At 40.7% G+C, this 60,948-nt stretch overlaps 2 protein-coding genes across 2 annotated transcripts; both read left to right on the forward strand.

Moving 5' to 3' along the window:
• Nucleotides 1-28,268: 28,268 nt before the first annotated feature.
• On the forward strand, nucleotides 28,269-45,466 carry ncaph (non-SMC condensin I complex, subunit H). Its single transcript, XM_080432884.1, has 18 exons — nucleotides 28,269-28,409; nucleotides 29,714-29,936; nucleotides 30,498-30,588; nucleotides 31,254-31,346; nucleotides 32,851-32,968; nucleotides 34,311-34,450; nucleotides 35,060-35,249; nucleotides 35,847-35,929; nucleotides 36,620-36,813; nucleotides 39,178-39,323; nucleotides 39,622-39,728; nucleotides 40,065-40,190; nucleotides 40,887-40,994; nucleotides 41,382-41,525; nucleotides 42,026-42,136; nucleotides 42,810-42,886; nucleotides 44,558-44,633; nucleotides 44,758-45,466. The coding sequence occupies exons 2-18, from the start codon at nucleotides 29,719-29,721 to the stop codon at nucleotides 44,815-44,817; spliced, it is 2,082 nt and encodes a 693-aa protein (XP_080289010.1). The 5' UTR covers nucleotides 28,269-28,409; nucleotides 29,714-29,718; the 3' UTR covers nucleotides 44,818-45,466.
• Nucleotides 45,467-49,368: 3,902 nt separating this feature from the next.
• vamp8 (vesicle-associated membrane protein 8 (endobrevin)) lies at nucleotides 49,369-59,889 on the forward strand. Its single transcript, XM_080434489.1, has 3 exons — nucleotides 49,369-49,557; nucleotides 53,787-53,957; nucleotides 57,143-59,889. Exons 1-3 carry the CDS (start codon nucleotides 49,543-49,545, stop codon nucleotides 57,341-57,343), a joined length of 387 nt encoding a protein of 128 aa, XP_080290615.1. The 5' UTR covers nucleotides 49,369-49,542; the 3' UTR covers nucleotides 57,344-59,889.
• Nucleotides 59,890-60,948: the final 1,059 nt, after the last annotated feature.

The raw sequence follows: 60,948 nt of genomic DNA on the forward strand, positions 1-60,948 counted from the left end.
CCAGGCTCTTATTTTTGAGCAAAAAAATAATAATTATAGCCTGGAGATCGAGGCTACCTGAACACATATAGACAAAAACTAAACTTTATAAAACCCATACACAGACTTAATCCATTTCACTTTCACTTTATTTAACTTTCAGATTGTTTCTAAAACAGTTAAACTATCGATCTACAAGCAAGCATCGCGACATGTTGTGTGCTTGTGGATCAACTAGTTTTGCAACTTTGCGTGGGACTCTTGTACAACAAAGTAGGGCATTGAGTTAGAAAAAAACTAAAATATGAAACTACAAGATTTCTGCCCGATAGCGACGACATACATGCTGTATGTATACTTTACGTCACCTGTGCATTCTGTTATCCTCTGTCACAGGGCAACCCGTGCCCTGTGGACACAGTGTAAACACGACATTACAAGCACACACTACACAGCTGCTTCCATTAATTGACTAAAATGGCTTGGAGGTGTGTCTGTTCAGTTGCCAGTGTAGGCTATGTTCAATCTGTGTTTTCAAATTTTAAGGTAACTGTTTTGTGAATTATTTGATACGTGGAAATGCATTTAGAGTTTGTTCAGGAAATGTGTAATTGCGTAGTTAGTCTTACTCATAGGCCATGGTTAGCCTTGTTTCAGTTGATTATGCCAATTACTAATCATTGTGGGTGGGTCTCACCTGGTGTATATGGGAGGCTGGAAGTATTCTGTGGGAAAAAATGCTCATTTTAGGCTAACAACTTAAGTATACACAACTCCAGGGGAAAGCTGTCAGGGCCTTGGGGAAAAAAAGGCATGTTCCAGTTCCTAAGTTCTTTGGTTTGTTGTTTATTCTTAGTTTAGCTGTTCAAGTGTTTGTTTCCTAATTTAAACTTAATTTTTGGCCAGTCTTATTTATATTTAAAGTATATTATTTATGCCTCGGGCCTACACTGTAAAAATCCTGCACAGGACTTATTTTGGGGGTAGCCTAAATAAATAAGAAAAACCTGCATTCTTGGACTCACCATTTCTGGCGATATGATGTGTCTACAGAGGTGTTTGTACCTCCTGGAGGCTGGCTCGTGTTGTGAGACTAGCTTGATTGAGCAGTGATTGCCAAAGAGCTGCAGCAAAGCACACAGCAGACACAGACATGAGAAATGCAGCCACTCGAAGCTTGCCTATGGCAGCTTGCTTGTAAAAATGTATATACATTTTACACTTTAAATATGCCATACTCACTGGTGTAATGAAGTACATTTACTCAAGTACTGCACTTAAGTACAATTTTGAAATAGTATTTCCAATTTTCAATACTTTTACTTCTAGTCCACTACATCTCGGAGGCAAATATTGTGCTTTTTACTCCACTACAATTATTTGACAGCTTTAGTTACTAGTTACTTTGCAGAGTTAGATTATTATGACAAAACATACATTAACCACTTAAGCCCTTTATATGTTTCGGCCATTTGAAAATATTTTTTACTTTTGCTTCTGCACAATAAGTACTTTTACTTTTGGTACTTAAGGTATATTTTGATGCAATACGTTTGTACTCAAGTACATTTTGAATACTGGAATATAGAGTATTTCTACATTGCAGTATTGATACGTTTACTTGAGTAAAACATGTGAGTACTTCTTCCATCACTGCATCTAGTTGCAGATTCTTCATTGACTTACAGCTGTTTGTTAAAGGCTATGATATAAAAAATCCCGACCTCTATACAGCAGTGCAACAGTGGCTGGCATCAAAATGAAGCCTTGGGCTGAATACAAAACAAAACTAAACTAGAAAAAGTGCTCCTCGGAGCACAGGTCTCCGCCAGGTCAGGTAGGTTATTGTGGCCTCCTGGTGGCGCTATAATAGGCCAATGAGAAAAGGGTGCCATTTCTTCTTAGGCCTTGCACGGCAATCGGACACTGCATTCATGATTTGAGGCATTTTGTTCAAAAAAAATGTTTTGCTAAATTAGACCTGCTGGTGGCGCTATAACAGGCCAATGTTAAAAGGGTGGCATTTGCTCCTCAACATAGTGTGAATGTGCGTGCAAAGTTTGACAATCGGATGCTGCATTCATGATTTGCGACATTTTGTTCAAAACAAGCCACTACTGCAAACTTTAGATGGCAATCTTAGCCAATCAGGATGGAATGTGAAAAATCTATAATATACAAAAATGTGTTTTACATAAGTCGGCCTCCTGGTGGCGCTCTAAAAGGCAGATGTGAAAAATACAGGGCAAGGGTTTTTCCTTGACCTCTAGGGAGTGCGCTTACAAAGTTTTACACAGATCGGTGCAGTTATAGGTAAAAACACGAATGGGCCTGTTATAGCGCGATTTGAACATTTTCAAGTGGTATTTCTTCCTCGGCATAGTGGGAATATGCATGCAAAATTTCAAGGAAATTGCATGCTGTGTTCATGATTTGAGCCATTTTGTTCAAAACGGAGCACTCCTGCAAACTTTGGAAGCCATTTTTAGCCAATCAGGATGAAATATGAAAAATCTGAAAGAACTGTTTTGTTTAATGACTATAGAGATACTGTGTACCGATTTATGGGATTTTTGGACAAAATCTGTAGGAGGACTATCAACAAATATGTTTTGCACAAATCGGCCTCCTGGTGGCGCTATAAAAGGCCCATGTAAAAAACTTGGGGCAGAGGTTCTGCTGTGGCATCCAGGGAGTGTGTGTGCACAGTTTCACTGCGAGCAAGCCAACGGTGCCGGAGATTAGCTGTCCACAGACAGAATGACGGACACACGGACGGACACACACACACACACGGACGGACGGACGGACAGGGGGCAAAACATACTCTCTCGCCATGCCTTTCGGCCTGGCGGAGACAATAAATCACACCCGCGACACTGCTGACCAATCACACTGTCCGATCTTTCTTTGGACGGTCAGAACATAGGAGCATCCAAAGAAAGTTCTGAATGACGTCACTTTGTAGTTATTACCTAACCTGTCCGAACAAAATTCTGGTGGTCGGACAGAGTATGCATTTTTTTACCTTTTTTTTACCTTATTTATTCATTTATTTATTATTGTGTGTTTTAATCTTGTTGTATATTGCTGATGTTAGCACCTGCTTGTGGAACGTGACACCAAAAGTTTGCTGCTTGAGTGAGTGACTAATATACCGATACCGCTCTTGATTCTTGGCTCTTGAAGAGTGGTATACGATTGTGGTCAATATAATAGAGCAGAGGCAGCATGAAATGTCAGCCAGAAGATGGAACTTAAGTCTGACATTTCTGAAGGGTCTGACTGCAACAATCAATTGCACAAAGTGTTACCATTAAACCCTGCTGTCTGACTGTCTCTCTCTTTTTCATTCTTACCACGCTGTTTGTCCCTTTCTTTGTAAAATAAAAAAGGAATAGTGTCTGCACACTGGTAATGCAGCAAAAAGCTCTGCTTTGTATTTATTGCATTCGTCAACGTTTCGGCCTGTTTTTCACAGACATATTTGACACTAGTGGGTGACAGATGGGTGAAGAGGACATAATGGTGGGTGGGTGCGAGAGCTCTGAGGCAAAGTTACAGTAGCTGTCAGTGACCTGGCACATTATTCTCCTTGTGTTGTGAACAGTGATGCAGAGCTAAAGGTGGGCAAACTTCAAGTGGAGATCGCCACAAGATAAAACACTCCTTGTTTTTAGGAAGTTATTATATTGTTTCATACAGTATGTACAATGTGTGGACAATTACTTGTTCTATATTCTATTCTAACCATGTTGTCCTGCAGGTTGCGTGAGTCTGACATCACTATAATGAGGACTTATTCTATGGGGGATTAATCTATGTGTTTATGTAATTTTGTCTGTCTGTTATTTGAATATGAATCAACAGTGTCAGAGTTGAACTCACTGGCACTGCATGGCCTTCAAAGTTATTGTCTTATCAAGACATCTGAAATAGTTCAATTAGCAAGTGAGGAAAAGTATGTGTAAGTAAGTGTATGAAGTGAGTTTTTTCCCAGGACCTTCCAAATGTCATATCAATCTTGTTGAGTGCATGCGTGTGTGTGTGTGTGTGTGTGTGTGTGTGTGTGTGTGTGTGTGTGTGTGTGTGTGTGTGTGTGTGTGTGTGTGTGTGTGTGTGTGTGTGTGTGTGTGTGTGTGTGTGTGTGTGTGTGTGTGTGTGTGTGTGTGTGTGTGTGTGTGTGTGTCGATAGTTCTAAATATTTGATATTGCAAGATTCAAGGTTCAATAGGGCTTATACAGGTACAAGCAGTGAAATGTTGGTGTGGCATTAACAACTAAAAGTATACGCTCCTCGTAGTGCAGGGTTCTGACAGGTCGGGTTGTCTGTTGTGGTTTGGTTTGGATTTGTCATGTGTATGAAAAGCGCTATATAAATCTGATGTATGGTGTGTGTTGATGTGGTGGTGTTCTGTCTTTTCACTGTTTAGGGGAGAAAAACAAATCAATTAAATATGTTTTTTTTAAAGCATGGTAGCATCATGGCAAGATAAGCAGTAAAGCCTTGTGCCCTTATCTACAAAACATGCAAAACATTTTCATCACTATCAGTAACTTCTCTGGTAAGCATATGGATATTGTAAATAATTGACACCTGGGCATCTCTATATGCTAATATAATCTCTCTTTTTATTTTTCAATAATTTTGACAAACAAAACATGATTGCATCTGAGCAACCACCAAACTGCCTTATCAGGAGAATTAAGATCTTTAGACAGAATGCAAAACTAAATAATTTGTGAGTGATAATTCTTGTCATCAGAAGGTCACAGATGCGCTCAAGTGAGATGCTATCTAATTAGATCTGTACTGACCCAAGGCTACACGACCACTTCAAAGCATTCACACAAAAGTCAATGCAATTGACCTGATGGGTCGAGTGATTTAGAGTGAGGTCCACAGACACAGCTCATTCAGCTATCCCAACTACACAAGAGCACATAGGAACACACATACTGTAGGCAACTCTAGTCTCCACACACACGCACAGATTCAGGGGGTAAATAATGACACAGTATAAATCTGTGGACTGACAGTTTTGCAATGCAGCTGAAGGACTAATGAGGGAAGAGAGAAAAGCGTTATACTGAGTTGCGCACCAAAAAAAGCAGATCTAAGTTTGTAGATCTGCTATTTTTGGTGAGCTTAAATACAAACATTCTGACCCTTTTTGCAATTCATAGATTCATCCTTATTTGTGGATGATACGTCCCAGATGCATCCACGTGATGTTTTTTATTTATTTGTACAAATAATAAGTGGGAAAGCTAATGTTTAAATATGCTCTATTTGCATTGACTGCAATTGAGGCTGTGATTCACCACTGTAAATCTACCATGATATGAACATTTTATGATTTTTTTATTTGGCAATAATTTGAGATAATTTGCTGTAGCCGTGCTGTTTACAGTAAACATGTTGATGCCCTGCGGGCAAAATCTTTGATATTTCATAAATCTGGCTATCACCCCGCATGTTCTGAAGATGTTATAGCCAGTTTGTCGTTAAATGAGCAAAAATATGGCAGGAGGTAGGTTTCATTCATTTGACAGTTTATGAGAAAGAGAGAGTAATGAACATTTCGATCTGCTCACTTGGCCCTTTGGTGAAAGATGCTAAGTGATAGCAGCACACACAACTCATTACATTTTACAGTTATTAAACAGTTGCTGTAGCACCATTAAGACTGTTGGCCCACACAGTTGAGGAAATTTGGCGTATAGGACTGGACCTGTGTGCCCCATTGTGTTTCAGAAATAGAATCCGAAATACAAGAGGGACTGGCAGCAGACACAGCTGCCTGGCCCCACAATGAACAATGAAAAAGGAACTTATTCAAAATAGAACTGAAGGTAAAATAAGCTTTGTTTTGCACTGTGGTTGTTAGCTGGTGGAGCTGGGGTTCGTGGTGTACAAGATTAAAATGCTTTGCTCCACAAGGGACCTTTAATAAACAATAACATATTTTGTGTTCTTTCATCCTCCCTTTTTTATCTTCAATTAATCAACTCTTTGTTCATGGTAGCCTACCTAAACTACAACTAAACTAAAACTATATAAAAACTAAACTAAAACTAAATTCCTCAAACAAAAGCTGATGCATTCATAAAACTAACACCAAACTGAAAAATTAAATCAAAATATAAACAACTTGATATTTTATTTTGTTACAGTGCATTGTCCAGTTGCAGTGCATTACCTGCACATTTGGATGATGCAGGAACAAAACATATTTATTTTGTTGGCTGCCTTGACCTGGTTGGATATAATGGCGTGGAATGGGGGAGGAAATTGGAGGAAAACACTGACCTGCCACAGATCCTCATCATCCATTTCCATTATATGTGCTTCCATCTCCATCTCACAGCCTGTCAGTTATATTGTAGGGGAGACTGCCCTGTTATCTGGTACCAAGCTGTATGTTGTCTGGATAATGGAGTCTTCCTGGACCTTTTCAGCATCATATATACATTGATATATATAGACATACACATACATAGGGATCAAATTTATTTTTCTCTCAGAACACAGCAGCAAGAGAAGCAGGAGCAAGATCTGTGTGCTTGCATATTTTCTGGAATAAACCAACAAAAATATGTGACTGAATTTGTTCTCTACGAACACATTTAGAACTGCCTCCCACCACACATGCACAAACATTATATAGGCCCGCATTGTCTTCAAAAATAATTGGAAATGTGTCTTATAATATTAGTAGAAAAGGGTCAATATGAAAAAATACAATTGTAAATAATATTTTCTAATAATACATAATTAGAACTGAAATCCTCTAGTCATACAGTAATTCATATCCCTTGACCAACCCCACCCCCTTTTTCTCTTATGTTGACCACTGTGAAGGCCAAGACAGGTTAATTCACTATTCACTAATTCACCACCATATCTGAGCCTGCAACAGAACCCTCCATACCATCACCAAGACCATGTTGGTGTCCTTATATGGAGAGGTTGGGGCGTGATTTGCTAATGAAGAACTGCACACACATGGCTACCGATTAAGAATGGTCCGGAATCCGGATTCACCAATGTGGATAAGAACAAAAGGGGCTGATCTACATGGATCTTCATGGATCCGGAGGTAAATTTGCCTTTGCATTATATCTGTGCACAAAATAAGATACAATAATGTGCACATTTTAGTGAAAGGTGCTCATTGTAACTAGCACAGCTAAAGGTTTTGGGGTGAATATCATTGCTTTCAGACAGAAACCTTGTATCTCCACATTTAAACTTTTTATGTTTTTAAAATGAATGTCCTACTTACAAGAGTGTTGCACTAAATTAGTGGAAAAATAGCAGATCTACAAGCTCACAACGTGTCTGTGAGCTTGTCGATCAGCTATTTTCACTGTTTTAAAATGTTTGAAAAATAACTAGAAAATGGGCTTATCGCAGCGCACATCGGAGCACAGGTTATTGTGGGCCAGCAATGTTTCACAGCAATCGGACACTGCGTTCATGAATTGAGGCATTTTGTTCAAAACGTGCCATTCCTGCAAACTTTGGAAGCCAATCTTAGCCAATCAGGATGGAAAATGAAAAATCGGACAGATTGGCGTGATCTTTGGACAGAATCTGTAGGAGTAATATAAAAAGAAAAACATTTGCAAAAATGTGAAAGTCGGTGTGAAAGATTTGGGGCAGAGGTTCTTCCTTGGCCTTCAGGGAGTGTGTGTGCACGGATTCGAGTCCCGATCCCAACGACCTTGCTGCGTGTCACTCCCCATCTCTCTCTCCCCATTTCCTGTCAGTCTACTTTACTATCAATAAAGGCAGAAAAAGCCCCAAAAATATCTTTAAAAAAAAGAAAAATAACAAAAATGCATGAGGCGACTGTCTTTCTTATGTTGATTTGTATTTTTTCCTGCAATTCTGTGTAGTCACTGAGCAGAATCGGTCAGGCACTGATGGAGTAATGAAAGTTGAGAGACCAGCATGATTTGTGTGTTCATCATGATTTGTGTGCATGGGGATCTCATCTTAAACAAGCTCAGTCCTTAATGAGTCTTCCAGTTTAGTAGATCTTGTATTGTGAATTTGTACTTCCATGTACTGTTGTTCTCATGTCTTACTAAATAAAGTACATCAATCAATCAATCAAGCACTGGTCTCATGTTTTAGGCCAGGCAAGGCTAAACTAATTTATTTGTACCTAGAGGCACATTTCAACAACATTTCAATGTACGTACATGAAGGAATATGGATCCACATTTCTAAGCTATACGCCTATAATATTTAAATAATCAGCTTTGGCTAACATAAAGCTAGACAAAAAACCAACCCACTGGCAGTCCACAGCCTACCTAAGGAGTCACACAAAACTTTAGTACATACAGTAACCAGTAACCACATAACTCCAGGCTGCTGGTGGAGCTCTAATGACACCGTGTGATGGACCTCCCTGCTCCCCCCTGTACCTGGTCTCATCTGTCACCGCCGTGAGGAGGCAAACCACAGTGTCATTTGTGAACTTCAGGAGTTTGACAGATTGGTCTTCGTGAGGTGCAGTCATTTAGCCTGACACTCAGCCTGAATTTTCATTTCGTTTAACTCCATTATTCAGTCTGAAAGCCCTCTCAGTGCAGCCGTTTTCTGAGATGGGGGCGTGGCCAAAGTTGGACTCTTTGGCGATATTGGTTCATACTGGATTATCCCGATCCAGATTCGTCATACAGATTTTCAACCGAGAAAAGCCCGCCTTCGACAGCGTCACCAGACCCTGAATGCGAGGCTAGCGATTCAGGGGGTGGAGCCAGGCTAGCAGTCATTGGTGTAGGGGACGAGCATGCATTGCAGTGCACCAGCACTCAATTGGGTAGCCTCGATCTCCAGGCTTTTATTTTTTATTTTTGCTAAAAAAATAAAAGCCTGGATCAGCGCGTCGATGTTCCGGGTATAGATGGGTTTCCGCGCGACGTCATCACAGAGCAGAGTGCGCAATCTGCGCATGACTGGGGTAGAACGAACCGGAAGCGCCCTTCCCTCTGTTATTGTGTTCGGGATTTAGATAGGCATAATGCTGCTATTATAGGCATAATAGGCATAATGCTGCTATTATATACAAACAGATCCAACTTCCGACAAATCATTTTTATTGAGTAAAGAAGATATTACAAACTGCATAATTTAATCTACTTTCATTAAACCCGGTGAAGACCATTTATTTTATGAATGTACATTTGACTAGAGCTGCTGCGGGTAATAGCGCCCTCTATAGGCTCACCCCTCCACTGCGCACGCATCATCCTCTCATGTTTACAAACAGGAAACCCATCTATACAGTAGGTAGTGTTTCATTTCCCCAACCAACCAGAGTGCAGTGGGCGCCGCTCGTAATGTTGTGTTGACGGGGCGGGGGTTGACGGACAGATCGGTGAACCAATGGGATCACACACATTCTCTCGCCGGGGATTTTAAACCCGCCCCTCTAGGCACGAAAGCAGGAGGGCTAGTGCAGCCTACTCAATCAAAGGGGCCCTGGGTCAAAGACACAGATCTTTGGACGAAACCCATTGTCCATCCCTAATTGTTTGGCCACATGACATACAATTACTTATATTCACAGGTACAGCTTTTAGTCAATACCTCATATTATGTAAATTCCAAACAGCTAGGCCCATATATCTTTTTGACCCTTCAGTGACGGGCTGCAAAACAATAAATAATTGCTCCTCGTCATCATGCACGAGAGAGAAGACATCCTTAAGTTATCTGGTTTAAGGCAGGGAACATATAACTCAGACTTGGGGGAAATTAAGAGAGGACGCTATGCTTGTGCTGCAAGCATGAAATAGTGTAACACTGAAATGAGAAGAGGGGCCGGTGACAGATTAAGGAAATGTATGCATCTGCAAAAAAGTCAGAGCAGAGGCATGGGCTTGGTGACAGGGAGGGAGGGATAGATAAAGGGGAGGGGGTATGAGGGGACTCTGATGGATTAAAAAGAGCAAAAAGAGCAATTGGTTTCAGAAAGCCTCCACTCTCAAATATCAAGACAACGCTTTAGCAATACTCCAGCGATGAATAACCTGCAGTGGAATGTTTGTCTGAAAAAAGATCAGAGGTAGGAATAATGAGGGATGAAAAAGCAAAACAACAATAAAAGGTGAGGTGAGGTGCATGAGAGTAAAGGTCCTTACACACCGGGGCGAATTCTTCATGCGAATAAATAGTTTTTTTTTAAAAACCTTATAAAGTCAATGCAAGCGTCCACATCAGTTTCGCGAAGCGAAAAAGCGTCTTTTAATTATTCGGAACGAGTCCGAATTTTGCGTATATTCGCATATTCGCCGGTGTGTAAGGACCTTTAGAGTGGATGGAGGCCAGAAGGAAGGGGAAGGAGAACTAATGCAAAAGAAAATATGCAACAATTATTTGAGGTTCTATTTGTGAGATAACAAAATATATAGGCATTAACAACTAAAGTGTACTGGGGTTGGAAGGTTACACACTCACACTTGCACTGTCTACTGCTGTACAACAGCTGGACAATTCCATTTCCCTTTATATTTTTAGCTGGACCTTAACAGCGGGCCAGCTCTATAAATGCTTTATTGAGTGATGAAGTTACACCATTGGTCGGCCAGTTGGCCTAACAACAAACTAGCCAATCGCAATCAGAGCAATGATCCCTTCAGGTTATGGGATGTACTGTATCTCACACTGGACAAGATCTGCTACTGAGAGTGTCTAACCAAAAGTACCAAAAAGTACCGTGCAACGAAGTTACATTGATGCTTTGCAGATCTGTTTACATTCCTCGTGCTTGAAACCTGTTTCATGATATGTCGAAAAAATATTCTGGGGGAAAGTACATCTGTACAGTACGACGGAAATTCTGTAGTATATAGACACTCTCTGTATTGGATCATTACCAGTTTTTTCCCCTCGGAGATGAGAAAAGGCAGGGAACAAAGTTATGTCTATCTTAATAACTGACCATTCAGCTATATAAGAACTGGAGAGTGCACAGAAAATCCACACCCACTCATTTAAATGAAAGTTGCTCACCCAGCGCATACTCCCCAAGAAATATCTCTCTTGAGGCCATAGCGCATGCATGCACAATAGGTTTTGAGACCATAAAGCATAATGTCCTTTATGCGTCTCACATCACCATGCTCGTTGTTGTATTGGCAAGCTTGCCAGAGTTGGCCACTTTTCAACGTTTGCTTCAACCAGCCCTCCCGGTCCTCAGGGATTGTTGATTATCGAGAGCAATGCAGCACCTCACGTGTTCTCATCTCACGTGAATCAGATTATAAACAACGGACACATTGTATAGACAGTCATATTCTTGGGAGATTATGGGTCGGGAACACCGCTCCCGAACCATCGGGAGGGGCGTTCCCGACCCATGATATCCAGTAATGTGAGCTGAGCATCACACTGTCTGACTCAGTAACTTGCATATATCTTTATCTCTCTCTTCCCCTCCGTCTCTCTTGCTTTCTCTCAGTGTCTCAATTTCTCTCTCATTCTTGCTGTGTGTCTCGTTACAGAGAATTCAATGTATGTGCGTCAGTAGACGCTGAGTGAGAGAGACAGATACAACAAATAACAACGAAACGACTTCACAAGAACAATATTGCTGTATCTAAGAGATACACTGAAATGGATTTTCACGTATATGATGCAAGTTTACATACACCCACGATCAAACATTGATACTGCATTAAAGGAACTTCACAGAGTTATTAGTGAGCAGGAAACCATTCATCCTGCTCCGAGATTTGCTTAGGGGATCAGAATTCCCAAAATACTACCAAAATTACATGCAGCACCTGTAGCAAGAGAACTCTCGACCGCTCTTACTTGCCCTTCCGGGAAGGCTTTCGGGCCCCCTCCAGGCCGCCATTCGGAAACGCAAATCACTGCTCCATCCAACTGCTCCCTGCCTACAAGCCGAGGCTGAAAAGAGTCAGTCAGTGAAAGGGAGGTCCGAATCTGGTCGGAACATACGGATTCCATGCTACAGTCCTGTTTTGAACAAGCCAACTGGGAGATGTTCTAGCACGCCTCTGGGAATAATGTCAACGAGTTTTCATACACTGTTAATGTTCATACACTGTTTTTACCCTAACCAGAAACCATGGATTAATAGCGCAGTACGTACTGCACTACACGCACATAACACTGCCTCCTGCCTCCAGATCCGGGAATGTGGGGCCAACGGTGCTTCCCTCTAGTGAAGTTAGATATGAATTCCCATTCAAATGAGGGGTCATACACTGCAGCTGTTCTTTCTCCTCTGTACATATAGCTATTTGTATTTGTTGATGACATGTATTAATGTGTTAATATTATATGCTCTGTTGATTAATTGAATACATAGGACCACAATGGAAACAAGTCCCCAGGACTTTTTTGTGGTATCCTTTTAGCCTAAATGCTTAACTGTACTTCGTGCTATTAAAATGTTTTGACTAGGCCAGCGGTCCAGGCACCTAGGCTCCAATGTACCCTGACAGTGAATCGCAGGTTTGAGTCCCGTTCCCGATGATCTTTGCTGCATGTCTCTCCCAATCTCTCTCCCTGTTTCCTGTCTGTCTCTACTGTAATCTATAAATAAAGCCCAAAAAGCCCCAAAACATATCTTTAAAAAAAACATTATAATGTTTTGACTAATAAAGTACTGAATCAAAAATCCAGAGCACCATCAGAAGGGCCGAGTACACGGCCAACAAGGATCGGTTCAACAACAGTAAGATGCTACAGACAATAACAGACTGCAAAGCAAAAACCAGATGCTCAGAGAACGCGCCTGCCACCCTCCCTGACGAGCTGACCAGTTTGAGACCAAACATGCACGTGTGCGTGCGTGCGTGCGTGCGTGCGCACACACACACACACGCACGCACGCACGCACGCACGCACGCACGCACGCACGCACGCACGCACGCACGCACGCACACACACACACACACACACACACACACACACACACACACACACACACACACACACACACACACACACACACACACACACACACACACACACTCAAGGGTGAATACATCTCCTGGCAGAGATAATTAACCCTGGAAAAAGTATGCAATGAATTTATCAACATTTCAGCCTTTCAAACATTGGAGAATACAAATTCAGTCTGACATGGGACCCATATTTCATTAGAAGATCAAGGAGATAGACAGCTTGTAATTGCATCTGGAACACACTGTGCTGTGCTTTCAGCTCACATGAAATAAATGAGGAACACAGAAGTTGATTCTTGAAACATTCAACAAGCATATCTTACCCGCTCTGACTATGGGTATTTAATTGTTTTGATAGAGCATGGAGAGTGGGTTGCTAACTCATTCATACTGAAAGAGATGAGAACCACTGCAGCAGCTGACATTTGTGTTGGTTTCCTTTCTTTAGCAAACACCTTGGAAGGTGAACAGTCGATTTTTTTGGACAGACTAGTGGTCTGTCTGTCTGTTTGTGTGCATCGTAATCAGGCTGATGCTGACTGTGCATGCAGTGCTGGATGCTGGTTATCTCATTTGTTCAGGGACAGTGTGACAGACAACAGATGGAATAAATATAATGAATCACCTAATGCAGACTTATCTGAGCAGGGGACTAGATCATATTCTAGGGAAACAGAGATATTATTATTTTAACATTTACTGCTCTGTGGGTAATTTATTATCGGGATAGGATTATTTTAACATTGATTGTTTGTCCATTGGAGAAGCACACCTGCCCGAATGCTCAACGTGTCTGTAATACAAATCTAAAGTTTGTAAAGTGTATTCATACTTTTACAACTTTTCCCATGACATGTCGTCTGACAGAGATCCATTTCTAGTCCACAGGAAACAGATCGCAAACAAAAAATGGATATCATGACCCTGTGGAGTAGAGTAGTGATTGAATGTCTAATATTTCACTGTGAGAGAAGAGGGATGGGAAGTTAAAGAGCCGCCCTGCGGCCATAGGCTGGCAAATATGGATAGAAAGACAGAAAGTGAGAAAGGGAGGGAGAGACACATAAGACGCAACAAATTGAGGGATTGTGACCGCCAAAGACAAGAGGTGAAGGAGATGCAGAGGGGGGAGAGAGAGATACAGAGATGGAATGAGAATGGGAGACAGACAGAGAAGAGTAAAAATGTGGAAGTAGTGTCACTGCAGGAGAGAGTGAGGGTGGGAAAGATCGAGAGGGCAGGCATTAGGGGGTTAGGAGGGTCAGGACAGAGTGGCGCAGAGCCCCAGACATGTCAGTTTGGTGCATGGTCTCAGATCTGTTGGCATGGAGAAGGCTAAACAAGATCCTCACAACAAGTCATCAAACAGCATTGGAAAAGGTTCCCTGCAGCGGCAGCCATCACAGGACAAGAAAGAAAGTGCATCTCCTCAAACTGGCTTTGTTCTTTGTCACAACGTATCACCTCTGTTGCAAGGTTAAGTGAAGAGAGAGATGTATGGAATGATTGTGCTGATTTGGAGACGTTAGAAGTGTATTTGGTGCTGTTGACTGGTGTAGTTTGAGTGGTAAATGCTCATAATTTGTAGTATTTGTTTTAAATATTCAATTTAAAACATACATACATAATTTAATGTAATTTGAATTTCACGTTAAAGTGTTGATCTTTCTTTCAGTTTCTTTCAGGCCTCTGACATTTACATGCAGCAAATTGCAACCGTTTACAGTGAGAGAGATAAGCGCCGTATACATGATAGTTCCCCATGAACTGATGCATTTGGCCCCTGGCTGGGACCAAGGAACACCAAACAGTTTGTTGACCTTCAGAGATTAGTACAAAGTTGACACAAATAACTAATATTCTTAAGCCAGCTTCAATTCTCATGTACACACACACACACACACACACACACACACACACACACACACACACACACACACACACACACACACACGCATGCACGTGCACACACACACACACACACACACACACACACACACACACACACACACACACACACACACACACACACACACACACACACACACACACACACACACACACACACACACACACACTTTTTCACATAATGCATGTGCACATGCATAAGCAGGTATAGGTCCTAATATATATTTTAGTAAGTATTTACACATTAGTATTTATGAAGTGTTTGCTTGGAAATCCACCCTAATCCAAGAACTTTTAGCAACTTAATGCATACCTGCATCTTATTGATCCATTAAGTATAAAAATCATTAACAGCGAGACTTGGTGTGATGCATATTTAACACTCAGGCCCTGAGGGGCTTTTGTTGGACTTTGCCTCTAGCTGAGGTGTAATGGGGGACACAGTATTTGAGGGTGAATAGTCGATTTTTATGACAGACAGGTTATTTATGACAGGTTTGTCTGTCTGTATGTGTACATATGTGTATGTGTATCTCTAGATGTGTGCATCTCAAATGTTTCTCAATTGTTTACACAAAAACTGGAACTATGCACATAATGGTAAAAACCTCAAGCTGATGATCAACAAAGACGTCTGCAAAACCAAACAAGATTATTTTGTTTTCACAAATCCCATTTTTGCCCTACCCTACGCAAATAATTTCATGTGTCTGTGCTGTCATACTCTAACTCAGGGGTGGGCAGCCACCTCTTTTTGATCTATCAGGTGATCAGATTGGGCTATTGAGGTGATCAATTGAGTTGCTCAAAAACAACCATTATTAACCATTATTGATTGATGTGCCTCCACAGATAGGTCTAGTCAGAATTTATCTTAACTATATTATTAATATTCAATTATTGACTCATTCTTTGTTAGGTTTTATTAATACATTGACCTATTCTATGCTTGTTGTATTCAAATTAGCAGCCTATAATGAAATGTAAAAGCAATGGTGGTTTTCACCGTCTGGCATGGGTGATCACACCAGCCTTGGAAAACAGTTAAGTGATCATGTGCCTGAAAATGTTGCCCATCCCTGCTCTTATCCTTTTTTAGACTGACTCATCCACACCTGCTCAAACTCAATTAGCTGAACCTTACAATTACCTGTCAGAGCATAAAGGAGGCATCAGGTAGCTTTTTCTGTGTTCGGAATCACTACTAACAGAGAGACGGAGAGCGAGAAGATCAGAAGGACGAGGAAGAGGAAGAGGAAGAAGGGTGGATATTTCAAATGAAATACAAGAGATAATATAGCTGCAAGCAGCGATAAGCAGGGCCAGGGAATAGAGAGAGAGAGAGAGAGAGAGAGAGAGAGAGAGAGAGAGAGAGAGAGAGAGAGAGAGAGAGAGAGAGAGAGAGAGAGAGAGACTAATGAGGAGTGAGTGAGGGCAGGTGTGATTATGGATTGAGAGGGAATGACAGCAGGTGAGGTGGGTAGATCCAATCCATGGGAATAGGCCAGGTGGACTGTTGCTGTTGCTCACTTTCTAAAAGAACATAATTATGAGAGAGAGAGAGAGAGAGAGAGAGAGAGAGAGAGAGAGAGAGAGAGAGAGAGAGACTGAATAGATTGAAGAGATAGAGAGAGAGAGAGACGGAATAGATTGAAGAGAGAGAGAGATAAACGGAATAGATTGAAGAGAAAGAGAGAGAGAGAGAACCGGACCGGAATAGATTGAAGAGAAAGAGAGAGAGAGAGAAACAGAATAGATTGAAGAGAAAGAGAGAGAGAGAAACGGAATAGATTGAAGAGAAAGAGAGAGAGAGAGAGAGAAACGGAATAGATTGAAGAGAAAGAGAGAGAGAGAGAGAGAGAGAGAATCGGAATAGATTGAAGAGAGAGAGAGAGAGAGAGAGAGAGAGAGAGAGAGAGAGAGAGAGAGAGAGAGAGAAACGGAATAGATTGAAGAGAAAGAGAGAGAGAGAGAAACTGAATAGATTGAAGAGAAAGAGAGAGAGAGACTTGGAAAAGGAATAGATTGAAGAGAGAGAGAGACATGGAAACGGAATAGATTGAAGAGAGAGAGAGCGAGAGAGACATGGAAACGGAATAGATTGAAGAGAGAGAGAGAGACATGGAAACATAATAGACTGAAGAGAGAGAGAGATGGAAGCAGAACGGATATCTCAACCTATTGCCATTAACAGGAATCGAACCCTCAACCTTCGGATTGACAGGCTGCAACACTACCTATAGTGCTATAGCTTTGTACAGATTGAGGTTGTCTGTTGAAGATAAAAGTGAACCAGTGAAAGCAGCCGACCTACAAGCTCAGAAACACGTTGCTATCTGAAAAGTTGTGAGATTGTAGATCGGAGAGAGAGAGAGAGAGACATGGAAACGGATAGATTGAAGAGATAAGGATCATTTCTTTTACAGGTCCGTTCATGAAAGTCCTTGCGGTCTTGTTTCCAATGAGGGCCTGTGAGCAATTAGGGGTTAAGAGTCTTGCTCAGGGACAAATTTCATTTACTGGCCTGGCCTGGAATCGTACCTGGGGCAACTAGGGCCTCTGGCTCCCTAGGCTGGCTCACTAACCACTCAGCTATGGCCGCCCCTCAAAAGAGAGAGAGAGAGAGAGAGAGACATGGAAACGGAATAGATTGAAGAGGGAGACATGGAAACGGAATAGATTGAAGAGAGAGAGAGAGAGAGAGAGACATGGAAACAGAATAGATTGAAGAGAGAGAGAGAGACATGGAAACATAATAGATTGAAGAGAGAGAGAGAGATGGAAGCAGAATGGATTGATTGGACATCTCAACCTATTGCCATTAACAGGAATCGAACCCTCAACCTTCGGATTGACAGGCTGCAACACTACCTATAGTGCTATAGCTTTGTCCAGGCTAAGGTTGTCTGTTGAAGATAAAAGTGAGCCAGTGAAAGCAGTCGATCTACAAGCTCAGAAACACGTTGCTATCTGAAAAGTTTTGAGATTGTAGATCGGCTATTTTCAGAATGAAGTATGTCATACATTGCAAAAACATACCTTCTCAGATAAGCATTTCATGTTATCTTTATCAATTGCATATGTATTCATTAATACAGTCTTGTTGTTTGCAATGCACTTTAAATGAAGTCTCCACCAAGTGAGGCTTGAACCGACAACCTTGCTGTTGTGAAACATTCACTTAAGCGGGAAGCCATTGGTCCAACAGACCTGATCCAGTGAAAACGGAGGTCAAACAGATGATACCATTTCACGCAAATAACTGAAAAATCCTGGGTTTAAGTGTTTTTCAAACTGCTCAAAATTGCGGACAATCTAAGGGCGGAGAGAGAGACATGGAAAAGGAATAGATTGAAGAGAGAGAGACATGGAAACATAATAGATTGAAGAGAGAGAAAGATGGAAGCAGAATGGATTGATTGGACGTCTCAACCTATTGCCATTAACAGGAATCGATCGATCAACCTTCGGATTGACAGGCTGCAACACTACCTATAGTGCTATAGCTTTGTCTAGGCTGAGGTTGTCTGTTGAAGATAAAATTTAACCAGTGAAAGCAGCCGATTTACAAGCTCAGAAACACGTTGCTATCTGAAAAGTTTTGAGATTGTAGATCGGCTATTTTCAGAATGAAGTATGTCATACATTGCAAAAACACAGCTTCTCAGATAAGCATTTCATGTTATCTTTATCAATTGCATATGTATTCATTAATACAGTCTTGTAGTTTGCAATGCACTTTAAATGAAGTCTCCACCAAGTGAGGCTTGAACCGGCAATCTTGATGTTGTGAAACATTCACTTAAGCGGGAAGCCATTGGACCAACAGACCTGATACAGTGAAAACGGAGGTCAGACAGATGATACCATTTCACGCAAATAACTGAAAAATCCTGGGTTTAAGTGTTTTTCAAACTGCTCAAAATTGCGAACAATCTAAGGGCGGAGAGAGAGACATGGAAACGGAATAGATTGAAGAGAGAGAGACATGGAAACAATAGATTGAAGAGAGAGAAGGATGGAAGCAGAATGGATTGATTGGACGTGTCAACCTATTGCCATTAACAGGAATCGAACCGTCAACCTTCGGATTGACGGGCTGCAACATTACCTATAGTGCTATAGCTTTGTCCAGGCTGAGGTTGTCTGTTTAAGATAAAAGTGAACCAGTGAAAGCAGCCGATCTACAAGCTCAGAAACACGTTGCTATCTGAAAAGTTTTGAGATTGTAGATCGGCTATTTTCAGAATGAAGTATGTCATACATTGCAAAAACATACCCTCTCAAATAAGCATTTCATGTTATCTTTACCCTTTGCACATGTATTCATTGATACATTCATGTTTTTTGCAATTCAACTTAAATTAGTCTGTATCAAGTGAGGCTTGAACTGGCAACCTTGCAGTCATGAGGCACTCACTTAAGGGAGAAGGCATTGGACCAACAGACAAGGCCTGTGAAAAAAGATATAACACAGCAGCCGATCTACAAGCTCAGAAACACGTTGCTATCTGAAAAGTTGTGAGATTGTAGATCGTCTATTTTCACAATTTTGTCATATATTGCAAAAAATACTCTCTCCAAGAAGCATTTCATGTTACCTTTAACAGTTGCGCATGCATTAATTGATACAGTCATGTTTTGTGCGATACAATTGAGAAGTAGCCAGCAAGAGTTGAGGCTTGAACTGGCGACCTTGGATCCAGAGGCTGATGCTGAAGCGAGACACCATTGGACCAACAGACCAGAACCAGTGAAAAAAGAATTCACACAACACTAACACTAAGATCACTCGTTCACAAACCATTTACCAATAGAGAAATTGTATGTCTCCTCGAAACCGAAACCAGTGAAAGCAGCCGATCTACAAGCTCACAAAACGTTGCTATCTGAAAAGTGGTGAGATTGTAGATCGGCTATTTTCACAATGAAGTACGTCATACATTGAAAAAACATACTCTCAAATAAGCATTTCATGTTATCTTTACCGTTTGCACATGTATTCATTGATACAGTCATGTTTTTTGCAATTCAACTTAAATGAGTCTGCATCAAGTGAGGCTTGAACCGGTAACCGGTGTATTGAAGTTTTATGGCTGTAGGTCAAACAGGGCATGAGTTGTACCTGTTCAAAGTTGGCATTTTCAATTGAGTGCTATAGCGCCACCTTTTGACGAAAGATTGTGAGAATTATTTCTTGATAGTTTTTCATGACCATCTACCATATGGCCGAGTTTCGTAAAAAGCGACAGCACGGTTCAGCCAGAACTGCGAAAAGTGTCAGAAGAAACAGAATACAGGCAATATTAAAACAGGTCCAGAGCTGAGCTCTGGCCCCGTAATTAGTCAACCGTGTTATCAACCATGGGTTGACCAGAGGCTGGTCGGCATTTGCAAGTCCAGTCTGACTCTGAGCCGTTTCACTGTGGCCTTGAGAAGCGAAGGCGACTCATTTACTGCAGATAAAGACACAGCAATTGTGAATATGGTCCTAGCCATTGATGCTCCTGAACAGTCTCAGCTTATCAACAGCTGGCCATGGATTCCCTACAGTGCAACCACATCAGGATGAAATGTTTGTCAGCTTCCATTTGAGTAGAACTCGCACAGAGTGAAAGAGTTGCACTATTGTGTGGAAGTGAGTACAGTAGATTACTGTAAATGATCATGTCCTCAGTACTCTGCATCAATATTATTGCTGTTTAGTCTGCATTTGTCTATGCATGTCTGTCTGACACATGTCTTATTTTTCAGACAGTGCTTGAACTTGATGCCAGGACATTCATTGAGCATCCACGCTATTCTGTATAATTTTTTTACCCCATATTCACCTTTCCTTACTGTAATCCAATCAAATAATTATTTTCAGCATAACGCTGGAGGGTGTATGATCACAACCCTCCCGCGTGTGTGTGTGTGTGTGTGTGTGTGTGTGTGTGTGTGTGTGTGTGTGTGTGTGTGTGTGTGTGTGTGTGTGTGTGTGTGTGTGTGTGTGTGTGTGCATGTGTGCGTGTGCGTGCGTGTGCGTGTAAACAAAAGCTCCACAATTTCATGTGTATATAGTTGCAGTTTTTAAAATATGTCAGTTTATGTCATTCATTGGAGTCAGTCAGTCAGTGTTGTGGGAGAGGATTGACTGGTGCGAGTACATTGACCATGTGTGAGAGCCTTGATTACCATGGAAACCAAGGGGATTTAAGGGGATAGGATGTGTCCTTCCAAACAAGACAGGGATTAGATTAGGAAATCATCTGAAACATCTTTTGCTTTTCCTATAAAATAGCCATGTCTACTGAATTTACAAATTGTGTCATTCACTATTGCAATTTCAACATCATTGTTCAACCCTATAGAATGTAGGCTACTTGCCTGTTCCCTCAGGATGTCTGCTAATCCGAAGGTCTCCCGCTGGATGCAGACCGCCTGAGTGACATGGCCTTTTACGGCAGACAGCTTGTGGAGAGAGGCAGCGAACAAACAAAACCACCCCATTGGGAGGAGGGGAAAGGAGGATATGGGAAAGGAGGATAGGGGAGCGTCCGTGTTTCGCAGGTTAGTCTTCTCCAGCTTGCAGTGGAAAGGGGAGAAATAGCGTATTCCTCCGCACGTGTTATTTACCCAGTAAAAATTCCCATTGTGTCAAGTGAAAATAAGTGGCTGACGGCTTGCGGAAGAGACATGTGGTTGTCCACAACAGCCTACCCATGCAGGCTAAACAGTATGGGTTGGAAGTGAGTGACAGCAACAAAACATGGGGTAATTGGCAATGACTAAATTAGGAGGGGGGTGAAATAAATACATAAATAAATCCAGATACACAGTTATAAATAAATAAAAGGGTGGTGTGTGTGTGTGTGTGTGTGTGTGTGTGTGTGTGTGTGTGTGTGTGTGTGTGTGTGTGTGTGTGTGTGTGTGTGTGTGTGTGTGTGTGTGTGTGTGTGTGCGTGTGGGGGGGGGGTCACACTGAACATATGGCTGATGCTTTATAAGGCCAGAATGTGTGGTTAGTGCACTCATTATCAACAAGGCATTGTGTTCAACCTACAGTCATAGGTGGCAGTTGTAACCACCGCACCACAGTCACAGCCACCTGGGGAGGCTCCGTTCTACAGCCGTGTTGTCATGGGAATTTTGTATTCACTGAGTGACAGTGGATGATTTAACGGTTTGCTTTACTCCAATGGAGGAAGAAGAGCCTTACATCTGCCATGAATAAAAGCCAAACTACACAGAGACTGATTGGATTTTGAAAGTGGTCCCATTTTCATGTTCCACTGGATGTGACCCTGCAGATGCAGGGATAATGTCTATAGGCATTTAATAATCAACATCACTTCCCATTGAATATAAATAGGAGAATCAAAAAGTTTGTTTGTGTGTTCCACTGTGCAATCTCTCTCTGTTTCTGTCAGTTTCACAGCATAACCATATATCATATACTGAAGCTTCTCTGCGGATGCATTAGTGAGATTAGACAGTGCTGCACAGCCAGCTTCTGTGCTCCGTTCTTCTGAGCAATGACAGCACAGACACATGAATTCTGCACAGGACCATTGGGACGGCCCGCTCGCACACCTGGAAGTCATACTCGCATTTTTGAGCCACCGTGCCAGCTAGGTGTCCTTCAGGGTCTTTAAAATAGAGGACCAGGTCAGGGATGCGTGGTCGGTCCGGAGTAGAAACCTTTGTCCATATACAATAAGTACGGGCGGAAATGCTTAATAGCCCAAACAACTGGCAACAGCGCCTGTCGGGTCATGCAGTATTTCTTTTCAGCACAGCAGCTGTGGTAAGCGGCCACTCTTTCTAAATTCTCCTCCTCTTGGGCCAGTCCTGTAGTTTAATGACAGAGGAGTGGGAGGACTCAAGGGTGACAGAGCTGAACAATTACGTGCTACTGTATGTGCCCCGGTTCTACACACGGTGGCAGAGGGACCGGGAGTGTGGTCCTTTCCTCTACATTATTGTTCCCCCACTCGGCTTGGCCTGATGTAGGCAGTGGCAGTCGAAGATCGGCTGGTAACACGTAGTATGAGCTCCATGCATTCTGCTTCTTTGAGGGCATCATGGAATATGTGTGGGCTGGACAGGCGGATATGCTCTTGGAGATGGTTAGGGAAGAGTCCGTAAGGCCTGTAGCACCAACTGCTCCTGGATATGACGTGGGAAGGCGGGATAACTGCATGGAATTTGTATAGCATAGCATAGCATAGGCTCTTATGCTCTCCTTTTCTCCTGTCTGGTGGGCAGTTGTCCCAAGCTTCATCCCTGAAGGCAGGCAGGCCAAATCACTGTTTCTGAGCGCCCAGAAGAGCAGCATAGCTCATCCGACCTTCCGGTCGTAAGCTTGTCAATGTCTCTAGCACCTGCCTTTCCAATGCCAATCCAAGGTAAGCAAACGTTTCGCTGTTGGTCCAGCTGTTAATTTGAGCCATCATTTCAACCTGGATGCGGTAATCGCTGTGAGGCCCAACTCAGTTCCTTTGTACCTTGGTAACTTGGCACCTCCTCTTGGAAGGAAAAGTAAAGTCCATGGCCAGCTGGTGACAGGCAGTGGTCAGGCCTTGTTCCACAGTCTTTTGACCAAAACTCATACCAATCGGTACACATGATCTCTGGAGTCATGTGATAAGCACGTATTATTCATTTTTTCATACCATTCCGATTGCCTAGAATTGCCTTCTAAACTTTGCCAAAATTCATGAACGCAGCATCCGATCTGTATACCCTGAATTTGAATCACACATTGAAAGAAATTTAGGAAAATGTACTTGGTAACCGGAAGGCTCGCCCCAAAACACACTTGCCCCCATTGGTTCTTGTATTCTTGTATTTGTTTTACTGAGGTTAAGATTAGGAATAAGGTTAGGTTTAGGCATAGTTTTACTGATGTTACTTTTAGGAATACCTGGTGGCGGCCGTTCCGAGGTCGCCGGATTTGACCCGGGGCGAGCGTTCTTGTATTCCCACGAATGCTGCAAATGTCACTGGTTATTGCAGAAACATGATTCTATTTTATTTATTTATTTTTATCAAATTAGGCACACATTGTCACATCAAAGAGGGTTCAAGAACATCAACAAGATACCATATCATGAACACAACATCCAATCATCCTCAAATAATAACAGCATGGGCCCCTTTATCGCCAATAAAGCTGCCACAAACGTGAAAAGTTGCATCGTCTGTCAGACAACCTCTATTTCCCCCCAGAGTCCCCACATGATCCTTGTGTCCTTACGGCTGCACCCCAAGACTGACACAGCCTTGAGCAACCCAGTTTGGCAGAGATCTGTGCTCCGGGGAACACATTTTGATCTTGAGCCAGTCCTATTTGATGGTGATAAGCTTAAGCCATGGCACACTGCATATTCATTGACTCATTAACCCATGGTAGCATACTCCACACAGTTAATGTTAACACTTCAAGTGCCTGGGTTAAGGTAGCTGTTCCCACTGACGATTCCCATGCTATTCATAAACTTAATTATTGAAGTGGGATTTTTTTTTAAAGCAGAGCACTGTGCTGAATGTCGGATATTCATATTGTCAAATTTATAGATGTATGTAGTATGTACTCACATAAAACCTTTTTATAAAGTTATTCCCCAAATAGTGTTAACAAACGAGAAAGGATGTGTACTGTAAAGAGAGTTACATGTACGTATCTTAGTGTAAGGATGGTTCGAGAAAACTTTAGGATTAAGACAAAACTGTGGCAAATGCAGGGGAAATTTCTAAAGGCATTTGTTAATCATCATCACCTCCCATAAATATAAAATTTGTCAAATCAAACCATTTTGTTTCACTGAAACAAGCTTAAGTTTCTTCTGGTGACACAAATCACTTATCCTTGTTGCAGTACACTTTCTAAAGCTGTCTAGCTGTGTGTGTGTGTGTGTGTGTGTGTGTGTGTGTGTGTGTGTGTGTGTGTGTGTGTGTGTGTGTGTGTGTGTGTGTGTGTGTGCGTGCGTGCGTGCGTGCGTGCGTGCGTGCGTGCGTGCGTGCGTGCGTGCGTGCGTGCGTGCGTGCGTGCGTGCGTGCGTGCGTGCGTGCGTGCGTGTTTCAAGTAGTGCATAAACACAGGGCATGAATTTGAAATGAACCAATACACTGCATTCCTTGTGTGTTTATGTGTTCTGTGAACAATCTCTCTCCGTTTCTGTCAGTTTCACGACATAACCATATATCATAGAAGCTTCTCTGTGGATGCATTAGTGAGATTAGACAGTGCTGCCCAGTGCAGATAGTCTGGCTGGGTTCAAATCAAGACCACCTTAGTGGAGACCAAGACCATGATTAAAGGCGTTCCAGACTGTAACAGAAATCAGGAATTGTTTAATACTTATCTAGGACCATAATGGAAACAAGTCCCCAGGACTTTTTTTGTGTTATCCTTTTAGCCTTAATGTCTGACTGTACCATGTGCGTGCTGTTTACATTTCTGACTATTAAAGTATTCAATCAAATAGTCTATAAATAGCACCCTGTTAATGCTATAACGCTAATAGCATCCATTTATTTTGTATCTAGAATGTGTGGCCAATTATTTCAAAGCAGCAATATATCAGCTGTGTCAAAATACAAAATGTCTGTTGTTTGTTGATCCTCATACTGTATATAGCCCTACCACAAATGTTCTATGGGACTGGTCGTGGAATGTAACTAAGTACATTTACTCAAGTGCTGTATTTAAGTACAATTTTGAGGTATTTTTACTTTACTGGAGTACTTCCAATTTTCAATAATTTTACTTCTACTCCACTACGTCTCAGTTGGGTTGGGTCAGGGTAAACTCTGGTTGCTACGTATATGGCAGCACCTGATTAAGCCTAATTCTGCAGGAAGAGGACATCAGATGAAGAATTTCCCGCCAGCCAAGAAGATAAGCTTGTAGATCTGCTATTTTCAAACAATTTATTATACATTTGAAAACTTGTGAAAAGGGAGCTTCTGCATATGAGTTCTTTTACTTTTGGTACTTTAAGTAGGCCTACATTTTGATGCCAATACTTTTGTACTTTACCTACATTTTGAAAACAGGACTTTCACTTTTACAGAGTATTTCTGCAATGCAGTATTGATACATTACTTTTACTTAAGTAAAACATTTGAGTACTGCTGGTCTGGACTCTGGATCTCTGGAGTGACATTATTTTTGTGTCTGTTTTGTCAGTGGAAAAGCAAAGTGAAGTCCAAAGTGGACTGTGTTAACTAACTTGGTACACTATGGAAATAATACAAGCAAGAGAATCCTTTATACCAGATAGTTGCGTATTAAAGGAACCGAGTCGAGCATCTGTAAATAGCAGGTGGGTTGGGCTCACAGATCAACAAATTGTCAACAGACAACTGTGCACTATAAATAAATCTACTGTCACCAGTATGGCTAATACAGTGCAAATACATCATCCTATAAACATATGAATACTGAATAAAAACGGTAGACCGACTCCATCTGCAAAGTAGCCTACAGCACATAGCCAATAGGTTAATACGTGTTAGCACATGTCAGGGTGATAGATAGACACTAGACAGTCCTTATTATTATTGTCGAAACTATGCTTGTTAACTCCTGCAGGGCAGAGCAGAGATCAAAGAGAGAGAGAGCTCCATCCATGACATCACATTAACGCCTATAAGTTCCTGGCAGGCTTTCATTTCATGCACAATCTATTTGCAGTAATGCCCAGTGGTGGAAAAAGTACTCAAATGTTTTACTTAAGTACAAGTATCAATACTGCAATTTAGAGGTACTCTGTTACAAGTAAAAGTCCGGAATAAAAAATTTACTTGAGTAAAAGTACAAAAGCGAAGGTATCAAAATGTACTTAAAGTACAAAAAGTAAAAGTACTAAAATGTTTGAAAATAGCAAATCTACAAGCTCACAACGCGCCGCGATGCGACGCGTTGTGAGCTTGTAGATTGGCTATTTTCAAATAGCCTAGGTATAAAATAGGGCTAAAGTGCTAAAAGTGGTTAATGTATGTTTCATTATATCATCATTTATATCTTAAAAGTAACTAGTAACTAAAGTTTTCAAATAAACGTAGTGGAGTAAAAGTACAATATTTGCCTCTGAGATGTAGTGGAGTAGAAGTAAGAGTATAGACAATTGGAAATACTCAAGTAAAGTACAAATACCTCAAAATTGTACTAAAGTACTGTACTTAAGTAAATGTACTTAGTTACTTTACACCACTGGTAATGCCACTTGTATGCAAATGAAAAATCCGTATGAGAACTCAATAAATAGCTCGATTAATCAATTAATCAATCAGAAAAATAGAATAAAATCGCCACTGCCCTTCAGGTCAGCTACAGTGCCAGGCCTCAGTTAGCCCTGGTTCAGAGTGAGTTCCCACTAACGCTCTGAACCAGGGCTAGGCCTCAGTATGAGTAGACTAGTTTTTATTGCCACCTAGCGGCCACCTTCAGGTATTTTACATCTTTTTTCTTTGGTATAATTATCTCAGTCGGTACCGTACAATCATGAAGAAACATTATTAATAATAATAATAATAATGATAATAATAATAATAATAATAATAATAATAATAATAATAATAATAATAATAATAATAATAATAATAATAATAAATAAATAAACATTTTAATTATTTTAGCAGTATTCACAGGCAGCAGCAGTATATAATGCTGTAGCCCTGAAACATGACTGTCATACCATGACAGTCATGGTGCCGAGTCCCCCTGGTCTAAAGTTGTGTTCGATTTTTTCACATTGCCATCTCTCACATAAACATAAACGTTCAGATTTCAAATATAAAGTGCTTACCACCGAGCCACGGATGTTACAAGGCGATGCGGACCGCGATGAGTACCCGTATCTCCCGTATTGTTCAATAAAAAGCATTTTAATCCCATCGCCGGCCATTTTCTTTTTTAGTTTTTTTTTGTTTTGTAATGTATCAGAGTGCAATACACCTCCCAACCATTAGTGTCGCATGGTTGAAAGTATCGGAGACAATTTGGAGAAAATGGCCGGCAATGGGATTAAAATGCTTTTTATTGAAACAATACGGGAGATACGGGTACTCATCGCGGTCCGCATCGCCTTGTAACACCCGTGGCTCGGTGGTAAGCACTTTATATTTGAAATCTGAACGTTTATGTTTATGTGAGAGATGGCAATGTGAAAAAATCGAACACAACTTTAGACCAGGGGGACTCGGCACCATGACGCTTGTATACAAGCGTCATGTGAACCATGGCTAATAATGCTGCTGCCTGAATATCATTTCGCCGCTTCTGGTACTGGTAGAATCATTATCAGTGTTGCCATGTCTGCTTATTATAAGCAACTTTGGCTTGTTTCTCTTGCAGAATCTGGCAACACTGATCATTAGGTGGGCGTGATGAAACGTAATGACGCAAGACCTCACCACGTAAACCGTTTGGCGCAAATTTTTCAAAAACAACACAGTCAGGAAGAGCAGTTTTCCTCTGTAACTGATCAGTGATCAGGGTATATAGATATCGTCTTCCAGTTATACGTTCATAGCCATCAGACACCGACCCATCTGACTGTAAACATCTGAAGGTAAGTTGTGCTCATAAAAGAAAATGTGACTTTACTAATCCTACTCCCTTTAGGCTTTGTTAGCCGTTAGCTATTATAGTTAGCCTACCTCTAGCTACACGTGAATGCGAACTTGAGATAATAGCTGAGCTGCTACATGTTCCTTTCTCATTGTAATGCGTTAAATTTAATTGTTTTCATATATTGATTGCTTAGTCTTAGCCTACACACAGGTGAATTTGTCTATTGCTATTATTCTATAATGTATTGTGTTTACATGTAGCTTGGCTATGGTACTGGACACCCATGGCATACAGTGGGCACATAAACATTGTGGGCACTAATGAGCACCTCAAATGTTAAATTGCTTATTTCTTCCCCCAAATGTAAATAAAATAAAGAATTTAGAAAATTGTAAAGTATACATGGTTCGAACATGCATGAATATTTTACATTAAGGCTTAATAGTTCTACAAATTGCTACAAAACCTGTGGCTAGCTACTGTCATTATGGGTATAAACAAGAAGTTGATAGGTAAGTTTAGGTCTGATATCTATGTACCGTGCATGTTCAAATCATGTTTACTTTACATTACTAATATTCCAAATATTCCACATTTTATTGCAAGAGGTTTTGAAAATGGATCACGCGTTGTGAGCTTGTTGTGAGATTGGCTATTTTCAAATGGCCGATGCATATAGGTTTAAAGTAGCTGTAGTATACAACCCTCGTAGACCTATTTATGATTCTGACGTCTTCAATCTACGAGAGTTGTAAGGTTCACGCCCCATGGAGACATGGACTTTCTGCACTATGCCCCGTAGACACTCCAAACATGTACAAATGTGAAAATAAAGGTGCTTACCCCCAAGCCCCAAATGTTAACTGGCTCTACGGGGTAGTAGTTTAATGTAATAATCCATATCTTTCAATAAAGAAGTGTTTTAATGCCGTCTGTGGCCGAACGCCATTTTTTCACCCTCGTTTACTTCCCGTTTACATTTAGTGTAATTCCGGGTTTCACCGGATGCGCCCCGTCACTACCCGTCACTACCGCCCATTGGGAACTTCCGACAGAATCGGCCACAGACGGCATTAAAACACTTATTTATTGAAAGATATGGATTATTACATTAAACTACTACCCCGTAGAGTCAGTCTACGAGGGTTGTATACTACAGCTAGGTTTAAAGTGCTCATGTGGCCTGCCTTAGTTTGCTTCTGGGGGGAAAACAATTGCCAATTTAAAATTGATCATGTGCCCACAATGTTAACAATGTTGCTCTTCCAATAACTCATGTGAGTTGCTGTCATTTGTCTCCAGCTAAGATGAGTGCATCCAACACACCCGTGTCCCGGGTGCGTCAACAGAACTGGAGCTCTCTGAAGAATAACAATGGACTGTCCCCAGCTGCCTGCAGCACTCCACTTCTGGCTGCGTTCCCCGGCAATGACGACGAGCAGGAGAGACGTCAGAGACGCAGGTCAAAAGTTATTGACCTGCAATCCGCAAATGACTCTTCCATCACTGAGTCTCCGGCTCACAGGTAGGCCTCCTCCATAAACGTACTCTGTCACAGAACCTGCGGTCCACAGACTTGGACTTCTCTATTCCCCAAACAAGCCAAGCGAACCTTGGGGGACAGAGCCTTCAGTGTGGCAGCCCCCACCCTGTGGAACTCTCTCCCAATGGGGATTTGTCATGCTCCAACTCTGGACTCTTTTTTTTAAAGTGTGCCTTGAAAAGACACATATTCTCTCAGGCTTATGGCAAATAGTTGTTTGTTTTGTTTGTTTGTTTGTTGGTTATTCATTGTTTTGATGTAGAACGTCCTTGGGTTCATGAAAGGCGCTATATAAATTCAAGCTATTATTATTAAAATGAGACTCCAGAAAATCAGCACCCCTGCACAGTAAAATCCACAAGTTAATGTAATACTGAGAGTGTACAGTACAGATGGGTCCATTTGGTTACATTTGTAAACACTTGGGGTTACAAATGGATAAATGAACACTGAGGATTTTACTGTGTGGTGCTTGTGCCTTCCTTGAAATGTTTCTGTATTGATTTCCGTAGTGACCATCTTTGTTTGTTTGTATGTATGCAGTCTCTCGGGGACCCCTGCTGCTGTGCCCAAGTTGTCAAATGCACAGATCTCAGAGCATTACTCCACCTGCATCAAGCTCTCTACAGAGAATGTAAGTAGATACTGCATGGTTGCGCATATACATGAATTTAGATTGTATTTAAACAACAAACAAAAAAGCTAATGGTTAAGATGGAATCAGAAATGCAATTGCATCATGTAGTGTATCATATTTAACACGCAGAAGCATAGAATATGAATGGAAAGGTAAACAATAAAAAGCCTTTATTTTGCCTATGCTGTTGCCTCATTGCAAACGCATTACAGCATTGATAAAACAAGGAGAGAGAGTCCTCACACCTGTATACGCACCAACACATGTTATTAGGCTAAAAGACACTTTTTTTCAAATATATTTTTTGGGGGATTTTATTCCTTTATTGATAAGATTGTAGGCTGACAGAAAATGGGGAGAGAGATGGGGGATGACATACAGCAAAAGTCGTCGGGATCGGGAGTTGAACTCGCGACACACTGTCAATCTGGATTACCAGCATATGAGGTTTGCGCCTGGACCGCTAGGCCAGCGGACGCCCTAAAAGACAAAGTTTGATCCTAATTGATCTTTGCGGTTTGAACCTCATTCGAGCACCATAGAATGGCATGTGTATATGTGAAAATAAGACGTATACAGTGTATACGTCTTATTTTCACACTGCACTAATGCAAATACAATTTTGAAATTTAAAATGTTTTTTTGTTTTCTTTTTGCTGCAGAAAATCACCACAAAAAATGCCTTTGGTCTCCATCTGATTGATTACATGGCTGACATTCTGAAGCAGAAGGATTCTGAGCTCACAAACTTTAAGGTATGATTTTGCATCATTGTAAACGTCCGTGGGGAACAAAGTCCATGTGTGCAGAGCTTTATAGTATTACCTGCTTAAAGTTCTCAGCCGGTTTATTTATTCAAATCAAATGTATGATTACTGTATCAGAGTCAAACGTTTGGAAGATCATATAGTTTACCTTGCAGACAATCATGATCAGAATTCAATCCCAAGTGACTATTGTAGCTTTCTTAACTAAAAGGTTTACATGGATTAAAGTTCTCAGTCATTTGGATTCCATAGAAGCGAGTATGTCTTCTATGAAAGCATGGTGCGCATGAAAATAACTTATCTACAAGCTCTCAATGCATCTGCGACGCATTGAGAGCTTGTAGATGAGCTATTTTCGGTTACCGTTATTGTATTACTGGGACGTAAGTCGGGGCTTGATCAACCCCGGCTGGGTCACCTGGGCGAGGGTGTATGTTGTTGCGAGACCCGAAACACCCGATGACCCCAGGCTACAACACTGATGATACGTCCCAGGTGCATCCATGTGTGGTTTTCTTTATAGAGCTTTTAAAGTGGTCGAACTAGCACTATGTTCAGAAGCATCTTCCATATAATCTTAATCGTCTCGAATATTTCATATTTCGGTCGGTAGCGCTGTCGTCTCACAGCTAGAAGGTCCTGGGTTCGATTTCCGCCGGGGACGCTGTGGGCGCTGGGGGCGTGTCTTCTCCTCCGCATCACCAGCGCCCATACCATAGGTGGGGTTGGCGAAAGGGCCTACTCTGTGTGGAGTTTGCATGTTCTCCCTGTGTCTCCCAGGGTAGTTAATACCCTCACAAAAACATGTAGTAATCCTGGTCACTATACTGCCTCCCCCTGGTCAGCCAGGGCGCCTGATGGAGGGGAAGGGAACTGGTTGGAATAACGTGTTCCTTCCACGTGCTACGTCCAACCAGGGAAACTCCCCCCTGTCAGGTGACAAGAAGGTCAGTTGGCTCTCATGCATTGAAGGAGGCATGAGCTTGGCCCTGGGCTCCCTAGGCTGGTGGGGGGAGTGTAGTGCCCAGGATCACTTGGCACCGGGTGAAAAAAGGGTTACAAAATCAAGAGGTAAAAAATAAATAAAAATATATTTCATATTTATGAGGTTAAAGCCTCAATCTGTGATTTCTTCACATGGTTGGCAGTATGTAGAACAGCAAGAACAATATTACTGAAACATCATACATTTTACATATTGTGTTAATTGTTTAGGAATCATCGCTAGTGTGGGGGGACGCTCCTTTCACACTATTTCACAAATCGCACATTAGGACTTTGTTGTACAAACATTTTCAGTCGTGAGAGTTTATTTTGCTTTAATCCATGGGTTTAGTATTGCACATCATAGATCATGGCTGATGTGTAAAGTGGTGCACTATATCATGGAAAAATCCCTTTTTGTATTTTTTGAGTTAAGTGGTCTAGGAACGCTTTATGATTCATGGGTACACCTGTCTCTGAATATATATTTCTGCCTGTGATCATCCAGGTGGCAGCTGGCACTTTGGACGCCAGTACAAAGATTTATGCTGTCAGAGTGGATGCTGTGCACGCCGATGCCTACAGAGTGTTGGGTGGCCTTGGCGCAGAAACAAAGCCTGGAGAGGGTGAGAGAGCAAATTCAGCCACTGTCCAATGTGTCCATGGCCTCTTTAGATTAGATTATGTCTAGGGCTGTCACGATTACAAATTCAAGTTGACGATTCATTGTTTTGTTAATTTGTTTTGTTTTGTCACAAATTGCACAGAGCAGAGAGCACATATGACAAATAATTAATACATTTTATACTATTAAAAAAAAAGTTAAGTAGCGGAAACGTGACATGTTGTAAGCTTGTAGATCTGCTATTTCTGCTATTTTTGGAAAATGTATGAACATTTTTCAACGTGGAAACGATTATGACGATAATGCAAAAATAATTACGACTATCTCAAATAATTGCGATTAGACGATGATGTAATAATTGTGACTTGCCTAGGTGTAGGTGTGCATGTTTTAGTTTGGTTGGAATAAAACCCTGCAATCTCTTGGCTTGTTATGGCACACGGTTAGGGCACCGCTGGATTAGATCTTTATTACTACTGGAAATTGCATTCGGAACAGAATCGACCACTTTCAGCCTGGTTTCCTTATCTTGATTTTCTAATTTCAGAAGGCTACGTGGAAATTAGGTTGAGTCAAGGAGGCCCTGTAGAAGTGACCCCTCATCCGAAACTGAGGACACTTGTCACACGCTGATGGAGCTTATTTCCAGTGACTAGTAGACAGACACCGCACCCTGCTTTTGCTGAGAGAACACTGGCTCAGTGCTGGCTCTCATTTACTGGGGAATACCTGGGATGGTCAGAGGCTATCCTTTTAGATCTACATATTAGTATCTGTGTGAGAAGACTTTCTTGACTGATATTAATCAAAAACAAATACATATAACAGTTAAGCAGTGTGAACGATGATGGCTTCGTCTACATTAGGCCAAGCGTCTACATTAGGCCAAGCATCCAGCTTTTATGTCCTAGAAAGCAGGCCCACCCATTTAATTAAAATTATATTTTGTCACAAATATTGTTTTACTTTAAGATGTGTTTTTTTGTCATTTGTGAGAAAGTTACAGAAAATAAACAATATTAAAGCTAAAACCAATAACAAATGTGAAATCTGCTTTTGTTTAGAAATAAATTGTTGGTATGAAAGATTGTTGGTGCGAAAGATTACAGTGACTGTTTATGGTTTTATATATTATTGACATTTTAAATATGTAATAATACAGGTGCTTCTTTGTTCAGTACGTGTATGCTGTTCTCTGTGAGTCAGTAAAGTAGGAGTGGTCGCGATATACAAGACGATACTTCAGGGGCCGCCAGTCAAAAACCCACTGCACTACGACATCTACAGACACTGATACATTATTTTTTCTTATGTGCGTGTTTGTTGTGTATTCACTGTTTCAGAGCCTGGTCATGAGGGGGAAGAGGATGGCAGTGGAGGAGAACAGGCTGTCAAGCAGGTCAAGAAAAAAAGGCCCCCTAAGAAGACAGTAGAACAGAATCTCAGCAACATCAACAGCGCCGAGTCTGAGAGAAAGTGCGAGGTACAGTATGGCCATCACGTCCCAAAGAAGACATTCTCTTGTCATTCTGGGAACCCATAGTTTTTGGAAAAGCTATTCCTTGAACTAGAGTGGAGAAGAGTCTGTCTTACATTACATGAAGTCACAGACATCCAAATTGTCCCCTCCGTACCAGTGGAAGACTTTTTATGTTGGTAAAATGAGTGGACCTATACTGTACAAGGGGGCAGTCCAGTCCACTATAGTATTTATTTGTTTATTTAGAAATGTTATGTAGTAATATGAAAAGAGGGTGTGGCTTTTGAATTGCTCTGTGCTTTGCTGAGAACCACTGATTGTATACAACCTGAAGCTGAAGGAGCTTGAACTTTATTTTTGAAAATCGGTACATGTATCCACAAGTTTCCTAGGGCGTTGTGGGCATCACTTCCTGTCTATTTCATTGGATCAAATCGACAGGAAGTGATGCCCACAACGCCATAGGAAACTTGTGGATAAAGCACACTCCTCTGCCCATAGTTTAGAATAAAATAAAGTGTAGCGCTATTAGTAAAGTAACCGTCAATATGCTCAAAAGGTCATAAATGCTCATCTTTGCTTATTCCACACGTTTAACCTCCTGCCACCCAGGTGGACCCCATGTTTCACCGCATGGCGTCCTCCTTTGACGAGAGCAGCACGGCGGGCGTCTTCCTTTCAGTGCTCTTCAGTGAGAACTGCCGGTGCGAGCTTCTCTTCCCCTCCGACATGACCTTACTGCAATCCAGGTCTACCTACAGCGCCCCACCCCTGCAGCGCGTCCCTGCATCACCCTTCACATGTAACGTTTCTCTCACATTCCAATGACAGAAGAACCACTAGTGGAGCTTCTTTTTTATATCTGTGTTTAGTAGTTTGTGACAAATCTGTTTCTTAAAAATGATTAATTGTAATTTTTCTGACCTTTTGAAAGCTGTATCCGTATTCACCGCTTTAACACAACACATGGTTAAATCCAGTGTGTTAACTGTCTCTGCCAGGCCGAAGGTGTGGCCGAGACTATGTTTTGCCCCCTATCTGTCTGTCTGTCCGGCCGTCCGTCCGTCCGTCTGTGGACAGCTAATTTCCGGCACCATTGGACCGATGGGCGTGATGTCTTTTTATTACTCCTACAGATTTTATCCAAACATCACGCAAATCGGTTCACATTAGCTCTACAGTCATGTCATTAAGACGGACCTGTCCGATTTTCGTCCTGATTGACTTCTACTACCTGGCCTGGCGGAGACCTGTGCTCCTCGGAGCACAATTTGTCTAGTTTACCCTGAGTTGCAACACATTCTAACCCCAAGGCGTCAACTTTGACCAAGCAATGTACTATACACTGTACACACACCTAAACAATTTGAAAGTTCACCGTTTACTGTGTTTCTGTCAGGTGGTCTTCAGCGCTCCCAGGAGAGGAACGCTATCTGTCCTTCCCTGAAGGACTTCTCCTTCACCAGTTGGAACCCTGACCAGGTGAGACAAAGTAGTCCAAAGGTTTTTGTTTTGTGGGGAGGGTGGGTTGTGTTTTTCTTTATTGACACAAACTATAATTAAGTGGAGAGGGTTTTGTGCAGAAACATGAGAACTTAAGTTGACTACTTGGCTCTTGGGCTGTCAAATTTGGCCAAAATGCCAAGGTTGTCTGTCTGCAGAAAGCAAAGGAGGGGCGTAACTTTATTTTTAATATTCAAAATAGGATTGAATGTAGAATATTCTTTGGCAGTCCTACTCTGCTACCAATTGGACTTTATCTGGATTATTTGCAGCTCCTATTGATAGACCAATGGGTTGCAACCTCATCTGTTTACCTGTTGCCCTGTGTGTATTAGTGTGTTGGGGTATTGTAAGTAAAGAGTATGCATTGATGCATGTGTATATTGCTTTTTAATATGTCAGTGTGCAGATTACTGTATAACCACAACATTGTCTTTTGCTTTCAATCATAACATTTCCACGTAATCTTTATTGCACTTGACTAACATAATCAGATTTTATATGTAAGGTTCATGCAAAGAACTTGGTTTGGCGCAGTGGCAACCCAATTTGAAAACACTAAAAGAGAATAGGACTACTTGCATAGTGAAACATGAAACTGCATCAAATTAGACAGGGATCTGTACAATGGACCTCCTTTGTGATCAATTAAAATGTGGATCCTTGCAGACCATGAGCCAGCTGCTGGAGAAGGTGAAGCAGGGTGCGCATGTGTTCGACGTAAACGCAGAACCGGAGCCAGATGCAGAAGAGGAAGACTGCCAGGACTTTGGCCAAGACTTTGACGCTGAGGATGAGGACGGACCGGGAGACTGCGGTGGGGAGGAGTACAAGGAGGGCTCCGAGGCCCAGCGCAAGGGACGGTGAGTACCCAGAGTGGGGGGGGGTGAGAGAAGGGATAGAGGTCTGGTGGCTCAAAGGTCATGAACCACAGTCTACCCATTGGTTTTTGTACTCGAGGCACACCATTGGGCAAGTCAAAATCTCACGGCACACCAGTATTCACAGCGTAAATAGCCGATTTACAAGCTCCCAACTCAACACATTGTGCTTGAAAATTCTATAAATGCAATTCAAATATTTATCCTTAATTAATGACATGCCCAAATTAGGGACACCAGGTTGAAAGCAGTTAAAATATATATTTTCAGGGTATAGGATTTGCCTCTGTATCAGGAAAGAATTGCACACAAGTACTGATAGTCAATTTGGGGCGGCCATAGCTGAGTGGTTAGTGAGCCCGCCTAGGGAACCAGCTGGCCCTGGTTGCCCCAGGTTCGATTCCAGGCTATCCCAGCATATGTGCCGATGATATGAAATTTGTCCCTGAGCAAGACTCTTAACCCCAATTGCTCACAGGTTCTCATTGGAAACAAGACCGCAAGGACTTTCATGAATGACCTGTTAAAAGGAATTATCCTTATCCTTAATTAAAAAACAATTCACAATGTTTCTATAGTTATATACAGTATATCGCAATAATAATGTTTCTATAGTTATATACAGTATATCGCAATAATCATTTGTGGTTGGCTCACCATTTGGGAACCACTTCGTAGACGCACCGAAACACACGTGTGTGCCTGCTAGTGATTAAGATGGGCTCTTTTCTCCGTTTTTGTTTGAGAGATTTATTTTTATATGCAGCTTGATCTGTCAGAGTCTGCGCAAAACAAGAATACTTTGCATTCAAACATGTGTCAAACACATTTACTGGTCAGTAGAAATTGCAGCCTCTTGAGATTTTTAAATACACATTTTTAAATGTTGAAGGCTGAAGAATAGCATGATAATTAGAGAAGTCTGCTTGTTACCGAAGACTACTGGTTCAGACTGCTGACTACTGGTTCAGACTGCTGACTCCTGCGTGGAAAGTGAACATTCAAGGAACAATACTGCCTATATTGCCACCAAAGGGCCTCTGACTGCTCCAGCAGAGTTGTGCAGTGGCCAGCAGCAGAAGTACTATGCAGCTAAAGTGTAAATGTTTGTACTCTATGTATATAAGCCCCGTCTCATCTACTGCCCCAGGTTATTGCTGAAAATATGACTATTGTGTTAATCATTATGGCATCTTAAATAAGAATTAATAATCCCATGCAAAAAGATGTGTGTTCTGTACAATAAGGACTTCACATCCAGAAAACAGTTGGGTAACTTGCTATGCGTCCCATGTCTATGATGCATTATAAACATACTTATAATGTATTCTAATCTGCTTATAACACTGTATAATTAAAACAATAATCATAACACATTAAAAAGCATTCTATATTGAGTTTTAAGGTCAACTATTATAATTGTCTCTATAATCTTTTAAAGCAACAAATAACCACTTATAGTGACTTATAATGACTGAAAGGCTGTGTGCCGATGGCCTCCTTATAACATGAAAACTATTAAATGAATTAGTAATTTTGTCTTGGGAAAAGTAATTGGATTCCCTGTGATCCGTAAGAAAGCTGGTGGTTAATTTGGTAAAACATGCTGAATGGGACAAAAGCCTCCTTTTTTTTTCAGACATACTGAATTAATGAGATAATTAATATTTCTTTAGTCTGTGCCTGGCTTACTTGCACAGTGATCAAACTTAAAAGTGAAATAATGAAAGTACAGTGGTAAAATACAGTGACTAAAAAAAGAAAACGCAAAGGAGTGGAGGTCCACAGTTGTTCCTTTTTTTGTCAGTCTATTTACACTGTTAAGTCCCTTGTAGCACTGATACCAGGTCTTCAAACATTCTATTGACTAGTAGACAGCCTCTATTACACATTTTGTTCAGGTGAGATAACAGCCCCAAAGAGACTTGTGAGCCTCAACGAAGGCAAAGAAAAACGCAAGACAAGAAACACAAAGGGTTCTGTCTAGCATAGTGATTAAGACCGTTAAATTTAAACCACAGAGTGCTGGTGGCTTGGCATTGAATATTGTCAGAACCTATTCTGCTCCTTCTCTTTATCCATCTCAAAGTAGAAAAATACAAAGGTGACTTGACTGCATTCTTTTTTTTATATAAAGGTTTATTGATAGGCTTCTGTCTGTCAATAACTGATCTATGCATTTTACTCCTGTATATGATATGTGATATATGGGGATTACATTATGTGTCTTGTGTTTTGAAATGTATTACTCTAACTGTATTATGAAGACAATCATTCATGAGTTCACCTAGTAATCTTGATGGTTAGGGTTGGTATCATACTGTGTGTTCATCCTTGATGGTGCAGGGATGTTATCCCCATCGGGGAGGGAGACATCACCACTATGTGTCTGCAGCTATCCTCTCAGCCCAGGGAGTACTCCTACTTCAGCCCCAAAACCATGGCTACCTGGGCAGGACCTGGCTACTGGCAGTTCAAACCTAAACACAAGCGTGAGTGGCATCCATACAAGTTTAATACTACTTTTATTAAATAGATAATTAGCAAGTTAGCCGTATATCTTTTCTGTATCTCCTTATGTACTCACTGTATTTGTCTGTTGGACTATTACATGTTTTGTGTATCTATTGCTGGCTACAGATCAGTTTTTTATTTACTTCAGGTGCTGCAACTTAAATTTATGCTCATATTTTTGACAGTGCTTTGTTTTGCTTTTTTAACAGGGAATTGAGGGACAGATCTGAATGTATGCAGATGAATCACTGAATGTATCTTTTCCTTTTATTTTAGTCGATCATATGCCTGACAAGGAGACTCGTAAAAGGAAGCCCAAGAAGACCTTTGAAATAGACTTCAATGATGATGTTGACCTTGCCACCAACTTCCGAATCACCAGAGTAAACTTTAATTTATTTCTATATCGATCATACAGACATTTCATATTGCTGTATATTTGCTTTTGGGGACGAAACTGATGTAAACTGTAACCGTATGTTACTCTCTTTACGTCGTTTGATGATTTTTGTCTCTGTTATAATCTATAGCTAATTCTTATAATTAACTATATAGTTTGATATGGATTTTAAGACCTGTCAGAATATATCATTGAACACCCACAAGGTCCATAAATTACAGTTAACTTAAAACCTACATAATATTGAAATGGAAACTGTAGGTGCCCTGTAGAATACTGTTCTCTTTGAACTGAATCTGTCTTATCTTTGTCCCTTAAGGCTGCCACCACTCACACCAAGTCTGCCCTCAGTACTGCCAGGTCCAGTAAAAAGACCACTCTCCCAGCAGACTTTCAGTTTCCCCCAGAAACACTGTCCCAGCTCAGGCTAAAACCCTCCAGCACGGTAAGGCTATCCACATCGACTTGCCTGCTCAGATTTAGAATTGAGATGAAACTGTTTTAGAATGTTATAGAGAGATTTGACATAAATGTGAACTACCTCATCTTAGAACATTTGGTGGCCAGGTGGTTTAAGTTATCTTGCAAATACAATTAAAACAAAAAATACACAACAGAAGAGGGGGAGGATAGGCTACATAACTAATAGAACATTAGTATATCAAGTAATATAATAAATGATCTGTCTACTTGAAAAAGGTAGGTTTGATGTGGACTTAGCAGGATTAGAATGTTTGCTATCATATCTTTTTACAGTATGGCAGAAGCAGGGAACGACAATTTTTTTCTGTAAATAGGCTGTACTGTAATGTCTGTACTGTAATTCCCCACTAAAGCAATTCATGAATGTCAAGTTTGTCAACAGAAACTTTACAGTCGGTACAACTAGGAAATGCAACAGTGAAACTCGTGGCGCGTGAAATTTGTATGGTAGTTGATAATGTGTACACGCAAATGCTTATTTCAGTGAATCTCATAGTTAAACCAATATAGTCCTTGTGAAGCAGCAAATTTGTGCTATGAATCTATTCATGGCTATCTTTATGTGGAAGATGATGCTATTCTTTAGATGTTTTGCCTATAATGGCATGCAGCAAACCGTTGATGCCAATGTTAAGTATTGTATCCTATTCTATTATAGCTGTGTCAAGAATCCCCAAAACGTTTGTCTGGAGAGCTTGGAGAAGGTATTGGAGACTACGACTATAACAACGCCAACGATACAGCCAACTTCTGCCCTGGTCTACAGGTCTGTTTTTTATTTAACACTTTGCATGGCACTGAAGTACATACAGTGTCTTTAATGATTGAGCAGGCAGGTATTGCTCAGCAACACTGAATTTTAATGACTGTTGTTGAGTGTATCAAGCTTAAAGGGACAATCTCTCTACCCACTGACTAGAAAAGTTGTAGATGGGGCGGCCATAGCTGAGTGGTTAGTGAGCCCGCCTAGTGGGCCCCCAGAGGCCCCCCTAATTGCTCACAGGCCCTCATTGGAAACAAGACCGCAAGGACTTTCATGAACGGACCTGTTAAAGGAATTATCCTTATGGGCTGAAAGGTTCTGGTCAATCAGAAATGTTCTCACCCAACTTCACAAATGTTCAACTCTTTGTTCCCATTTACCAATCTAAAGGGTGGAGACAGTGATGATGAAGGAGAAGGATTTGCTGGGTCAGATGACACCCAGCCACCTATGGACAACATGCCCATCTCCTCCCACGACCCAGACGGACTCTCCACCTATGGAGAGGACAACTTGGTCCCCGAGCCACACAGGGTGAGCTATTCATTTTTATTTATACCAGGGCCTCTTGCTGCCCGGGCGAGCTCACTAACCACCGCTATGTGAATCACAATTATTTTGGCCAGGATAATTGTGACATATTAAAATGTTCATATTGTCCCATGTCTAGTCTTAACCCCTTCTACTGTGTATGGTCCTGAGAATTTCAACACTGCTGTTCTCAACAGTCAACATAGCAATTAATATTGTTCAATGGTGTCAGCCGTATGAAAGTTCAAAGTATGAACAAATTGAGCTCTGTTGCTCATCAGTTTTTGGCCATAATAATGTTTTGTGCATAATATAAATACTTGTAACTTTAAGTATAGAACATCCTTTATCTCCTTTATATTCCAACAAAAATGCCAAGTGTCATCAATAAAACCATGCATATTCAGAGGATGGGTTAAAAGGGTACACTATTGAGTGGTTTGATGGAATTCAATTAATTGGCTTGCAGTGTGCTTAATGTTTAGCTGTGCTTGCCTCTTTAGGTCAACAAGATTGAGATCAACTATGCCAAGACAGCCAAGAAAATGGATATGAAGAGGCTCAAGAACTCTATGTGGTCACTTCTCACTGAGAGCCCAGAAAAACCTCCGGAGGTGTGTTTGTTGGCCTTTAGTATTGCTACCCATATGTCTGTGTTGCACTTTGTAAGTCGGTGTCTGAAATGCCTGAATTTCTAGTGTAAATTGTGTGGATATGCTGTATGCTTGTTATGAGTTTGTGTGTTTGGCAGTTTCCGTGTGTCTTTATCTGTGTGTTTATCTGTGTGAGAGAGGGAAATGTTGCCCGACAACTTTTTTCTCAGGCAACATGGGCTGGTATCACCATTTAATCAGTCGGCTAGATTTTAGAATGGAACCGAATGTTGAAATGCTTGTTGGTTTCCTCTTAACTCTCTCAGTGCCAATTAAATAAAAAAATATGTTCATACTGTGCCAGCAATTTATTTTATTTTTTTAAATAAAAAAAAAAGTGCTTAGGAAGCGAGATGCAGCCCTTTTCAGTTATAAGTTAAACAAGGAGTGGATGGAGCTGCAAATCTTCAGATAATGATATCTTGGGTTCTGAACTTTAAAATATATATATATATATATATATCTTTTTTAACTCAGGATTTTTCGTTCTTGGCACTGAGGGCATTCAGAAAAAACTCAGGATATCTCGTTGTGGCACTGAGAGAGTTAATTTGGCTACTTGAGAAAGTGTCATATTTTCCGTGTGTGTTTCCCTGCCCTCCATCCATTGTTCACCTCGATGTGTTCTCTGTAGGAGGCAGAGAAAAGCGAGGCATCAGAGGTGCCTGGACAGAAACTGTTCAGTGAGACTGCAAACTCTCTCCTTCAAAGGTATGAGCATCATTGTGCTTGACTTGACTGCATAACTGTAGTGTTTTATCATATGACATCTTTCATTGAAAAGAAATCAATAAGAGGTGAAAATCATAGTTGGCACTGAAAAGCTTCAAACGAGGAATTTTCATCAAAGGATATGCTGGGAAATTTGGCCCTAAATAAACCCTGCGATGTTCAAGACATAATAATCTCTCTGGGGATTTAGTTGACTCCAAATTCATTGAGTGGAGTCAAAATGATATGCTGGCCAATGCACCATACTGCATAGCAAATTCTGAATAGTGCTTTACATAGTTCCATATCGTCGCTGTCGGGTTGAAACCTTGTATGGACAAAATGGTTCCTTTTTTTTATTCATATTTTAAAACATGTTTGCCAATCTACAAGCTCCCAACGCATTGCCACACGTTGTGAGCTTGTAGATCTGAATTTTCGCTACTTTTGTTTGACACTTTGAAGTAGGGCATTCATTTACAAAAGAAAATGAAATATGGAGATGTAAGGTTTTCATAATTTTTGATATGGGGGTTTATACCAGATGTCATATCTATTGACGATACCTCCATTTAAAATAAATTAAAAATGGAAGGCAAATCATTGCTTTCTCCCTGTAGGTTTTTTAATTTAATTTTTTTGGGGTAGAAACCCTAGGAGGAAGACTGCTTTGGAGAGGCTGATGAAAGAAGGCGGTGGTGGTCTTTGATCCTTTGCCAGCAGGGTTTAGTTTCAAAGATGGGGTCTTAACCACTACTTTACCTCTGGGCACATACTCGCATCTCTCCACTGTTTGGTGTGCTCAGGGTCTCTGCAGGTCTGGAAACGGGAGTGTAGTTTGATTTCCAAGTCTCCAAATAGAAAGATTTTGAACACTTTTATACATATAAATATGAAATTAAGGAAGCAATAAAAGGCACTGTGTTCTGTATTGTGGTATACACCATAGCAGAAGTGTGTACGCATTGTGGAATTTGCTCTTAGTTATTGCCAGACATGTTTCATTTAGGCCCTGCTGTGAACCAATCAGGCCCCTGCTGTGAACCAAGCATTAACACTTCTGGCATTTACATCCTTAACTTTAAGGCCTGTTCAAAGTCAATAGATGGGTTTTTTATTTTAAATGTAGCCCTATTTAAATGTAGCCCTATATTTTATGCTTCGGTTATTCGAAAATATCAGACCAAGTTTTGAATGAATGGATGTACTCTATCTCTAGGTTGGCGGTAACCGCTTCAGACTGTCCGATCAGAACGATAATCTAATGATTATGCAGGCTCTCTGTTTAACCTGGGGTAAAAAATACATTAAAAAGCAGCCGTAGGCAGAGTTCTTGTCTGGACTATCACTGGTATCACTTGGATTCACAGCTTCGACTCTTTTTTTTTTGCATTTTAATGAGTAAGAGCATATCCAAAATAGAGACACCAGGTTGAAAGTGGTATTAAAGCCACATAGGCAAGACTGGATGATTTATGGAACACATGCCTCTGTCTCTCACCCTCTAACTTAAAATGTCTTCTTACCATCTGTATCTGGTCTCTTTATCTCTCTCTCCAACCCCCCCCCCTCCCCTGCTTCCTCTACTGCCTCTCTCAACCCCCTCTCTCAACCCCATCCATGTGTCTGTTTATTTCCTCCTATCCTCTCTCTGTCTCCATGTTTTTCCAGGTTGCCCTCGACGATGGCTCAAAACCTTTCAGTTCCATTGGCCTTTGTGGCTTTGTTGCACCTCGCCAATGAAAAGGTAAGCTGTGTGTTCACACGTCTGTTTTGGGCATGAGTGTATAAAGTGCGTCATTCATTCAAAAATCACTGTTCAGAATGAATCAGCTAACATTTCTATAACTTTTTATGATCTTTTTCATTAGAATTTGGAGCTGGAGAAGGTCGATGACATGACTGATATAATCATCAGACAAGGCCACTGAGGGGCAATGGAAGACGGGATATATTGATTTTAGTTACTATTCTATCTGGAATTGTGTCTCCTGTACTGTTTATGTCAAAGCCACACAGCTCTTTAGCTCTCAGTATACATAATAAATTACACACTTTGTTCAAAGTTATTCAGACATTTTGTTATAAAACTGTACATATGGTACCTTGTCGCTTTTAGTTTCTTTAATAGTTTTCCTTTTTTATTGTGTTTTATTACTTGGTTACTTTAACCCATTTAGGGCGGGAACCCCTATGTAACTATACCTTTCAAGACAGGAACCCCTTTTGGGGTTGTTGTTGTTTTGTACAGTATATAGCAACATTTTTTATTTTTTATTTTTTTTAATAAATATTTGAAGTTTTTCAGAAAACTTAGGTCAGGATTTAGAAGGCGTTATTAGAATCGGCTTCAGGTCTAAATGGGTTAATCTAAAAAAAAATATCAATAAAGATGCTGCCTAATGATGGTGTGATGTTTTATAGCCTAATTTATGCTTTGTCATACGAAAGTGTTGCTCAACAGATGCAACTAATATTTGCGACGTGACACTGTTGTACGACCATTACATTTTAAGATCCCCGTCTCTGGAACTACATTTACTTCTGCTGGTCTTTTTTTAGTCTTGCCTGTTCCTACTCTTCTTTTTTTTTCTCCCCCTCTTGCCTTCCCTGACTTTAGAAACCGGTTGGACCAGGGTTAGTGGTGCTGGCAGGGTGAGACAATGTGACTTTAAGACCTTCTGGGCAGGGAGGAGGCAGTCTTTCAACTGTAGAGAAAGCAAAGAAAAAAAACATTTTGGTGTTACTTGCAGACATGCAGAGTTCCTTCACAGGGCTAAGGAATATCTGGATTGATATGGAAAGATGGATTTGAGACTTTCTGTCTATAACCCTACAAGAACATTTCACAACCTACTTTGGTTCCCATCTTAACTTGTTGATGGTTGGGAGATTACAAGCAAACATCCACAAAAATGTACGCTGTTCTTCAAATACAGTCCAATGAATTCCTGAACATCTAGGTTACATTTATTATGGTCCAATGTGTGTCTGTGAATGTGTGGAATTAAATTCCAAAGTGATTGGATTGGAAAGTTGGCTTTATGTAGCTATTTTTTACCATGTCTGATTTAGTTCTACCCTGGTGAAGACGAATGAACATTTTCTATTCCAGTGTCCCTATGTATATAGGCCCACTACATCACAGTTGTAAGCGTTTTTTTATACAGAAGTATGCAGGGACGTGCAGAAGGATTTGGAGAGGCAGGGGCTGGAATTTGAAAAGGGCACCTATTGGATTCTTTTTACAATTTTACAATTACCATACTTTTAGGCCCGAAAACCCGACAAATCCAAAGAGGTATCATTGCGTGCTTAATGTCCTCAAAGTCACGCACACAAAAAGCTTTGAACTGAGCAGATTGGTCCTTCTGTTCCAGAGATAATGGTCAAAACATCTTGAAAACTGACACTTTCGCCGGTTTTCGATCGCCGATTTTCGATTGAATTTTGGCCATTGTCGCCCGTTTTTCTTTAATAACACGGGCTAGGAAGGTCGTACGGCGACAGCTGCATCCAACACATCCACTGACATTTCCGTCGGCTTTACCGTTAGGCTGCTAGGGGTAGTTGAAATACGTTTTTCGTTTATTATTATTTATTTTTTCAGTCTGGAGAGGGCACTTTTTTAGCGACAGGTAAAAGGGCAGGGGCTCAAGCCCCCTTTCATGTCTATGTGTGCACGTGCATGGAAGTATGCCACGGTAAGTTTTGACATCGCATGATTGGCTGAGAGGATTCTAATGCAATGGTAATACATTTAAATTTAAGGTACTCTCATAACTCAGTAGAAATGAACCTATAATAGGTCCATTTGCGCACTCAGTTACAGACCTGTAAGGTTTAATAGGGCTGGCAAAGTTCGCTTGGGTGGGGGAGTGATTTGGGGGGCGTGGCCAAGATTCACCATGTTGGTTGGGTCACTACCAGTCTACAGACCCATCCAACAGGGTACACTACTATATAGCTTGTACACACAGCGGCACATACAAAGAATGACATCAACAATGTTAAAATCCAACTGCAAAAACACACTTTCAAATGTATAAAATGTATAATAATTTGAAAATATCAGATCTACAAGCTCACAATGCTTGTAGATCGGCTATTTTCAAATGGCCGAAATGTATGGGCTGAAGTGGTTACTGTATGTTTTGTAATAATAATCTAAATCTACAAAGTAACCACTGTAAGTCAACGTCACATGAAGGTGTCTTTTATTTGAAAACAAGGTACATTTACAGGATACTATGTGTATAAAAAAGAAACCTCATCAGGCTCAAAGAGGAGTAAAATGGTCTCTGCCCATCCATATTATAATGTGATCATTAACAGGTCAGGCAACTGGTGACTTGAGCCATCATCATCATCAGGATTCGGTTATATTTGCATTGAATGAAAGCACTGCATAATAATATAATGGCCTATGCATTTTAGCCATGTGAAAGAATGCGGTTCTATTTGCATATAATCATTTTATGTAGAAAGACTATGTATTTTATTTGGAAACATGTACAGGTTACTATGTACATAAAAAGGGAACAGATAATGTATCTACAGAGCATAACCTCATGTCTGCTTTTACTATGCAGAAGGGTACTATTAAAAATAGTTTCAGACGCTCAGACAACTTTGTCAAGGATTGTCATGTCCTGCCCACTCCTGGTTTATGCTAGCCTGATTATCAGCCTGTTTGGAACCAGGCTAGGTGTATGCATCAGAGTGATGGGTACCCTACCATTTAATATATGGTACTTGTTGCGTATAGTGCCTATAACTCTCTCTACATGGATCCTGAGGTGTGACTTAGGCCCTCATTGGAAACAAGTCCGCAAGGACTTTTATGAACGGACCTGTTAGACAAAGTATTTTAAATGTAACTGTGCTGTTTTACATTTTTTGCCTAATAAAAGATTCAATCAATCAATCAATCAATGACAACCAAGCCATGCATCGTCTCTTTGTTACGTCGGGAGACCTGGCTGGCTTCCATTTGGGAATGCGGTGAAAAGTTAGTCCGTTGTCCATTTTAGCCCCTTTATTCTCAACTCGTCGATGGTGAGAAGCCGTGGAACAGTTTTCATACAACAATTCATTCCCATTTTGGCGAAACACTGCTGAAAGAGCACCAACTAGCAGGCTACTATTAGCGAACCTCAGAGTGAAGGGAGATGTTGACCCCACCGACCGGGGGCGGGGCTAGCCGCAGCCGTGGAGTGACACCAGCCTTGCCAGCCCTATTTAGATTTAGAACCCCCTCAAGGAACCCTGGACACCACTTTGCAAACCACTGTTCACACTAACACTGCATGTGGCTACACTACCTGTAACATTATTACCTAGCAAATGCTGCTCTAATAAGTAATACAACGAGTATAATAGCAATAATACACTTGAGGTCATCATTGGGGTGAATAAAAAAAACATTTACATTTTAACCAATCTGTATAGAAGTATATTTATACAATATAATTGTGTGTATCTGCTGTGCCAGTGGTTGGAGGTGGTCTCCCTATTCTTCCAATGAGGAATGTTTTGTGTTTGGTTTCCCACAGGGGAGACTCATGTTCAAATCCTGTTGAGTAAAGTTGCAATTCTCTTTTGGGAGAAGACATAACATTGTAGTTCTTTTTCATAGACGCATGTAATTGTATGGATAATTTATTTTCAGCTAGCTGGATATTCTATTTAGGAGGAGGCTGCAGAAACTGAAGAAGATGATGCTAAGCTTAAATTTTTATTGCCTAACATGTGATGCGAGAGTGGTCTAGCCAACACCAACTCAGGACTCCTTGATCGCTGCCCTCCACAGTCCACACTACTATGCACTCCCATCTAACATCAGGGTCTTCAGCTCTATAGCTGTCATGCCGCAGTGCATCTACGTAGGTGGTGTGCTTCTTGCCTTTCCTGGCTTTGCCCTGGGTTGGCTCCCATAGTGTCAGCGGTCATAACAGCCCCATATGACAAGTTCCAACATTGATAGGAACCTGAGTTTAAAGTGTAATCAAACTTGTCATAACTCCTGAGCATACATTCTAGATGTTTTTGTTCTAAGCAGAGAATGTTATGAAATATTCAATCAATACCCACTAGGCCATTGGCTCTCAAAGTGGGGAACGGGGACCCCCAGGGGTCCTTGGGGGGGTTCCAGGGGGTCCCCTGGAAAATGTGTTAATATGGCGTCACAATCATTTTAACCACTTTAACCTTTTATACTTTGGCTATTCAAAAATAGCAGATCTACAAGCTTGTAGATCTGTATTGTAGATCTGCTTTTTTTTTATCGTGAAAAATACATCATTTTGGGGGTCTTTGCCATGAAGATTGAGAAACACTGCACTAGGCAGTAGGCACACAAACACCTGGACTGATGGAAACGCCCTCCAGAGGGATGAAGGAAGGCGGGTGAAAGAGGAGGAGGAGGGACAAGGTGAAAGAGGAGGAGGAGGAGGAACAAGGCGATGGAATTTGGAGAGGGGGAGAAAAAAAACCAGGAAGTTAAACACCGTCTGAGGAGGAAACAAACAGTATCGGGAGCGAGCGTTGAAACTAAAAGAAAACAAGTTCATAAAGGCTTAAACTATCACCATCAGCCCAAGACAACTTCCACCGTGGTCGTCAGGAGACAATAAGGGCTCGTATTCTCACACAAAATGGACATAGATCCGGTAAGTGAGTGTTTCTGGGTTGTCTGTCTCCATGTTCTAGAGCTCAGGTGCAACAAGTGTTTGTTTTTCCTTCTCCATCTTGTTTGTCCCAACAGATTTTCAACACCTATTCATTCTGTTAGATTTCCCCTTGCTTGTTTTCTCCACCACAATCTAATCGTATGCATTTGCAACGTTAAACAAGACCACAGAGAGGAAGTGTTGTAGCCTGGACAACCAGGCCTCTTTACAGCCTCTATGCAGTGTTGCCATGTCGTTTTATTATAAGCGACTTTTGGGCTTGTTTTTCTGTAAAGTTGCTTGTAAATTATTAGTGGTTGCAGGTTTTCTGGACTTGTTTTTGAAGTGTGGTTGCTTATTTGGGCTTGTTTCTTAAGTGTAGTTTCTTATTTGGGCTGGTTCTTAAACATTTTCATTGCAAGGACCCCCAAATTAATATGCATTTGTCCACAGAACCCCCCCATCTGAAAACATTTTGTGCCAGGGACCCCCCATACCAGATTTGTGTTGTTAAAATATATATTTTTCTTTTTTTGAAAATAGCAGATCTACAAGCTCACAACGCAACGCTTTGTCAGCTTGTAGATTGGCTATTTTCAAATTGCCGTAGCCTAGTCGCTTCTTTTGGGCTTGTTTTCAATAGACCTGGTTGCTTATTTCTCTCGCAGAATCTGGCAACGCTGGTCTTTACAGCCACAAAGGCAATTCAAACTTTTATCTTTATTTGCGTAAAGATAATTTGTGTAAATCTGACGTGTCATTTAACAAACAATCACACACGCCACAAAATACTTTGGTCGTAAATGTTTTATAGTTTACATGGCGTATCACCACGTAGCGTGTAATGTATTTACAATTCAATAAAACAAGTTTAAAGCTCCATATTTCAACTACATCCTAAAGATTTCGTTAGTTGTGCATGATGATAGCAGACATGATCTCAGTGCTTCCTTTATTTTGCTATAAATGCTTTGAAAAAATCATACAAGTAAAATATAAATCATAAAGAGGAGGACATCACCTAAAGTGTATTAAATGCTTCCAATGTTCTCTTCAATTCTCTATGCTATGCTACGTTGTTGCTAAATAATGACAGACATGACCTCAGTGCTGTGGGAAAATAAGCTCTCATTTGTGGAGGTTTAGACAACCTTTGAACCATAACTCTGCTGAGAGGAAGTCCAACATCAACAAAGGCCTTAGCCTTCTTTCCAACACAGTTTGTCCATTACTTACACAAAAATCCTGCGTGTTATTTTAACTATTGAGTGTATAAATGTGTACAAATTATGGACCTGTAAGGTTCCATTTTAAGGTTCCATTTTGTTCACACTCTGGGTTGCAAATAAATGAACACTGAGGATTTTACTCCAGTGTGTAGCCTACCAATACAAACACACATCCCTTCTCTCTAACATCCCTACATTCCCAGATATGTTAAAATTCATGACTGGATCACATTTAAGCAGAAGAAGAAGTCCAGTCACATTCGTAGCCTTGGTGCTGTGTGAACCTTATTAAAAAATAAACCAATGTTTTGACAAAAGATGTCTTCCTCAGGGTCTTTTGTCAAAACGTTCCTTTCTTTTGAATGAAATTCACACTGCATCGAGGCCACAAGTGTGTGAGTCAGTGTGACTGCTTCATTTAAAACGTGTATCTATCTCTTCCTCGTGATTGTCACCACAACATTGGTGTCCTCCTTGTCTTGGAAACCATTGAAAAAAGTACATTATGTACCTATTTAGGGGAATCATTTCCTTTGTTTGTTGAATTGATCAATGTTTGAATGTAGTCAGCTCAGAAAAGTGACTTAACACTTCATTATGTTAATCATGTTCACATAGAGTGAGTGCCATGTTTTTTTTTTTTGTTTTAACCACTTAAAACCTCTAGACTTAGTAAACTGGACCCGTCGACACCAAATCTCTTTGCCCAAAATAGCACAAGCTCACAACGCCTCGCTCTTAATGCGATCGGCCATTTATACAGTATAATATATGTAGATCGGCTGTTTTTGGCTAGTGTTCCCCCCCAGAATGTGGATGCTGGTGTTCAAGTTGTTAATGAAAAAGAGTTTAACACAAGGATATCTCATCGTATTATCGCATTATATCCATAGGTTATTATTGTTATAATTGTGAATACTCACAGATTAGGGGTGAGGGTAATTTGCCTAAATTAAGGCTCAATCAACTGAATGTTAATGTGGCCTGTGTGGATTCACAGTGGGCTGTTTAATAGAAAATAACTGAAAACACACATGACTCATCTCAGCAAATCATTTTCTTAGTTAAAGCGTCAGTTAAATCAAAACTAGGACATCTCAATCTATGTACTCAGTGCAAGTTACAAGTCATTCCAAATGTAAGTTGGAATGACGATGAAGTTGACCTGAACTTGATATGATGCGTAATGTTGCCGTCGACAAACTACTGCAACAAACTTGTTTTTCAGGGCATGATACTGTTTCCCTTTCTCTGATGTAGTTGGCTGACATGCGATAGCTTTCTGCCATTCAGCAGACCTCATGGAGTTCCTTGTGCCAGTAGAGAGGCATGTTGGCTGGTTTGAAGAGGGGGAGGGAGCAGTCTTTTTTACAGTAAAGAAAGACAAGAAGGGAGGGAGGAGAGCTGGATGACGTAGCTAAAGCAGCCGGTTTCCCGGAGACGGCTTTGTTTATTGTCTGGTGGCGTCACAAAGGACTTAGAAGGGCTATAGACATGCACACAGATGCACACAATGTGTCACATTAACAGTAACATGGCTACTTCCTAATTTAATTACCATATCATTATAAGCCACCACGTAACAATGACCACATTGCTTATCTATTAGCAGACACAGTGTGAGGTGTCATTCACATTCATGCAGATCTGGTGGCTGCACTGTGGTTAGCTAACAGGTTGAGCTGTTGCATGCAGAGGCCTGAGGGAGTGTACCAAGTGACACTCTGGCCAGCACAGTCAAGACAGCACACAGACTGGTGACTAGAAATATGTTCCTTCCTGATATGCATCACCGGTTACCGGTACGTTTATATATTAGATATGTGAACTATATATGAAAACCATGATGCAGTTATAGCATATAGTTCTATTACCTGTAAGTTACCTATCCACTTTGTGCCTCGTGGCACATAAGGCTTCACGGGGCGCTTCCACTTTTTACGGTCAGCTGCTGCAGTCGTGTAGCAGCTGACCATGGTTATAGTTATATTATAATTACTTTACTTACCAAGTACAGTAGTTGCACAGGAAATCTATATTGGTACAGGGACACTGATACACGCACAAAACACACACACATGTTTATTTTAATTTTATTGTTTATATGTGCTCACACGTCATTGTAGCTCTTGAAAGTGTCACTGGTATAAAAACACTCTTGAAAAGTTTCATTTTGTTGAAACTATTCTATCTTTTTATTTGATTTTCAACATTAAAAACATTTCATTTCCCCATGCCTCCCCCCCCCCCCCCCCCAGCACAAATAGAAGTTCATTATTATTCTCTCTCTTTGTCTTTTGTTCTCTCAAATCATCATACCCTCAGTTATTTTCCATAAAAAAAAAACACTTTCATCTTTTCTGAGTTTGAAATCTTCCCAGCACCGGTCTAGTATTAAAACATTTAATCTGCTTTTTCTTCAGAAAAACAATTAGTCTATTAAGTTAAAATCCAGTAAACCATAATGGTATCACTTTACTTAAGGTATACATTTGTTATTGTAAGTTATATATATATATATATATATATATAGTAATGCATAATTATAAACTTTTTTTGCCAGTGTTATAATGTGCATTATAAATGTGGTTATAAGTTATAACGTATTACAGACCCGACCTTAATGTAAAAGTGTTACCTTAGCACACCAACTTTATCTTAAATCACTGATCTTTTACGAGCACATCTAATATAGCTATCCTTCCTGGTTGGTTGTTGGGAGAAATGGGAGTGAGGTATCATTAACGAGAATTCTGTGTGGTTTTGTAGATTACTGCTGTGCATTTTTTTTTCTTTTACAAGAGAGGCTCTACAATTAATCGAAAAATTATACAATTGTGAAATAGAATACTGCCGTGTCTCAGTGGGCTGCAAGCTTTATCAAAACAAAGGATGCTGTACAGAATCAATGTTGACCTCACCCTCAACCCCACCTTTTCCCATTTTCTCTCTCTCTTTCCCCCATTTTTCTCCTCTTTCCCCCTCCCTTCTTTTTTGTAGGAGCGGAATGGGGATGGTGCTGAGTCGCAGGTTGCACAGGATAAGGTACAGTCCCTGAGGTCCCAGGTGGATGGAGTTAAAAACATCATGACCCAGAATGTGGACCGCATTCTGGCGCGGGGAGAGAGGCTGGACGACCTCATGGACAAGTCAGAAGACCTGCAGGCGGGGGTTAGTATCTCTGTGTGGGATTTAAAACATCCTGGAAGAGAGGGAAACAACAGACTTAACCTTTTGGGTTGACTGAGGAGGTGGGGTTGAGGAAGGGTGGCATTTTATTTTTCCACTTGCACCAATGTATTTATGATGTGCAATAGCTTGGACCCCAGCTGCAATGCTTTGCTGATTTTACATACACAGATTGGAAGCAATTGTAAATGATCTCCCCGTTTTTTTTAGATCTTTGGCCCTCCAGAACCGCAGTCAGGGGTCGTCGTCTCTGTGTGATGTAGAGCCAGAGTGAAAGATAACTCGTCTTTGATGCCAAAAATGTATTCACCACAGGCGTTTTGGTGTACTTGGTAGGGTGCCGCTATCTTGGACCAACAGCTGAGCCAGAATGGTCTCTCGTGGAGCGTATTACCTTTAATTTCTGCATCTTACTATAGACTTGATGGTAGTTACATCATTTCTGATTGGCTCTAAGCCCAAAGTTCTACTTGTTTGATGGTAGTACACTAAGTACATTGCAATTGTAACCATGAAAGTAGGGCCAAAAGTTGGCATCAGGTTGTGCCACGAAATGGAACACTTGAGGCTGTATCTATTTACTGTATAAAATACAGTTGCAGAAAATGGCTACAGGCTGTATATGCAGTAAATGGATACAGCCACACATTGAAACACTGTACTGTATATTCTACAATGAATCACTGTGTAGTCCCTTGGAGGGCAGGCTTATTCTTAGGTTTGATTATAGTTTTTTCGGCATGGCTTCATAGGAGGCCAGCCATCTACGGCTGTAGCGAGATTCACCAATGTCACAATTTGATATGGTTCACAATGTGATTTTCTTTTCATTTATTTAAATTCTTCCTACAAAAGGAGATTCTAGACTTATTTTTATATTTATATATATCAGAAAAATGAGATATATATATATATACACACATTTATTTATTTTTTGAGCGGTGCAACCGCTCCTATAAGAGGGTTTAGGACCCATCCGTCGTGAAAATGTGTCTTTCGCTGTGACGCCATGCTGTGGAAAACACGCCCATAGGCTAAGCTTTGCAGGACGTGCTGTGATTGGCTAACGAGACACATGATGAAATTAACTTCAAACTTCGCAGACGCGCTGTGATTGGCTAGCGAGACGCATGATGAAATTAATAATAATGTAAAAAATTTAAGCACGTCACTTCGCAGGACGTGCTTTGATTGGCTACCGAGATGCATGATGAAATTAATAACTCATAAATAGCACCGCTCACTTCACACTGGGTGTGATTTTTTTTTTTTGTCTGATATATATATATATACTGTATATAAAAAATGTACAGTCTACTCAGTCGTACAACAGTGTGCGACACAAGCTCACAACGTGTCGGGATGTGAGCTTGTAGATCTGCTATTTTCAGGCTTGGCCAAGTCCTATTGTGTAATGTTTGTTTTTGTAGTCCCTTTTGGAGAACCCAGTGGTAGCTATGTGGTCATCAGAAATAAATGATAAAAGCTGGAGCTAGTTACATGGTGTGGCTCTGTAAGAGACATGCAAATGAAAAATACAGTACATGCAGAAGAAAACAATGCCAGATCACATGACAGAAACTGCAGATCTCTGGCAGCAGTTAATCTAATATTTCTTAGATTTCGTCGCTTCCGGGCAGTAACCTTGTATCTCAATTTTTTTGGGGTGTTTTTCCACAAATGAATGCCCTACTTTACTTTGTCATACAACGCAACACAGTGAAAATAGCCAATCTACAAGCTCACAACGTGTTGCGAAGCATTGTTTGGTTGTGGATATTTTCAGTACATTGCATCCATTGGAACATATTGTAGGTTGTTTTCTTGAGTGTAACAATTATGGGCTTGCAAGGTTTCCACCGGACAACAACGATTTGGTGAATACGTAATCCCACATCCTGTTGTCTATCCATATTTGGTCAAGACTGATGTGATGAGGGGCACGGCACGGTGGCGCAGTCTGTAGCGCTGTCGCCTCACAGCTAGAAGGTCCTGGGTTCAATTCCCGCCGGGGACGCTGTGGGCGCTGGGGCCTGTTCTCTCCTCCGCGTCATCAGTGCCCATACCCTAGGTGGGTTTGGCGGAAGGGCCTTTCTGTGTGGAGTTTGCATGTTCTCCCCGTGTCCCCTAGGGTAGGTACCCTCACAAAAAACACACAGTAATCCTGATCTCTATTGCCTCCCCCTGATCAGCCGGGGCACCTGATGGAGGGGAAAGGAACTGGTTGGAATAAAGTGTTACTTCCACTCGCTACTTCATACCGGGGAAACTCCCCCTGTCAGGTGATAAGAAGTGGCCTGCTCACTCCTCATCCATTGAAGGAAGCATGAGCTCAGTTCGGGGCTCTTTCCAGGCTGGCAGAGGGAGATAGTGCCCAGGATTACAGTTTAGGCAATTGGCACTGGGTGAAAAAATGGGTTACAAAAATCGTGGGATAAAAACAAAAAAGACTGACGTGATCATCAACATGATGTCAGAGATCCACATGGGAGCCACTCAGTTATTGGACCTGGTCCTGTTTTCTAGCTTCCACTGAATGAATTTCAGCATGTTTAGTTTGGCACCAGCTATATGACTTTGTGCTTTTAGATTAGGAGGATGTGTTTTTCTTTATATAACAGACAGGTTTAATAACGTCATGTTGTAGACCCTGTTCTAGACCAGTGGTTCTCAACCTTTTCAGGCTGCGACCCCCCCCAAATTAATCATATTTGAACTGGGAACCCCCCACCCTGACAGGCACTTGGAATAGTAGGAGTTGAGGCCTTACATTTAGTTTGACTCTGTTCCACAGATAAATATTGTGAAAATAGCCGCTCTACGTGCTCCAAAAGTGTTGCCTCTTTCTTAGGTGATATTTGACAATTTGGTCTATGTTTGACATTTTCTATAGTATAGTTTGTTGATTACTTTTGATGCTATGAAACTTTCATTTCAGAGGTGTTAAAAAGGTCTTAAAAGTCCTTACATTGTCGCTTTAGAAATGTGCAGATACCCTGTATCTGTACTGTATGTTGGTTTATTTACTGTTGAGTGAGAAAACAATGTTGCACATTAAAGCTAATCATCTGGGGACCCCCCAAAATCATTTGGGGACCCCCAAGTTGTACAGTGAAGTTGTCACTCAACGCAGTATCTCTACCTGTCCCCCCTGTCTTCCTCACCAGGCCCAGCACTTTAAGCAGACGTCACAGAAGGTGGCTCGCAAATACTGGTGGAAGAACGTCAAGCTGGTCGTGGTGATTGTGGTAATCGTGCTCGTCATCATCCTCATCATCATCCTCCTGGCCACGGGAGTCATCCCCATCAGCGGCGCTCCTGTAACCCCCCCTATCAGCCCCACCAAACAGCCACCAAAAAACCCGTAAACACACACTTGCATACACACACATTTATATTCTACGTCACACAAAAATGGATCCATATACTGTAAATTGTTGATGATTGGTAAAAACTTGTAAATCCGTTCTTCTTGCACCTCTTCACTCCACTGATCAATATTTTGTATTTATTTTTGCTGTAATGGAAAATCTCACTTGTCCTCAGTTGAATCAAGGAAAGCGACATCTGACTTATGTGAAAATTTGAGAAAATTCTATCACCTTTTGAGACTTATAAAACCCTTTCAAACGGCATATTATTTGGTTCCTAATCTGCATACACTTTCTTTTTAAATTGTCGGTTTCATCGATATTATTCTCAATTATTACTTTGGATATGCAAGGCTTTTTTTCCTCACAGTTGCACAGTATGCATTTGATTGTGACGTGTATAGCTTAAAATGGTGAATGTGGTTTCGTCCGATCTTATAGTTGTCTGTTTAATTAATTTGTATATGGCCTATTTGCACATTTTTAAAGTCGGTATGTCGCCAGTCACTGTGCAACCTGTGTATTGTCATTACTTTTTTTGTTGTATGTTAGTTTTCTTCCTGTCCAAATATATACACATGAAAAAAAAATATTTTAAATCTGAGTGAAAAATGGTCCCTTGTGCTTACGGGTCAAAGCTAAATGAGAGCACAGCAAAACAAGAAGAAGAAATTATGGCCTGTAAAGATTTTCCTTTTCCGTAAATGATCAACTAAATGACCATGCAATTTTGAACTTCTGCTTAGGTTTCATGGGCTAACAGTATTCATGTGCTCCATGGATTGACCATGTATAGTATATTACTTAAATAAAAGAAAGAAATAGTAGATCAAAATCATAGCTATGACTTTGATGTGATATATTTCACATTATCAACTACACTGCCTTTGCTGTGGGCAGCTATGGCAGATTAGTTTATGTGAAATATATCAAACCAGAAATGCAAGATTTGTAATATTGTGCTGACACATGTGGTTGAATAATCATTTGTTTTAATGCATCTTGTTCATCCTTTTGTCTGAATGAGTTTTAACTAATAGTAGAGATGTTAGCATACCTGTATTCATTCATGTAAGAGATTTGGGTCCAGCAATGTTATGCTTGAAATTGGAGACAAGCATACTGTGCCTTCCATGGCACATTACTGGACATCACTGCTTTAACTGAATAAATTGATAAGCTATATGAAATAAAATAGAGGGGGGTTTGTGCATGTGTAGAGTCATCTGCGAGGGGGTTCTGATGCAAGTGAAGAGTCATCGGCAAGGGGGCTCTGGTACAAGTGGTGAGTCATCTGGGTTTACTATGTACAAGCCAGTCCATAGTTGTTCTTTGTCCCTGCTTTTCATCTTTTGACCTTTCCTTTGTCCAACGAGGTCTCGGATCTCCTTGCCCAGCTTGGCTTTAATTCCAGATTTGTGTTTGGCCGTGATACTGTACGTTGCCTTCTCCCTCGCTTGTCAGAAGCACTCTTCTGCTGCTTTTAACCTCAACTGCAGAATAGCCTTGTTCTCCTTCCACTGGCAAGTCAGTGGATAACTCATGCCAGGCAGTGAAGAAGAAGCCTATTATTTGTTCAAATAATAGGCTTGGCGATGGCGATCTGTTTCAGTCCATTCTCATACCTCTGGAAACATAAACTCTTTCAGCCAGCCATCTGTGAGAGATTATGTAGCATTTTTAGCAATGTCTCCCCCTAGTGGGAAAACTAATGGGCACATTTGCTATTTAGTGCCAACATTTTGTTACACATGAATCAAATTAGTTTGTCTTGAAATCAAAATGTCAGATTAAGATTATTATTCAAATGTCTGCAAACAATTTGTATGAATTCCGCAAACATATCTGCAAATCAGTGAGCATGCAGTAAAATTAATGCAGTCATTTTGTTTTTTGTCCCAAAGAATGCTGAAAAAAAAGATATGACCTACAATTAGTAAAAGTTCTGGCCATGTCAGTCCAAAGCAACTGTTCTAATACCTGTTGGGGTTTGAAGAGGTCTCAAACTTGTACATAGTTAAAAGTGTCCTCACCCATTTGTATATTTGTAATGGCCCTTAACCTCAGTGTTAAAGAAAGTATATAGTCTTTAGAGTATTTATTTTACGGTCTTTGTCTTCCATAATGCTTTATCTTTCTAATCGTTTGTTTTCTTTTTATATACATATATAAATATTGGAAAATTAAGGGGTAGTGTATTATACTGATCTGTAAAAATACTTATTCTTTAGATAAATAAAATCAATTTTGTTTTGAAAAAAATGATTGTGGCACTTTTCACATGAAGATTTCACAGAACATCAACACAACATAATATTGTTCAATGACAGTAATGAAAACATTTTAAACTACAGGGATTTGTTGAAAATCCTTTTTAAGAGGTGTACTTCATACCAGAATCCATTGTCTGTGTTGTAATTTAGTAGGGGGAAATGCTTGCCACAGATGGTCACACCTACTGTATTTAGACTAATAGAATGAACTCATCTTGATTATGGTGTTAGTAGTTTAATCTAAAATACAATAAATAGTATTGACTTACACATGTTTGTTGCTTTAATTTCTTTGGTTTTAATTTAAATTGCCAGTTTACTATATATTTGTCATGCCTTGAGTATTATTGATTCTCCAATAGATATATATATTTGCTTATTTATTATATAATATATGTTTTTAATGCTTTTTTGTTTGAATTCCTAACACCCCAAAATCAGTGAAATTCAACTAATATTATTTATGTCTTCCTAGCATTATCCCTCATTAGAGTCACTACAATGGTTTCGGGGATACACGTTTACACTTACTGTATGTGTGAGATTATGTGGATATTAGTTTTTTATTATGTTGAATAACACAAGAGGGCGACAGAGAGTTCTAATAGAAGACTGGTGAACACGGATAGTAGTTGTGATGTTTAATGTTGCTTCAATGTAAGCCAGCAACATGAAGATACAAAGCTACATTCGATGTTTGTAGCTAGCTTTTAACAACGGCTACAAAGCTACAAATAAGTTGAGCAGGCTTCAACTTCAGATACAAAGCTACAAAGTGACAGATATGCTGTGTAGCTTTGTATCTATCTGCCAGTGCGTGAACGCAGCATAACCAGAAAAGAGCCCTTCGGGCATTTGGCCCCATCCTACCTGAAAGCACCTCCATACCAAGACTATTGCCCACCTGCCCACCTCACTCATACCACCCCAAAATGACCTCAAATTATGTTATAAACCATTTATTACTATGATGCATGTCAGAATACAGATTGAAACCTTTAAATGAGACCAAGTTTTAAACATGCCTTGACTGTACTGACCTACATGTTATCTTCATACCAATGGGCATGGCTGCCAACACTCCGGGATCCTGCAGGAGTCTCCTGGATTTTGACCGCGTCTCCTGACAATCTCCTGGATTTGGTCTCAAACTCCCAAAATTCACCAGAACACAGGAAATTACATCTACTATGTTAAAAGGTTTCTGCGGGAGGACCCCCAGACCCCCCCCGCTTGGGGATTGTGGTCAGTGCAGGCAATCATACAGAGATATTAACTTTTAAGCAATGAATGGTTATTATTAAAGATGAGTCTTACATTCAGTCATAA

This window comes from Gymnoscopelus braueri, assembly GCF_963280865.1.
Source record: "Gymnoscopelus braueri genome assembly, chromosome: 7".
Classification (NCBI taxonomy): Eukaryota; Metazoa; Chordata; class Actinopteri; order Myctophiformes; family Myctophidae; genus Gymnoscopelus; species Gymnoscopelus braueri.

Bases quoted from the DNA above. Each gene is read 5' to 3' on its own strand.
- ncaph (XM_080432884.1), top strand. From the start codon at position 29,719: ATGAGTGCATCCAACACACCCGTGTCCCGGGTGCGTCAACAGAACTGG. The intron at 31,347-32,850 runs GTATGATTTTGC...GTGATCATCCAG, and splicing joins CTGAGCTCACAAACTTTAAG to GTGGCAGCTGGCACTTTGGA. The intron at 40,995-41,381 runs GTCTGTTTTTTA...ACCAATCTAAAG, and splicing joins ACTTCTGCCCTGGTCTACAG to GGTGGAGACAGTGATGATGA.
- vamp8 (XM_080434489.1), top strand. The intron at 53,958-57,142 runs GTTAGTATCTCT...CTTCCTCACCAG, and splicing joins CAGAAGACCTGCAGGCGGGG to GCCCAGCACTTTAAGCAGAC.